The following is a 69,839-nucleotide window of genomic DNA, read 5'->3' on the forward strand; positions in this document are numbered from 1 at the left end:
AAGACGAGCTGGAGGCGGTGTCTGGCACAACCCTGAGTGCTTCTGTGGGGCAAGAACACAGTCAAAGGTAACTCCTGCCCTTGCTGTGGCGTGGGGAACCGTGTAGCCATGCAGAGACAGAGAAGCGTGCGGAAAGTATTTCATCTGCACACTAGGTATTGCCCAGGTCAGATTCTCAAGACTGCAGCATCTCTCCAAGTGGTGCAAGGACCAGTGAGTTTCCCATGCACAGCTACGGAAGTAATCGTCATGCCAGAAAGTTTTGACATTTTATTTTAATTTGGTATATAATTTTTTTGTGGAAATGCTGGATTTGTATTTGGTTGGAGGAAGACTACATAAATTTAATTAAATGTTCTTATCCTGATGGTCTTCCCATTTTAATATAGTTTTTAATATAATCTGCATATATAGCATTGATCGTTAGTTAACATTTTCCTTACCCCACAATCCATTTCTACCTAGTTTTTGGCTATTAAACATTATATTAGCATTTTGAGGTACTCCACAGTTTATTACAGAATATATTTATTTGACAAAGTTTGAAGACATTTAATTGTAATAGTCTTTCAGAAATTATTTTTTACCTGGTATTTTCTAGCAAGGAGAACTTTGAAACCCTAGAATAGAAGCATACCTGTCCTTGTGGAAGATAAATCTCCACCAGATGGTTCTTAAAAATAAAACTAGGTTGTCTTCTTTTTGAAATAAAAACTGTCTCAGTACATTGCAACATATAACAGACATATTTTGCTTTTAATTTTTTTTTTCTCCTCACCAGGGGACATTTTTCCATTCTTTGTTCAGATAGAGTGGAAGGAGAGAGAGAGAAACATCGACGTGAAAGGGACACATTGAGTGGTTGCCACCTGCACAAACCTAACCAGGGCCGGGGACAAACTGCAACTGAGGTACATGCCCTTAGCGGGAACCGAACACGGGTCTCTCCGGACTGCAGGCTGACGTTCTAACCGCTGAGCCAAACCGGCCAGGGCAACAGACATATTTTGAAAAGAGATGGCAATGGGTAATTTTTCAGAACTGTTACTTACTGGAGGGCAAAAATGTGGAGCAGGTAACCAACTGTTGGGTCTCTCTCCCATTGGTGATTTTATTTCTCTTTCCCCTCCCTTTCTCCCTTCTACTCTCTCCAAAAATCAATGGAAAAATATCCTTGGGTGAAGATTAACAACAACAACAACAAAAATGTTTTGTGTCATTTTGATGATATCTTCCCTAACAGAGAACAATGGAGAATTGAGTCAGTTTTTCAGAAGACTTTGCTTTAATTATCTTGTTTCAGAAAGAAGTAGCTTTGGTCTCAGTTTTCGAAATGATTGGCTCTGTTTAGAAGTTTAGGAATTTGTGGAAACAAATTTATCAGAAGAATTTGCCTCAAAAGAATTTTTATATTTTTTCTCTTTTTAAGTATGGACAAATAATTTCATTTTCTGGGAACTGTTTTTGTGAACCAAAAATATGAAAAGTGCAGTTCATTTTGATACCTTACATTTAAAATGCAGAAAATCTTCAGATAGTAAACACAGGGGAACTGTCCTTGGAAAGGGAGTATTAGTAAAAAGAAAGTTAAGGATAATTAAAATATTTAAAATGTGAATAATGAAATGGATATTTTTAAAGAAATTAGGCTGCATTAAAATATTGAGGGGAAAAATGCAGTTGATATATTCTTCTACCTCCAAAGGTCATTGAGTTTTGATTAATTTAAAAGTTTCAAAATTCAACTATTATTTACCGAATTCCTTTCCTATCTCTCAGGTCTTGTCCTTGATGTAATCACTTACATGCTCTGTATAATCTGAGGCTTTGATGATGCACTTCTGGAGGCCCAGCCTGAAGAAGTACAGTGGGTCGGAGGGTGAGGGGATTTCTGTGGGTTTGCTTGGCTTTGGCCACACTGTGCATGTTAGAGAACATGCACATCAGATAATGACGGTGCAGTCGGGGAGTCACAGCTCTGTCTGCTCCAAGGCAAGCACAGAGCGAGTCTGGAGGAGATAGCCATGCAGAGTCCTGAGGTCACATGCAGTTATGTCCTTGCAGGGCCGACCCACAGATAGGCGTGCGTGTACAACCACCCTGCCCACGGAGAGTTACGAAGTAGCTACGTGAATGGGTGAGGCAGTGTGGGGCAGACTAAAGTGGTCACGGTCTCTGCACATTGTGAAGCAGCTCTGATGGGACAGGGGAAAGGACACGGGGGCCCTGCTGTGTCCTGAGATCTTGGGGAGAACATGGGCAGGCACTGGGAACGCCTGTGGGATCTTCCTGGGGAGTGCAGGCTGCTTTCTGTTCTTGCAGGGTGGGGTCGGTGTTGTGTTTTCTATGTCAGGCTGCGGTCCATTTGCCAAGACTGGGGTCTGTGGAGGTAACTGCATCAGCACCCCTCTTTTACGGTGAAGAAATGGAGCCCAGTGAGGTTCGGTTAGTAAAGTGTGTGTGTTTGCGTACATGTATGTGCGCGCTAGGTAAACACATTAGCTGTATCGGCAGACGTTTCCTACAAATAACTGTCCTATGTTATGAATGGTGGTGTTTACTAATTACACTGGAACTTACCTCTTTCAGAGAAGGGTTTGTAATTGTTTTTGCGATTTAGCACAGCCTTTATTCGGAGCAGCCCCATCTGTTGACCCGGAACACTGGGAGTTTCAGAGCGTGCATTTAGCAGGTCAGGAGAGCCACTTTAATGGCAACCTTTGGGCACCAGGCAACTTGGAATTCCAAGCCCTCAGCACAAATTCCTACTCAGCCTTCTCCTGGGACTCGGTGTGGCTGGAGGGTGCTGGAGACTGCTTTCTGGGAGGAGACCCGGCGGTGGCACACACCCGATCTGGGGTCCACACACCTGCCAACCCAGGCCAGAGCCCCAAGTCATACGTGGCGGGAAAATTAATCACCGGGCTGCCCCCTGCTTTCAGATGATGAAACCTTACCCTTCATTGGGGCAGAATTTGGGCATTTAAGGCAGAATGTAAACTTGTAAACTGAACGGATTTTGGTGACGTGGCGCGTCCAGGTACTGCCCGCTGCGAAGTGGACGGGACCAGTCCCCACTGACTGCTCGGTTACTCCTCTGGCCGGGAGACAGTGGACAGCCCTTTTCCGTGAGTCCTGCTTGTGAGCCCTTCTGGGGACCCAGGTTCCAGTCCAGGAAGGTCGGTCCCGCCCACTCTGGCAAGGGGCAGGAAGGCGCATTTGGGGATGATGCGTGGCTGGGTTTGGCTGGATTGAGCAAAGTCGTGAGAGGGAGAGTGTGAATGGTGAGACTGGAGGGTAGATCTGAGCTAGAGGCAGGATCCACTGCCAGGCATTGATTTGGTGGGTGGTAAGGAGCACAGCCCGCTTCGGTGGGAGGTGGAAGGGGCCAGGTGACAGAGTTAACAGCCGCTGAGAAGTGTGAGGGCGCAGGGATCCCAAGTCGCTTCTGTAATTAAGGAGTGCTTACCGAGGGCCCTTGTGTGTGCTGCGTGGCCCTGAGCCCCAGGAGAAGGCGGGAAGGGAATATGTCCTGGTAGATTGTGTGTCAGGACTCAGAGAATGCGGAGAGACATCAGAGGTTGGAGAAAGTGGGGGGCCAAACCTGGTGAGTAAAAGGGGAGCGGAGAGGAGGCAAACCCACGGAAGACTTGCAGGGAGTCGAATGGCCAGTGTTGTGTCTCCACTTGGACACAGGGCTAAGCAAAAGGGAAGAGTCTGGGAGAATTGAGGTTTCTGGGGTGGGTGGTTACAGGCATGATGACGCCATCAATGGAGAAAAGTGAGGAAGAAGAGTGTGGAGGTGATGAGTTATGTTTAATTGCATTTGAAGAACCTGGGAGTGCACCCTAGGCTGCTCGGAGTACAGGGCTGGAGCTCAGGAAAGGGAGATTTAGAAGCTGTTGCGTAAGTGGAGTTGATGTCGATATACTTCCGTGGATTGGAGAAGTGGGGACAGAAGTAGGCCAAGGCTGAGACCCAATCCAAATAGGATGAGGCTATAACTGGAGGGGGCGGAAAACACATTAATTGCAAAATTTAGCAGTCATACTTATCGTGGGAAACTCCCTGTGTTGTCAAGTGCAAGGGATCATCCAAACCTGGAGATGAACAGATTGGGGGTTAGGAGGATGAAGAGCTCGTTGAGAAACGAGCAAATGACCCAGGTCAAGAATGTGCTCCTGGGATGTATTCTGGAGACAGTGCTGTGTGTTTAGGGAACTAGTGTCGGGAGGCAGTGGAATTCCAAGGAGCTGAAGCAGCAGAAGACACACATTCAGTTCCCACGTAGGAAGGAGGGAGGAACGCAGAGCTGGTGCAGGCCAGTCAACTCTTCAGGAACCCTTTTTATTTTTGTAAACTGTGTTTTAATTGATTTTTTAGGGAGAGAGGAAGGGAGAGAGAGATGGAAACATCCATGTGAGAGAGATACATTGATTGGCTGTCTCCTGCACGCCCCTGCTAGGGGCTGAGCCCGTGCACATGCCCTGACCAGGAATTGAACAGGGACCTCTCAGTCCATGGGACGACGCTCATTCCACTGAGCCACACCGGCTCGCGAGGACCCCCTCATGTCATGTGAAGTTGGGGAAAATGGAAATTCTGGGAGATCATCTTCCTGTGGAAACCAATGAATCTGGGTCCAGGTGATGGAGCAATAATGGGGATGTCAGTGAGTTAACTCGTTGCTTTATTTATTTATTTATTTATTTATTTTACTCCTCACCCGAGGACATTTTTCGATATTTTGTTCAGATAGAGGGGGAGGAGGAGAGAGAGAGAGATAGAGTGGGAGGGAGGGAGAGAGGGAGAAACATCGATGTGAAAGGGACACATCGAGTGGCTGCCACTCGCACGACCCAACCAGGGCCTGGGGCAAACTGCACCCGAGGTACACGCCCTGAGCGGTAACTGAACCCGGGTCTCTTCGGACCGCAGGCCGATGCTCTAACTGCTGAGCCAAACCAGCCAGGGTAACTCTTTGCTTTTTTATATTGATTTCCAAATGTAGACTAGTTTCTATTGATGTAATGGTCATTACACACCAAAGAAGGGCAAGGCATGTAAATTATTCATGAGGCAGATCCCCAGTGGCTGCGTCAGACAGTATCGAACCCTATATGCACTATGTTTGTTTCCTATATGTACACACCTATGATAAAGTTTAATTTATAAATTAGGCACAGTAAGAGAGTAACAATAACTAATGGTAAAATAGAAGTTATAACAATATACTGTGATAAAAGTTATGGGAACGTGATTTCTCTCAAAATATTTTACTGTACTGGACTCAGCCTTCTTGTGATGATGTGAGATGATACGATGCCTACGTAGTGAAGTAAATGGGACATTATTAATAAAATAAGGGTCACTTGAACATAGCACTGTATTACGTCGGCAGTCGACCTGATAACCAAGACTCAGTGACTAAGGGGCGGGTAGTGTATCCAGTAGCGATGCTGGAGAAAGGGAAGACTTGTCCTGAGTGGACAGAGCAGGACATCACGGGTTTCATCAGGCTACTCAGAATGACGTGTGATTTACAACTTATGAATGTTTAGTTCTGGAATCTTTTACTCAGTCGTTTTGAACCACCAGGGACTGCGGGAGACTGAAACGGAGACAGGACACCACGGATGAGGGGCTGTTGTACTTGCTTTCTGCCCCCCGCCCCCAATCAACATAGCAAATGTTGAATCTAGGCACTTGGTGTGTGTAGCCATTGGCAATAGTTAATTATTTTCCAAGAATGTCTCGTATGGCCATCAATCAGAATTTATGCATTGGTTTCAGAAGTTTCCCATGATGCTCTTACAACTTTCATTCTTTGTTGAAAGAGTTAATGATTTGGATTAAGGCAAAGTGAGTGACATGTGTTCCCTTCGCCTCCCTGTTGATACCGAGGGGCCTACTTTCCTTTCTGTACCAGTAGAGTCCTGTGTGCATAACTGTTAAAAGCCAAATCCAATAGTCGCTTGATTTTTGTGTTGTTTTTTTTTTTAATCCTCAACCGAGGATATTTTTTAATGACTTTAGAGAGAGGAAGGGGGAGAGAAACATCCATTGGTTGCCTCCTGTATGCACCCTGACTGGGGATCAAACCTGCAACCTTTTGGTGTACGGGACGACGCCCCAGCCAACTGAGCAACCCAGCGAGGTCCAAATCCAGATAGTTTTTACAGTGTGTTCTGCAAGTCCTTCTGTACAAAGGAGCAGGCAGCTCCTCTGTTGGGGTCTGGGAGGAAGGCAAAGCGGTTCTTCCAGTCACTTGCTTCCCTTGTATTAACTGCAGGTAATCATAGCTCAGGATAAAAAATGTGGGGAAACATCATTCTTTTCCCTTTTCCTCTTTAGAATGTTAGGTTATCAGTTAAGATTCTCCCCTGGCCACAGACCCTCGAGCTCCTGAATGAGTTCTCTTACAAGCTGGGAAGAATGGGAAAAATACGTGTGAGGAGAACACGCACCGACCTCGCAGGGTGCAGCCAAGGTGCAAAGGTGTGTGAGACAGAAACCTCGTCCCAAGCAACGGAAAGTCCGTTATGGTCAGTGATCGAGCTCTCTGGATGAGGTTGTGGGGCTCTCAGCTGTGCCTCTGATAGGCCATAGTGTTGCCTCTTCTACCGGGCTTCCATAATGAGACACCTGCCCGCAACGCTGAACTTTGGACGGACACGTGTGGGAGCAAGACTGGCAAAGAAGACGAGCTGGAGGCGGTGTCTGGCACAACCCTGAGTGCTTCTGTGGGGCAAGAACACAGTCAAAGGTAACTCCTGCCCTTGCTGTGGCGTGGGGAACCGTGTAGCCATGCAGAGACAGAGAAGCGTGCGGAAAGTATTTCATCTGCACACTAGGTATTGCCCAGGTCAGATTCTCAAGACTGCAGCATCTCTCCAAGTGGTGCAAGGACCAGTGAGTTTCCCATGCACAGCTACGGAAGTAATCGTCATGCCAGAAAGTTTTGACATTTTATTTTAATTTGGTATATAATTTTTTTGTGGAAATGCTGGATTTGTATTTGGTTGGAGGAAGACTACATAAATTTAATTAAATGTTCTTATCCTGATGGTCTTCCCATTTTAATATAGTTTTAATATAATCTGCATATATAGCATTGATCGTTAGTTAACATTTTCCTTACCCCACAATCCATTTCTACCTAGTTTTTGGCTATTAAACATTATATTAGCATTTTGAGGTACTCCACAGTTTATTACAGAATATATTTATTTGACAAAGTTTGAAGACATTTAATTGTAATAGTCTTTCAGAAATTATTTTTTACCTGGTATTTTCTAGCAAGGAGAACTTTGAAACCCTAGAATAGAAGCATACCTGTCCTTGTGGAAGATAAATCTCCACCAGATGGTTCTTAAAAATAAAACTAGGTTGTCTTCTTTTTGAAATAAAAACTGTCTCAGTACATTGCAACATATAACAGACATATTTTGCTTTTAATTTTTTTTTTCTCCTCACCAGGGGACATTTTTCCATTCTTTGTTCAGATAGAGTGGAAGGAGAGAGAGAGAAACATCGACGTGAAAGGGACACATTGAGTGGTTGCCACCTGCACAAACCTAACCAGGGCCGGGGACAAACTGCAACTGAGGTACATGCCCTTAGCGGGAACCGAACACGGGTCTCTCCGGACTGCAGGCTGACGTTCTAACCGCTGAGCCAAACCGGCCAGGGCAACAGACATATTTTGAAAAGAGATGGCAATGGGTAATTTTTCAGAACTGTTACTTACTGGAGGGCAAAAATGTGGAGCAGGTAACCAACTGTTGGGTCTCTCTCCCATTGGTGATTTTATTTCTCTTTCCCCTCCCTTTCTCCCTTCTACTCTCTCCAAAAATCAATGGAAAAATATCCTTGGGTGAAGATTAACAACAACAACAACAAAAATGTTTTGTGTCGTTTTGATGATATCTTCCCTAACAGAGAACAATGGAGAATTGAGTCAGTTTTTCAGAAGACTTTGCTTTAATTATCTTGTTTCAGAAAGAAGTAGCTTTGGTCTCAGTTTTCGAAATGATTGGCTCTGTTTAGAAGTTTAGGAATTTGTGGAAACAAATTTATCAGAAGAATTTGCCTCAAAAGAATTTTTATATTTTTTCTCTTTTTAAGTATGGACAAAATAATTTCATTTTCTGGGAACTGTTTTTGTGAACCAAAAATATGAAAAGTGCAGTTCATTTTGATACCTTACATTTAAAATGCAGAAAATCTTCAGATAGTAAACACAGGGGAACTGTCCTTGGAAAGGGAGTATTAGTAAAAAGAAAGTTAAGGATAATTAAAATATTTAAAATGTGAATAATGAAATGGATATTTTTAAAGAAATTAGGCTGCATTAAAATATTGAGGGGAAAAATGCAGTTGATATATTCTTCTACCTCCAAAGGTCATTGAGTTTTGATTAATTTAAAAGTTTCAAAATTCAACTATTATTTACCGAATTCCTTTCCTATCTCTCAGGTCTTGTCCTTGATGTAATCACTTACATGCTCTGTATAATCTGAGGCTTTGATGATGCACTTCTGGAGGCCCAGCCTGAAGAAGTACAGTGGGTCGGAGGGTGAGGGGATTTCTGTGGGTTTGCTTGGCTTTGGCCACACTGTGCATGTTAGAGAACATGCACATCAGATAATGACGGTGCAATCGGGGAGTCACAGCTCTGTCTGCTCCAAGGCAAGCACAGAGCGAGTCTGGAGGAGATAGCCATGCAGAGTCCTGAGGTCACATGCAGGGCCGACCCACAGATAGGCGTGCGTGTACAACCACCCTGCCCACGGAGAGTTACGAAGTAGCTACGTGAATGGGTGAGGCAGTGTGGGGCAGACTAAAGTGGTCACGGTCTCTGCACATTGTGAAGCAGCTCTGATGGGACAGGGGAAAGGACACGGGGGCCCTGCTGTGTCCTGAGATCTTGGGGAGAACATGGGCAGGCACTGGGAACGCCTGTGGGATCTTCCTGGGGAGTGCAGGCTGCTTTCTGTTCTTGCAGGGTGGGGTCGGTGTTGTGTTTTCTATGTCAGGCTGCGGTCCATTTGCCAAGACTGGGGTCTGCGGAGGTAACTGCATCAGCACCCCTCTTTTACGGTGAAGAAATGGAGCCCAGTGAGGTTCGGTTAGTAAAGTGTGTGTGTTTGCGTACATGTATGTGCGCGCTAGGTAAACACATTAGCTGTATCGGCAGACGTTTCCTACAAATAACTGTCCTATGTTATGAATGGTGGTGTTTACTAATTACACTGGAACTTACCTCTTTCAGAGAAGGGTTTGTAATTGTTTTTGCGATTTAGCACAGCCTTTATTCGGAGCAGCCCCATCTGTTGACCCGGAACACTGGGAGTTTCAGAGCGTGCATTTAGCAGGTCAGGAGAGCCACTTTAATGGCAACCTTTGGGCACCAGGCAACTTGGAATTCCAAGCCCTCAGCACAAATTCCTACTCAGCCTTCTCCTGGGACTCGGTGTGGCTGGAGGGTGCTGGAGGGTGCTTTCTGGGAGGAGACCCGGCGGTGGCACACACCCGATCTGGGGTCCACACACCTGCCAACCCAGGCCAGAGCCCCAAGTCATACGTGGCGGGAAAATTAATCACCGGGCTGCCCCCTGCTTTCTGATGATGAAACCTTACCCTTCATTGGGGCAGAATTTGGGCATTTAAGGCAGAATGTAAACTTGTAAACTGAACGGATTTTGGTGACGTGGCGCGTCCAGGTACTGCCCGCTGCGAAGTGGACGGGACCAGTCCCCACTGACTGCTCGGTTACTCCTCTGGCCGGGAGACAGTGGACAGCCCTTTTCCGTGAGTCCTGCTTGTGAGCCCTTCTGGGGACCCAGGTTCCAGTCCAGGAAGGTCGGCCCCGCCCACTCTGGCCGCCGGGGTAGGTGCTGGGGAGGAAGTGGAGCGCAGGGCTAAGGCCCCTTTAAGGAGCCGTGCTGCGGTAACTGGAGTCTTAAGCCTGGGAGGCAGCAGTGGCAGCTGCACCTCAGAAAGCTCCGCCCAGGCTCCGTGGAACATCTGGGGGGGAGGGGCGGGGCCCGTCGTGGCCGGCGCCAGCCTTCAGGCCGGGCTGCACTCCAGGCGCCTGGAACCCGGCCGGCCGCGCGCAGCAGAGTGGCTGGGACTCGGCACAGGTGACGTGGTTTGCAGGGCTGGGGGAGGGCGGCCAGGGCTCCGGAGGCCCGGGTCTGGAGCGCGGGGCGGTGGCTCCAGCAGGTGCGAGCGGCGGAGCAGCATCCCCGAGGGCCGCTCCGGTGGGGTCCCGGCGCGCCACCCAGGGTCTCCGCGTGTCTCTTCTCTGGGGGGTCTGGGTGCTCCCGGTCTCTGATGCAGGGGCGGTCGCTTTGGGCATCAGGGAAAGCCTTGCGGGAGGCTGGCACACAGGCGCATCAAGTGGGTAAGTGCCCTCCTTCGGTCCCCATGCTCCTCCCCAAATTAGAAAACAAGAAGCTACTGTTCACAGGGTTTCTGTTCGCAGTCCTTCCTTTGCACCAGGGCAGGTTGGTTAAACTCAGCACCTCAGTTTATAGATCCGGAATGCCAGCCTTCCTTTCCCTGCTGCCCCAGGACCGCGGGTCCACTTCCGCAGAACTTGGGGTTGCCCAAGTTCACCGGAACGCCTCCGTGCTGGCTGGTGTTGTCTCAGCTGCACACACCTGAGCGTCCGTGTAAGCATATTTGCATGTGAAATTATAAAATGGTTCAAGAGTGGTTTGTGAGTGTGTGAATGGCTCGGATCCCTGTGGAGGGACAAGGCAGGAAACTGTGTGGCCCTTAGGAGTTTCCCTGGGAAGTAGGAAGAGCGCTGTCAATTTCAGGGGACTCTACTCAGCCACACATGGGGTTGAGGACAATGGGTCTTGGGCTTGTGTGTTTAAGTGGCATGTGGCCTGGTGGGCACACAGCATGGGTCAGAATGCAGTTTCCTTCTTGAGTAGGTAGTCACAGTATATGCAGAAAACTGTTTGTCTTTTAAGGGTGCTGTGTGTGAAGAGATTTTCCCGTCTTGCCCTTAAGTTGTATGGGTAAAACCAAAGGAGAGGCGTGTATTCCTGCCGCTAGAAAACGGGAACCAGTGCCTAGAGGACCGTGGATTCAGTGTATCTGCTACAACTGAGTGCTGAGGTACTTGTTTCTAGCCCTGCAGCTCCCCTGGCCGTGTTCCCTCTCTCCAGTCTGACTGCTCTGTGTGGCATGGCATGCTTCTGACCTGTCTGGGTGGCGGTCCTGCCCCAGCTGCTCAGCCGTCAGTTATTCACACTCCTCTCACTTCGAGTTGCCTTCACCATATTGTAAAGGACGCTGGCTTGTTTTAACTACGGCTGTACACTCGGAGGTGCTCAGGAATGGCACTGGTCATGAGGCTGAAACTTTAGCAAACTCCAAAGCAGTGGGTTTCGTGAATCCACCCTGGAGTCTGGATGCTGGAGTTGGCCTGCTTTTTCCTTCGTTTCCTGGAATTGAGAGAGTCCTTCGATCACCAAGGCAAATGGAGACCTTTTGAGCAGGGAGCTGTCAGAACTCTCGCTCAGACTTCTGATTGATTAGGAGCAGTCCTAGCAAAGGGGTGGGAAGGAGCAAATGTGACTTGGGAGAGGACAGAGGGTGGCCCTCTTGATGACCAGAGGATCAGAGGTGGTGGTGAAGGAGCCCCCTGCAGTGTGGGGCTGGTGCTCTGGTGTGACCTAGCCAGCCATCCTGCAGTTCTAGCTAGACCTGCCCACCTGCTCCCCAAGCCAGCCTTCCCTGGAGGGGAAACTGAGCAGCCAACTTCCTAAGGAACTTTCAGACCCCAGCATCTCCCCACACCCTCTTCTTAAATGACTGTCCCCTATCCTACAAAGGGTTCACTTTGCCCCGATAGTTCAGCTTGGCTGAACAGTCTACAAGAAGACACAGAAAACTTGTTTTTCTGTAGAGGAATATAATATATTTTCTGAGAGAGAACTGTGGGAGATTGGACGAGGGAGGGCAGGGCGGGGGCTGGAGTTGTGCTGGACAGCCTGTACCCTCGTCCTCAGGAAAGGCAAGGAGGCTGCCAGGCCACAGGCTCACCTGGCTGTGCTGTCCCTCTTCCTGTCCACCTTGTGAGAGGGAGAGAGGGCAGCGTGGAGGTGGAGAGCCCTTCTGTTCTCCAGGATGGGAGACCGGTGTTGACTCCACTTTGGGGATGCGCTCCCTTCACTTGGCGTGGGTGCCAGGCTCCAGGTGTCACACTGAGAACCCATTGCGTCAGGCAGGGGAGCTGAGTTTTGTAAGGAAATCTGAGGTGTTTCCAGAGTGACTTTGCTGGTGTTTTTGTTTTGTTTTTCTGGTTGGAGGTGAAAGTTAGCTCACAGAGAAACTGAGCCCTCCTGCTCTGCGGCGTTCATAGAGAGAGAGGTGGGTGTGCTCCAGGCGGTTTCCAGACCTGGAAAGGAGTCAGGAATAGCAAAGCTTTTGTTTTTTGCATAGAACATTGGTCTATTCAAGGAGAAGGTAGTCCTGTGGCTGCCTGAGAAGAAGCTTGTGGATCACTGTAAAAGGCCAAGGCTGGGAAGACAGCTGGCCGTCTGATCCGAGCTCCAGCTGCATGAGGCAGGGAGCCCGGGCAGTGGGGCCAGCAGCCAGGGGCAGGGGTGAGGCTGGTGGAGAACAGCAGTATTGCATTTGGTCGACAGCACAGCATGTAGTGCGCTTTGCATGGAGACCCAGGACACAAGCAAACACCTGTGTATCTGAAACACGTTCCCTGAAGCAATGTGGGCCCTGCGGTCTTGCATCCTGATTTCTGTTTCTGCTGTGTCTACTTCTGTTCTGTGTTCTGACAAACTCATCAGCTGTTCAGGGTCACAGCTCATTACCTGGAAACCATGGTCTGGTGGATGGAACCATAGGTTATGGGGAGCAGGCTGGGTGTGGGAGTGCTGGGGGGTGTGGGAGGGAACACGTATTGATGGGGAGCCACCTGCACCCCCATTGGTGGGTCTCATCTGGTGTGTGGGGGGCAGGACTCACTTTAATGAAAGGCAGCTGGACAGGCAGATGCAAAGAGGAGACGTTGGTGTTGGGGAGAGGAAGTATGGAAGGAGCACTCCAGCGGGGAGCCGTCTTCAGGGCAGCAGGTTCAGTGAGAAGCAGATGCTGCGAACAAGGTGGCGGAGGCCCCAGGCCTTGTGCGCTCACCCATGGACGGGGAGCTGAGGGGCACGTTTCCCCTCTAGCTCTGAGAAGTTTGGGCAGAAGCCGATGCAGAGTGTGGTCTCCAAAGCCCATTTACCGATCACACTCATCAGGAAGTTGGCTGCTTGCCTCACAGAGAATTGGAAAAGTATTCTCATTACATTGGATAAAAGGGTTGGGTGACCAAGACTTCCTTAGACATCTATTTCAAGATAGACTATCAAACTGGAATCGTCACTCACTGTCTTCAGGATTGCCAAAAAAGCTCTTGGAGAAGCAGATGAGGCAGCACCCGGCATCCCTGAGCGCACCTGCCCCCGCACACTGATGTGATCCATGCAGAGTCTCTGCTGGCCTGCGGTTCCTCTTCCTAACAGTCAGCATCGCCCTCACCCCAGCACACGCACAGTTTGCAAGAACAGCCAAGCCTACAGGAACACGGGCAGGTGCCAGATTCACTGGTTGCTTGGTTACTGCTGGCTGTGATCATCCACGTGCCACCTCATCGGCCCCTCCCATTGACCCATCCCTGCCTTGTCTGATGTTCTTAGCTGAGGTGCTATGTTTGTGGAGTTTGACTCCAGCTCTCCTCAGCTGTCTGGTTTCTGTCTAATCCTTTCAGCCCTCCCTGGTTTCCCTGATGTCCCCTGAGCCCCAGACGTACAGTGTCCATCTGTCTAGTCCTGGGAGCCCTTACGTGGACCTTGGCCTGTGCTGTGTTGGTTTCCACTGTGCCCTGCTGTGGCCGCCCGGGAAATAACTCTACATCGGTGCATTTATTCATTGGGTTTGATCCAAATTTTAAATTTTGGGAACAAGGAGAAACTATCTTGTCAAGTTAGTTTAACTTGCTTTCTCCAAATAGGCTTTAAAACCTTTAAAAGGTGCAGTTTGAAGGCATAGAAAACATCTCCCTGTTTGGTACTGGGAGCAAGAAGGACCTCTCATTTGATGAAAAATTTAGAACAAAATAAGCCCTCTTTCCAAAGTGTTAAATCTTAGGGACATAATTCCCCAAACTAGTCTCCCTAAGTTAACACATTCTGCCCTAAGACACGTAAGAATAGTGAGACAATCATGAATTGAAATGCTCTGTGATTTGTCACATGCTATTTTAAGGCTACAAAGACTAGAGCTGTGCTCAGATTGAGAAGGATTCTTGGCCTTTTCAGACTTTGAAAACCCGACGAGTGTTATTAAGCAGGTCGGTTCCTTGGCATCTCGCGGAGGGTCCGGGGCGAGAGCGCTGTGGGCGGGGCCCCGCGCCGCAGGGGCGCCAGCTCCGGAGCAGAGGCGGTGCGTTCTCTCGGACCCGAGGCGGGCAGGCGGCTTCTGAGGACCCGACAGTGCCTCACAGCCTCCCGTCTCCCAGTTCCCGTCAGTGTCTGCATCTTTAAATGACTCCAGTGAGGCTCAGACAGGCGCTGCTCTGGAGAAGGAGAGTCTACCCTTCCCTCCCCCCTGCCCCGCCTCAGTTTCCCCCCCAGACTCAGCCAGACCCGGCTTTGGGGGAGAACCCTTCCAGTCTGTCGCTCTGCAGATGGCAGCGCGTGCCAGGAGGTATTTATGAAACCTTTAGCCTTTCTTTCGCTGCCTGCTTTCTTCCCACGCCATCGGGGGGATGGCGGCTTCTCTGTCACCGTGTGCCCTTCATGTGCGGTGGCCAGGGTGGTGGAGCCTGCCGCTCACGGAGCCCGCCCTGCCCTGCTCCCAGTCCGGCCACGCGTCCTGCCCACGACGGGCGGGTCTGAGCGCAAGGGCCAGCCGGTGCGCCGCCTGTTCTGTCAGCCAGGCGCGCCCCCGGCCCGCTCCCTGGGGCTCCCCGGCTTCCAGGCAAGCGTGGGTGCGTGGGGGGTGCGTGGGGCCTCCGCGGGCTCCTCCGCGGGGCGGTGCCTGATGGCGCGCGCTCCGCGCCCTGCGCCCGCTCGCCCCAGCCGCCGGGACGGGGACAGAGCGCACTGTGACGAGCCCCTGGGTGTCGGGGAGAAAGAGGAAGCCGTGTCCAGGGAAGACACAGTGGGCCAGCTGGGGTTGGGCAGTGTGCCGTTTCCCGGAAGTGCTGGCGGTGTGCTGGCCAGCCACCAGGCACTTCCAGATGACCAGAGAGCGGGAGTGGAGAAGCTCTCTTGTCCTCCTTCGCTGAGGCAAGAGAAATGTCTCCTTGGATCTTCAGCAAGGAAACACTGCGTTTGCAGTGGCCATCGTGGTCCTCGCTGCCCCCAACTTCCTCCAGCGGTGCCCAGTGCCCTTGCTTCTGGGGCCGCTTCACACCTGCTCCGCAGCACTGGCCAGGTCTGCCCGCTGGGAGGTCACGAGGCTGAGGTGTAAGTTCACCGGTTTAATCCAGAAATAGCTCTGCAAGGACCTAAAGGGGCATGGACCAGTGACAACAGCAGTCTGATACTGTTTCTGGATGCTTTTCCCTGTAGGTAGCACAGAACACATAATTTTAGTGGGAACTTCTGTGAGCAGAACCCAAGAATACTAGGCTTGCAGCAAACACGCGGAGGAGTGAGGGTGTTTTAGATGGCATTAGCACATCAGAACTGTGACAATGACGCAACAAAACATTTCCCTTTAGAAAACGAGAAGAACCTCTGCTCTTGGTCCATGCAGAGCACATGCACTTGTCCACACAGGTCACCTCCAAGTTAGAAAGGTCGGAGACCCCCTCTGAGAAGCCTGGGGAGCAGCTCCAAGCTTGCTTTTGTTAGTAGGTTGTGGGACGTGAGGGTGTTAGCAGGACCCAGGATCTATAGCATGGGCAGCTTGACCTGGCCTCAGAAAGCTGGGCAGAGGGAGCCGCGTGAGCTGACCTCCGTCCACGTCTCACCTTGGGAACGCTGCCCCGGACAGGTCATATGACCACGTCTGAGGGCCAAGCCCAGGTCCTTTTATAGGACAGCCTGCACTGAAGCATGAGGTCTGCAGTACACTTTAAACTTGAGGTCACCTGATGCCGCCACGTCACCTCACTGGCCTATGAAGTGATTCAAGGAAATGTGTCCGTGCATTTAGATTTTTGGCCCCAAGATGGTGTCAAACTCCGTCCTGAGTTGTACAGAAGCACCAAGTCCAGGGGAGACAGTGAAGTTGGACGCAGTGTGGGGTAGTGGCCGCCTCCTGGAGGTAGACAAGCAACCACGTCCAAAGCCGCCAGACTCCGTCAGGTCCCAGGTGTAGATGAACTGCGGGGCCTCCAGGCAACGGCTAGGTCAGGGGGGATGGTCGCCTGGCCTCAGACCAGCTGTCCTGCCCTGTAGGACGGTGCGCTGGAGAGGGAGGGCAGTGTTCCTTGGTGAGGAAAGGGTGTAAGGAGCGCTGTACCTTTGTTGACAGTGTTTGGATCTATTGCTCAATAACAAACCACCCCCAAAATCTAGAGGCTCAAAACAATTATTTGTTATCCCTCCTCATTCTGTGGGTGGCTGGGCAGTTACTCAGCTGGTCACAGGCTCACTCGTGGCTGTCTCCTGCTGGAGGGGCAGCTGGGCGGGGGGGGGAGGGGGAGGCTGTCAGTGAGGCAGCCTGGGCTTTTCCTGTGGCCGCTCACCCTCTGGCACACTGGACAGCTGGCAGTCTCCCGGGCAATACCAAATGGGGGGGGGGCAGGTGCTCTAGGTCTTTTGAGGCTACCTGGGCTCCCGAACCCTCCCAGCCTCTCTTCCCGTGCATTGTCAGCAGGGTGCAAGGCCCACCCAGACTCCTGGAGGCAGAGACATAGGCCTCACCATGGGTGACAGCGGTGGCAGTGTCCTGTTGCAAAGCAATTCACGGCCATTCATGACCTACCGTGGTGGCAGCCGTGCCAGGGCAGCTAACTTGGGCCCATCTGGGTGTAGGCCTTCGTGGATCTGGGAGGCCATGCTCTGCGTGTTTGGGCCACTTGCTAAGGACTGGGCTAGGGTTGGATTCTAGGTCTCTCTCTGGCTGAATGGAATTTGTCTGCAGAACTGGACGGGACAGAGAGATTTGCTCAGTTTTTCTTCCGCCCCTGGAACCTGCTCAGTGCTCTCTCTTGTTTCATGTGGAGAGCCAGCAGACAAGAGAGGCATAGAAGCAGGTTGGCAAAACCCCTCTCAGCCGCATCCCCGAGCTTCAGGGACTTTCTCGGAGGTGATCAGACCAGCAGTTTGGAGGTGAGAAGGCCTTCTTTGTCTCCTTAGGTTCTGACTTCCTGGGTTGCTTGGCAGGTGTCCCAGTGATTCCTTTGAAAAAAGAACAAAACATATTTGGAAAAATCTAGCCCTGTCCAGGTTTTCCTTGATTTCACAGTGTTGGCAAAAACCAAACAGTGAACCAAGCCAAGAGGCTCCTTCTGTGACCCCAGCCAGGGACAAGCGGGGCCCCTGTAGTACGCCCATCAGGAGTCGGGGAGAGGATGGCTGCAGAACTTCCTTCTCTTCCCGAGCCCCCAGGTGACAAGTTGCCCTGGTCCCCGTGGTCCCACTCTGCTTCAGCTCAGGGCCCTCCCTCACACAAGTGCCTCCTGAGGCCTGGGAAGCGCTGTATGTGAACTGCTGATGTTCTTACAGATGGGCTTGCAAAGCGTATGGGTGTCCAAGCCCTGACAGTGACTGTGTCTGCATGGCCCTCCAGTGACTTGTCTCGTGGCTCGAGGTGGCTCGTCTCTCCGACACCCAGTGGCTGTCTTTGGAACTCAGAGGTTTCGAAAACAAAGACTTCTTTATAAAAGTTTTCAGTGGGGTGAGAAGCTAGGAAGCAACATTTATCAAGTAAATAAAATGTGTCGTCTGTACTCTGAGCCCCACAGCCCTGGAGAATGAGCTCCTGCTTTCCTGAGGGGAGACTCGGGCTGGCTGGGGTAGGGACCAGCGGAGCCCCACTGGAGGCTGGGCCAAGGCCTTTCTCACCATCACTGTCAGGCCCACAGACACTGACCTCAGCAGCCACGCACAATGAAACAGACCATTGTAAATAAGACACAAATATGTGCGTGGTTGCAGTGAGGGCGCTTTGGGAAATCAGCGTGGTGTGGGAGGGTTGGTTGGACAGCGCGAGGGGGTGGGCGGTGCTAAGGGCCGTGCGACCCCCTGGAACCTCTCCCGGCCTGGCTCCCGGTATGTGCCTTTCCCAACAGTGCTCCGATTGTCCGGCGTGCCTCGCCGGATCGGCTGGGCACATCCAGGGGTGGGGTTGGCCAGCTCTTGGCAGTGGGGAGGGAAGTCAGAGGGTTGCTGGAAGGATGGCCTTTAGGATCTAAGCGGGGTGAAGAGGGACAGGCCTCCTGGGTGGGGACCAGCTGGGTGGCCATGGACTTGAGAATGTTGTGCACTGAGCACGCTTGAAGGAAGCTCAACCAAGGAAGTACTTGACATGTTATTTTGGAGGCAGAAAAATGATGAGTGAGAGAGAAGTGAAGGTCCCCGGTAGGTGAGCTGAGGTGCCATTCCGGACGAAGGGACACTTGTTCAGGAAGCCTGGGCCTCTGCATGGCTAGGAGGTCCTTCGGGATGGGGGCAGGGCTGAGGACATGTGTGGGCTGGGGCGAAGGCTCTGCACGGGAGGGAGGATGTGTTTGGGGGGTTGGAACACGGCACTGGTGAGGACAGGGACTGGCGGCACACCTGCAGCCAGCGGAGGAGAGGCTACTTCAAACCTTTTCAGGTCCGCACTGGCACAGCAGCTGGAGGTCAAGTGTGCGTGGAAACCGCCGTGGGGGGGAGTGCAGACGTCGTCATGTCCGGGAGGCTCTGGTGTCCACAGTCTTGTGACGTCTGGGTCTAGACACACGCCTTCTGCGTCCTGGCCTTCTGCGGCCACCAGCCCCACGCAGCATGTGTGAGGGGTCTCACACGTCTCTCCTTCCGCTGTGTGTCCTACACTGCGCCCTGACCAGACTCTCGGGGGCCGTACTCTCGAGTCACGAGCACGGTTTCGTTTTCTCAGTTTGTACCGTTTTCCCGCTGGACTCCGTGAATGGGCAGGGGAATTGCTTCCTGCCAGAATTCGGGGCGCTCTGTGAAAATCCCTGGCTTCCTCCTTGAGCGGGCGTAACTGATGAAGCAGCAGATGCTGCCAGGAGCTCTGGCCGGAAGGGTTGTGTCAGTCTCGTGTCTGCCGAGCCTCTGGTGGAGCCATGGCCGCGACCCGTGGGGCCTTCCGTTGTCAGCGAGACTCGTTTTCAAGCAGGACTCGGCGTATGCACACCCCACAGACCCCAGTGAACTGAGAGCATGTCTGCTGAAAACTCCAAATAAAAAGCAGAACTAAGACTTAAGAAAAACTAGCTTTTTAAGGAATGACGATTTTCTTAATGGGGTACTTTAGAAAAATGTACAGTGAAATGAGCAGTTCATAAAACGGATAATGTTGCATGATTCCCAGTGTGCTTTACAGCATAGCTTTTAGCAAACATTCGTGAAATAAATGCTCACTATTTATGTTAAATTTTAACAAGAGTAAATGAGTAGCCAGTGCCGGGCCACCCTCCAGGACCGTTGGGGAACACACAGACTCTCCAGGGCCAACCCTCCTTGTATTTAAGGTTGTTACTCATATTCTTCACCCAATCGTAGTTAAAATTAGGTGGTCTACTTGCTTGTGGCTCCTGGTTCATGTTCTTCATGATCTGCTCACATGGCCTCCAGACCCCAGTTTGCTTTGATCTTAGGAAGACATTATCCTTCTCTGCCTCACTTAGAAAATCATAATTAAGTATAAATTATATACAAAACTTACTTTGATATATTATTTGGTTAACATTAAACAAATTAAAACTTTTAATACTCAAACACATTTTTTAAAAAGATAAGCGAGCAATAATGTTAATGGATCGCAGGGAGAAGAATTGTAATATCAGGATTTTCGCTGAGCACACAAACCAGAAAAAAGAGAGGAAATAATTCATTGCAGCCACATGGGTTCTGTCCGAGGGCCCTGTGCAGGACTCGAGCTAACTGTGAAGTCCTGGTTTGGAGGGGATGATGAGGTGGGATTGACTTCCATTGACTCATTTCCTTTTCAGTCAAGGTCGGCACCTGTCGAGGGAGGCGCTGTAGAAAGGCGTGTTCTCTGGGTAGGAGCACACGCTTTAGTCTCCTCTTTTTGGGTCTAAATGTTCCTAAGATTTTTAGGAGCCAAACAAAGTTCAGCTCTGAGAGGAAACAGACTTTGAAAGTGCCTGTATGCATATTGCTGTTCTTTTCATGAACTCTATCCTTAAATCTGAAGAAGCTCTGCTATGAAAGTCTTTTATCTTAGAGAGGAGGATTTTGGTCCAGGGATACGTGTGAGTGCAGAATTAGGGGAAAACAAGTTAAATACGAATTCAAACCATGCTATGTTCTTTTCCCAGGGGATATTCTTTTTAAGGTTTGGATTTTGCTTTAAATGTTGTTTGTTCTACTGTAAAACTAGTTTTTATTATGCAATTATATTTTGTTGTGCTATGGCAGATGTTAGTTCTATTATGATTTTTGGCTTAATTGTTTCTTAGAAATTATTGGACCATCTCTCATTTTAAACAGGAAATCGAGGCATAGAGAAGTCAGGTGCCTCGTCTTAAGTTTAACTGGAGATGAAAAGAATACTTCAGTTATAGCACTTGAAATTCCCTCTTAATGTCAAAGACTCGGATAATTTTGAATATTGTGATGTTAAATTTGTCTCCTGAAATTTATAACATTGAGATCTTTAAGATGACAGGTCCCTCCTTTTTTTTTCATACAAAAACTATAAGATATATGCTGCGTTGCTGGCAGAGGCTTAAGGTTCTTATAGTTTCTTTGTATTCCAACATTTGCACCATATTAAAATAAATTACTAAAGCTACAATCCTATGCTTTTTAAAATTAGAAAGTTAGTTTAGATTTATCATGAGCAGTTGAAAGCAATTGACAGCCCTCATTTCTCTGAACAGGTTGGGGAAACATGGACACCCCCACCCTGGTCGTCAGCACCATGGTCTCCAGCCTGTGTGCCTTTCAGCTTCTTTTCCACGTTGTAAGTTACCGGTTTTCAGCCAAGGTGTGTCCAGGTTTCAGCACGCTCAGTTCTGAAAAGAAGATAGAATGGAACTCAAGGTAAAGCTTAGGAAAATGTGATGGGTTTTTCAAAAAGCTAGTTTATGAAATAAAATTATTTAAAATATTTCTAAAAAGTCTTTTGTTCAACCCTGGCTGGTGTGGCTCAGTGGTTGAGTGGCCCATACACTGAAAGGTCGCTGGTTTGATTCCCAGTCTGGGCGCAGGCCCGGACTTCCGGTTTGATCTTGGAGTGTGTGCGGGAGGCAGCCCTCGGTGTTTCTGCCCCTCTCCTCCCTCTCCTCCCTCTCTCTTTAAAACTCAGTTGAAAAAAAAAAAATCTTTCATTAGAATCTTTGAAAATCTAAGCTCAAAATGTTGTATTTGACCTTAGGAATGAAAGAAAAGACAAGTAGATAGATCTCGTACAAGAAAAAGTCTAAAATGTCTTCTGCTGAAAGACTGTAGGAAAAATGTATTTGGCTTCCCGGGAGTGTGGGGAGGTGAAGCCAACTGCAGCTGACGGTGGGGGGTTGCTTTGCATTCTTCCCGAACACTGATGCCAACCAGCAGCGAGCTTCGCGAGTGACAGCAAAGGGGATCAGGGCTGGGCCCAGAGCCTGTCTGCAGTGCGGGCGGTGGGCTGGGCCCAGAGCCTGTCTGCAGTGTGGGCGGTGGGCTGGGCCCAGAGCCTGTCTGCAGTGCGGGCGGGCTGGGCCCAGAGCCTGTCTGCAGTGTGGGCGGTGGGCTGGGCCCAGAGCCTGTCTGCAGTGTGGGCGGTGGGCTGGGCCCAGAGCCTGTCTGCAGTGCGGGCGGGCTGGGCCCGCAGGCAGGCGACTGCCACACAGGCCACCGGGCATTCCTCTCGCAGTGGCTCTTCCTTACCATCCAGAGCCTCCGGAATCGATGCCTTTGTTCTATAGTTCTGAAGTAAAAACTGCTTTTTTGATTTTTTTAAACAAAAATAAATGGAAAGTGAACAAGACATGTAAAGATATAGGAAGTTGTGATAGTTAGTTGCAACTTTTGTGTGTGTGTGCTGTGGGAAGGAACACTGTCGTCGTTTAGTTGGAGTTGATGCCAACTGTGAAATGGACTCAGCAGGTCTCTGAAACTGCCAGATTCTTGCCAAAGTCTTGGAGAAGTCTTGTCTGGTTCACACAGGCTGCCACTCTTTTCATCCAAAAAGTGAGAATTCTTTTTCCATGTATTTTTGAAAAATAAGAGCTGGAGTTTGTCTTAAGAATAGCACAAAGATATTGTTCAGTTGCCAAGTACAAAAGATACTAGCCTTTGCTTTTCAAACCCTTTCCAACAGGAGGAGAGAGTAGGGAAGAGAACACAGTGCCGGAGACGCGCGTTGTCTGTGGCTGAACTTGTGGCTGTTTTCACCACGGGGAGAGGGGCGAAGGCACCGGAGTCCGGGGAGCTGCTGCCGGGCACTGGGGAGGCAGGGAGAGAGGAGCAGGGAGGGAGAGGCCACGAAGGGACGGAAGGGAGAGCACTCGGGATCACTGCCGGGACACTGAGCTCCCACTGCAGAAAGGAGCCGGGATGATCTTTGATTCATTGCGCTGTTCGGATGGCGTCACGCTGAGGTAGTCCTGTTCCCCACTGAACGGGTTCACGTGGACAGGCTGGGAGCTGGAGAGAGCACGGAAGGGAAAGAAAGTGGCTGCTTTTTGGGGGAAGGACACGTACACATCTTGAAATCCAGCTTCCTATTAGCAGACAGACCAGTCGGCCAGCCCTGCACTCTCCGCAGTGAGCAGGACAGAGTCTGAGTGCCCAGTGGCCTTCGTCCAGCACGAGAGGGCGGGAGGGAAAGGCACACCGGAGAGAGACAGTTTAGTTCGTGAGAGACTGCTCTACTTTACTGTTGTTTATCTGAAGACATGCATACTTAGAGTCATTATTTTATCACCACGATGTCCACTGGCTTCCCTGTAGTATACAAAGCCCTCCTGTAGTTTGTACTCCTAATTTCAGATCAGCTTCTCCAAAATGGAGCTCTTCTGTCTGAGCTACAGTTTCTCTGGTACTCCACAGCACTTGTGGGTGATTAAGTGAGTGGCTTAAAATTACAATTCTAAAATGGTTATTATTTCCTTCGAAGTAGAGCACTATCTTTTTAAAAGTACAATAAATCCTTTACAACCCTCTTTGGAAAAGAAATTGAAATATTTTATCTTGGGTAGATTTTGGTATTTTCTTTTAGACATCTGTCTACATTTTGCTTTGCCAAGAATTAAATACGAAATTTTACCAACAGCAGTTTCTGGACAAATAGACTTTGCTACAGAGTACCAAGTATAGGTACAGGGTGTTTGCTCGTCCTGTTCTTTGTAGTGGGAGCTGTTGATGCCAGCAACACTGAACTTTTCTCTCTGGAGGCCTCTGATTCTTCCCACTCAGCACGTAGCTCCTCAGCAGAGAAGGGAACCAACGCCTGAGCATCAGGAACAAAAAGTTACATTTTTCCAAAAGAAATTTTTTTTATGTCAGGTTACTAAACACTACAACAGGGTCATGAGAGGTTCTGTTTTTTTCATAGGATTTTCGCGTGGCAGCAGAAGGCTGAACGATTATTTAGATGGAGGGCTTCGTATGACACCAAGGATTTTAGCACTTTCATCCTGCTGTGTTCAAATGAAATTACAGGGGCGCTTGGCATGAACTCCACCTTGTAAACCAGATAGACCGGGTTAACTGCTCACACTTCAAAGTGACCCTTCCGTGTGTATTACACAGGAATCTTTGTCACTGTCTTTAAATTGGTATAAGTCTTTCAGTGTTGATAATATGATTGGATTTAACTTGACATATGTTTAGGACCACATTATTTATTAGATCAGGTATATTGATTTTTCAAGTTTCAGTACTGTTTTCTAATGTCAAGATTCATTTTGGTTGATATATTTCACTTTTAAAAGTTTGGGGTCACGTAGAGAGAAATTCATTGCACATCATTAATTTCTAAAGGGAAAATTTTGTTCCTCCTCTCATCCTTTATGCTAATGAAGAGTAAAAAAATATTTATTTCTTATTAGCATATCCTAGAGCTCAGAGACAAGTTGAGTCATTCAATTATTAGCAAGATGTGCTCCTAGAAACAGATGTTTTTCATCTCAGCCTTATTCCTTCTATCAAAGAAAATCTGGATCTTGTGAGCGTTTTGCTCTCCGCTGGGCGTTTCTTTCACCAAAAGGTTGTGTGTGTCGGTTCACGGTCCTGGTTTCCGGTTGGCAGCCCCTCCAGGTGGACAGCGCTCCCGCCTGCAGGCAGGCAGTGGTGTGGGAGCACGAGCCACGGGCTCTGGGCTCCGGTTCAGAAGCAGGATGGTGGAGGCCGGCAGATGTGGAAGTCGTTCCTCGCTCCTGGAGCGTGAAAGCACCCCGAACCCCATGGTGACGCAGGCGGCGGCTCGCCAGTTGCCACCTGTCCACACAAAGGTCCTCTGCAGCGTCAGCTCTGCTTCTGCCCTGAAGCTTTCGACCAGTAGGTGTCTCGGCGACGTGCCCACTGGGAGCCACAGAGCTCTATGTACACAGCGACGTGTGGCCCTGGGCTCCCACGCGGCCGCTCTGCGTGCCTTCCTGTGGTCTCCAGTTCTGCCTCAGAGACTCCAGGTTCAGCTTCGCCAGAGTGTTAACTATCTTGCCAGAACTAAAGTCTACTGCAAAGAATCTGAAATCTGCATCTGTGTTTCATTTCATTTCAGGGTGGTGTCTACTTGCCATTCCTTGCTGGTTGGGCTGTTAGGCCTGTACGTTTTCTTGTTCGATGAGGCTACCATTTCAGACCCACTCTGGTAAGCCATTTCTTTCCAGTACAGTCAGTGTGGTTTACATGTGGACGTCAGTTATTAATCAGGACATCTCCTGCTTTGCTTTGAAACAGAAAACACATTGATGGTTTCCAGTTTGCTAGAACGATGGTGTTCAGTTCTGTTTCAGCATGGTGCACCATAGTGACTCATTTTAGATTTGCACACAAACACCAAGTGCCATTTTGCCTTAGCATCGCCATTGTTACCCCAAAACAGGAGGCTGACGGTGTGCACGTGTGCTGCACCGGTGAGTGAAGCCCAGTCCTCATGACCACTGCTCTGAGCGAGTCATTTCTGAGACAGGACAGGCCTCAGATGTGTGCTCGGCCCACCATCTGATATCAGAGATTTGGAAATGAGAATTAACAATACCCACGCGGGAGGAAGTTAGTTCCATAGACAGGCATTTGAAGACCCGACGACCGTGCCCAGTGCTGATGGGATAATTTGTAAGGTGGCTCTTCCTGAGAAGTGTGAATGTCATCCCAGTGGCAGGAATTTCACAAACCACTTCCCGGCATTCTGTGGGCAGACTCGGCTTATTCGGGAGACCGGACGCTGTGCAAGCAGCACAGGCTCCTCCGTCTGACCGTCTCCCTTCGTCAGCACGGAAGGACGCCCGGTGGTATTGTTGCCCTGTTGATAGATTTTCACTGGGAAGATGTTTCCTGAACTGAATCCACTTAGCAAATTTAATTCCTGGACTAGGTTTTTATATAATCTACCTAAACAGTTTCTAGCTCTTTTTTTCTTTTCATAGTTTTACTTCACAAACACGATTGTCCACAGAACCAGTCCTTTTGGGAAGTGACTTTTATAACAACGATTTGCTTTGCTGATCCGTGTGTGTCCTTAGGAATCTTTCACCCATTACAGCTTGTGAAACGTTTGATTCCCTTCAGCGCCATCTGCACTCCAGGTCTGCCTGCAGATCTGATGTGAGAAGAGGGCGCCAAGCCTCTTCCAGCCGTGGTAGAGCTGCCAGAGTTTCCTTCTGGGTTCTTGTCTCCAGTATTCACTTTACAAATCTGATGATGAGGGACTGGTCCTCGTGTGTGTGTCTCGGGGTGCGGAGCATCAATGGGGAAGAGTGTAGGGTTCTGTCCTGTGGAGGGGTTGCACGGCAGGATGGGACTGTCCCGTTCCACCAGGTCCTGACGTGGATGACAGGTGAGTCCCTCCAGTGCCCTGTAAAGTGATGATGATGACAGCGAGCCACCTCCAGTCAGGGGCAGGCCAGACGATTCCTTGAGGTTGAGTTTCTGATTCAGAATAAGGAATCAAAAAAAAATCAGCATTCCACTTGAATCTTTTCTCAAATCACGAGAACACACTTAAAAAACATTGTCTTTTGGTACAGCTGTTTCCCTGAACCTTTTGACTAATGGGTGTAGGAAAGTAGGGCTGTCGAGGGCTGTCGCGGTGCTGTCATAGCAACACCGTGCTTTGTGCAAACATCAGGTCACTGGCCGAGAGTCTGTGCAAAGCACCCTGATCATGTTTAAGTCTCGGTAGAGAAAAGTAGCTGTCATCTATAACCCATGTGCTAAAATCAGGAACTTTTTTTCAAAAATATTTATAGGGGTGATTCATCGGTTGCGAAAGTGAACGTTGCCATTGCTTCAGGCTACCTCCTTTCTGGTACGTGGTGTTTTCACTGTCCTTTTACAGTCCCTCTGGAGCGGTGCAAGGAAGACAGTCTGTGCTTCGCTCAGTGTATTTAGGACCCACAGAGGAGCACGCTGTCCCGTCAGCCCGTGGTCCCTGTGGGGCTGGAGCCGCAGCGTGGGGCTTCCTGGGCGAGGCTCACTAGCCATGGTCCCTTTCGGCCTGCAGAGCCCCTCAGGTGCAGCCGCTGCGAAGTGAACAGTCCAAGCCTCCGAGTCTCCCACTTCCAAGGGCCTGAAGTGCATCCCCAGGGCCATGGAGTATTGTTTTGGGGCAATTTGCAAAGTAAGCTGTTTTAGCCATAATAAGCCAAAATCATGGCATCTCTCCACTTACGTCCTCCTGTGTTGTCTGTTCCTGTGCTGGACGGGGCTTGAGCAGCCTCCGCACAGGGACACGACGGGAAGGGGAGTCGGGCCCTGCCCTTCCGCTGCTTTGTGAGGACATGTCGGGCTGTCCATCAAACAGGAGGGACATAGCAGATCCGCCATGGGGGCATTTCTACAAGGACCCTGTTTTGTAATTCTCAAACTTAATTCACAACTGAAAGGAAATCTAAGTAAAAATAATGGACTATGGAGCCGGAGTGGTAGTGGTGAGTGAGGGACCAGAAGATTCCCTGCCATCAGGAAGTGATCAGAAGTTAGGTTATATCCAACATGGTGGTTTATCTTCTCGAGGAAGAGAGATGCTTTGAGTAAAAATAGGGAGGAGGCCATCAGATGGTGGGGTGGCCCAGTGGAAAGAAGAGTAAGTCATGTGAACGCAGTGATGAAGACCAAACTCTTCTGACACAAACACTGTCGCCAACAAGGACACGCGCTGTGCACCGTGCCGGTGAGGACACGTGCTGTGCACCGTGCCGCACGCAGCGTTGTCTATTCTGAGTCGCTGCTGGGAGATCCCCAGTGAAGGCAGCTTGTAAGGGTTTTCCCAAATAAGAGTCCAATCTGAAACGCTTTACCAATCAGAGTTAGGAACCGAAACAAACTTTCCTAAACCAAGTGGAACAAAAAGTGAGTTATTTTTATTCTCTCTGTAGAAAATATTGCAAGGTCATTGTCCTGCAGACTGACGACCAGAGAGTAGACAGCCAGGATATGTGTCTAGGTAGGGTCAGTGGCCATCAGTCACTGAGGGTGTTCTCTTCAGTGATTTTCACATTTGTAGCATTTGTTTTCTCTTTAAAACTTGTAGCCTGATGATTTCTTTTCTCTTTGTAAATGTCCACATCAGTTGGGTATTGGTCATTTATTTATTGTTGGTAAAGGACTGTGCCCCTGTGTTATAGACTCCAGCCCTACAGGACCTGATCCTGCCTGGTGTCTGCCCACGGCCCATGCTCCCCCTCGGGGTCATGTCAGCACCAGGAGGTCCTGTTCTGTGGAAGGAACTCCTCTGAACCCACTGTTTGGAGTCAGAACATGTTTGAAGGGAGACAGATCTGGAGCTCTTTCCTGTCTCTGCCCAGCAGTCCTCACTCTCGGTGGCCTCTTGCTCTTCCAGACGAATATTTAGTCACATGCTTTGTTCAAGTTTAATATGTGCTGTTGAATTTGTGTTACAAATGAGTTGGTCATTTTTACCTTTTATGCGACCATCTCCTCTATTCGAATTATTATAGTGCTTATTTTAAAATTGTTTACTCAGGGACAGTATTTTCACTGTATTTAGCCCTGGAACTCTGGTGTTCATTCATGCTCTAAGGGTACACACAGCTGGGGGCCGCACCATCCTGATGCCCAGTGGTGCTCGCGCTGGGGCAGCCCCGCAGGCGGCTCATAGCTGGGTGGGAGCTGAGGCTTTTTGGGAAAGTACGTCCCAGGGCTCCAGGCTAGGACGAGCGCTGTGGCTCGGAGGTGGTGGTGGCCGTGGGGAGCGGGGCACGTGGAGAGCGGGGCACGTGGGAGAGCAGCCCCGGGGCTCCAGGCTAGGACGAGCGCTGTGGCTCGGAGGTGGTGGTGGCCGTGGGGAGCGGGGCACGTGGAGAGCAGCCCCGGGGCTCCAGGCTAGGACGAGCGCTGTGGCTCGGAGGTGGTGGTGGCCGTGGGGAGCGGGGCATGTGGAGAGCAGCCCCGGGGCTCCAGGCTAGGACGAGCGCTTTCCTCCTGGGTAATGTCTGTGTTTTTCCCTCTTACAGACTTGTTGACTATCATTTTGTACTGGAAAGTAATCGGTGACAAATATTTCGTAATTCACCACTGCACATCATTGTATGCCTTCTTCCTCATCCTGGTGAGTGCCGGGGTGCACAGTGCCAGCGAGCAGGCAGGTGGAAGGGGAGATGGGGGACATAGGGGACTTACATGTATACACATGTACACATGGCACTCTTAGTTCATACAGACCAACTCCAGGCACATCAAGGGTCCCTCCTGTGTTGTGTTATTTCGTCTGTTAACAAAAAGAATAACTTCCCTTGGGTGTTTGTGTTAGGGCACTTGTTTGGAATCATAAACTTTGAGAAAGGCAGATGGCCCCAATTTCTTGAATTTTCACTCAAAACCTTTAGGATCGTGTAGCTGCTGCTATTTATCTGTCTTTCCAGATGCATTTATGAGTAAGTCTATTCCTAGCTCGTTCTAGGCAAAGCTTCTTAAAGATGGAGGGCAGGTGTGGAAGCCCCCGCTGACCAGATGCACCTGTGCCTGCCATCCTTGACTGACCATCAAGTATCGACATTTGTAATTTACTTATTTAAAGATACTAGAGCAACTTAAACCTATCCCTCTAATAGCATCTGCAGTGGTATTTCAGTAGGTTTCTGGAGAAGGAGAGAGGGGACAAGGTACCAGGAATTCACAGAGCCTGAGGGCTGGGGCGTAGCCACCTGTGCCCTGCAGGGCACCTGCCCCTGATGCTTACTCGGGCACGCAGGGAGCTGACCGGTGGTTTTGAACTAAGGGAGTGGGGGTGGCAAGGGAGTGACGGAGCACACAAAATACTATTGACAACTCAGGCGCACTCCCCCGTGGTAAACCAGCAGTGCAACCTGGGCAGTGGAACGGTGGCTGTGTTCATTCCTAATCGCCATTTTGGTCTGAATATAGATGTTTGTAAAAAAAAATTCTGAGTGTGTAGAAATATAAGGCTTGGTAAATACAACGTTTTCTAGGTCTGATTTTCTAGAGATAATGATGGACAATGTGTGTATATTCTTGTAGTTTATACGCTGACACTAATGGCTATTTGCAGAATTCTTCAGTCAGCATGAAACAGCTGCCTAAAGTCAGTTTATTGATTTTTTTTTTTTTTTTAAGGGAGGTGTGTTTTTTGTGTGTGTGTGTACATGGAGAGAGAGGTGTTTGCCCTGACTGGGGATCAAACTTGCCACCTTTTGGTGTTTGGGACAGGGCTTCAACCACGAGCCGCCCGGCCAGGGCTGAGATCTGTGTTTACAAGTGAACATACGTGCACAGTACACTTGTCTTTCACAAGGTCATAGCTTCGTAATGACATTGACCAGTTCTCATCGAGAAGAGGATTGCTTCACAGGCTAGACCTGTTTGGGGATTGGTCGTTATTTTATGCTGTGGAGCTACTGAGTGTTTTTCAATGTTTGGACACTTTAATGAGAATGTCAGCCCTGACACTGTTTCGTGTTCATCGCCCAGAAACGCAGCGTGCTGGAGTACATCGGGAATTTCCGCCTGCTCGCAGAGCTGTCCAGCCCCTTTGTGAACCAGCGGTAGGTGACATCATTCTTTAAACGTGTACCATTGGTTTCTATCCTGGGGAAACTGTGTCTCTGAGATCCCAAAGCTGCTGAAGAAGAACGAGCACGTGTGGGGGGCTGTGCGTGGGTCGCACCACGCACAGCCCTGCGAACACTGGAGGTGCCCAGTGGACGTTTGCGTCCTCGCTTCGCTGTGTCCTTTTGGCTTTTAACCCATTCAGAGGAGGCTCCGCCTGTCATTCTTCCGGATTGTTCCGTGAGAGCCACCTGTGACTTTGAGTGCAGAGTCTGATGAACTCCGGTGCCTGTCTCATCATCTGTGTGCTGGCCACTGTCGGTCACCTCCTCCTCCCGCCTGAGCCCCTTGGCTCCGTGACACCAGGCTCCCCTGGGCTGCGGGTTCTCTGCTGCTCCCGCGAGCGCAGCCCTGGGCTCCAGCGCTCGCCTAGCCGCTCGTTTTGGTGTCATGGATTTTGCAGGAATTTCAGAATTAGACCAACTCAAGGTGCACTTCAGCCTGGGCACCTGACTTGCTCCAACCTTGGCGAAGTCATGTAACATCTCTGCGCCGAGTGGTCTTCTCGGTGAGAAGCGCGGTTCATCTTCCCTGCGGCGGGCGCCACAGCCCGGTGTTCCCTCCTCCCGCGCTCAGCAGGCCCAGCCCGCCAGCACGACTGCGCCCATTTCCTGTGTCCTCCCCGCGGGGCTGTCCTGGTCTGTCTCCTTCCTCGTGTGTGATCCATCAGCAGGTGCTACCACTTCACCTCCTAAGCCCTCCCCGCCTGTCCTGCCGCTCCGTCTTGGCCGTCCGTGCCCACCTCGCCACCCAGCCCAGGCCGTGGTGCTGGCCGCCATCGCCGTCCTGCCCAGCGGAGCCCAGTGTGACTGCTCACATTTAATTATGTGAATTAAAAATTCAGTTCCTTGGCCTAGCTTGTCACATGCTTTCACATGCTTCATAGCCCATGTGGCACATTTTTATTGTTTTAGAAAGTTCTTTTGAACGGGTTGGGTGTCCAGCAACCAAGGCTTCACAGGCCAAACTCCTTGCCTATTTTTATTAAGTCTCATTTGTACCCGGCCAGTGTGGCTCAGTGGCTGGGTGTCAACCATGCACCAAGAGGTCACCAGTTCAATTCCTGGTCAGGGCACATGCCCAGGTTGTGGGCCTGATCCCCAGTGAGGGGCATGCAGGAGGTGGCCAGTCGATGTTCTCTCTCCCTCTCCCTTCCTCTGACTCTAGAATCATTTGTTTACCACGGCTGCCTTCACGCTCCAGGCAGACTCCATTTGTGTGTCAGAGATGGCAGAGCCCCCAGAGCCCGTCACTGAGTGTCACTGCCCGGGTCTGCATGGAGCTCTGCTGGCCTGCCCCATCCTGTCCCCGATCACCTCCCTGCTCGGGCAGCCTCCGTGCTGACCGCCGAGAGCACAGCACGGACGCCTGCAGCAGCAGCTCGCGTCCACCCGTGGCCCCCATTCTCCAGGACAGAGCCTCCAAGGAGGGTGTCTTCTCTTTCCGCCACGTCTTCCCCCCAAATCTCTTCTCTCTGCAGCTTGTCCATGTGCTCTGCGTCATCTCCCAAGGCTCAGCTGGAAAACCACCTCTTTCCTGGCTGGGCTGGGCCCCTCACTGTGCTCCATGATAGCGACAGACAGTATAGCTTCAGGATGGATACATTTTGTTGTAAAGTTCTGTCTCTCTTTTTTGTGTTTCTTACTTATCTCTGCATTTCAACAAATGACATGGCAGTGGAAGGCAGCTTCTCTGAATGAGGCTCCCGAACTCCTGAATCTCCAGAGCTAATGTTCGTTAATATAAATGTTTACACGCCTGAAAGAATCACATTTGCCACCAAGACAGAAGCAGGGTCAGCTCCCATCCAGGCTCTGTGCTGAACTGTTCCAGAAGCAGGGCAGCGTCCAAATTCTCACTGGACTCTTTCCAAGGTCGTCCACAAAGATCCATTTTGTTGCTCACAGGGACACTCGTTAAAATTCTCCCCATTCCTCTCGGATGCACAGTGTCCCCGGGCCTGCAGCTGTCCCGGCGCCTGGTCTCTGACCCTCTACTGCCCAGCCCTCGGCTCAGCGAACTGCTCCAGGGGGGTTGTTCTGTCTCCCGTGCCCTCTCCTCACTGGTTCTCTTTCTCTACCTGCACACAAGCTCTCACCTCTTTCCAAACACGAATTAGAACAGATAATACCAACAAGTTAGACTGGATAATAAAAACAGCAGATGTTTGTACACTGCTGGTAAGTGGTGGAGTGAGCAGCGCTCCACGGAGAACGCCCAGGAGACATAACTGAAGCGTCAGACCGCAGCGGAAGGGCCGGGGAGGAAGTGAGCAGGCTCCAAGCGGGTTTTTCTCGGGGGCTGAGGCGGTGGCAGACTCTGCCCCCTTCGTCTCGGTCCAGCGCTCAGCAGCGGGTGGCGTGAAGAGCGGCCCTCCTCCGCGTCAGTGCAGTCTCCCGCCGCTGGCCCCGTCGCTGTCTGAGAGGGACCGAGTTAGCCAGGAAGATACGGTTCCCACAGATCACTGGTCCTCTGACATGGGGGGAAGAAGGACAAGTAGATAAATATCACCTGAACTCATCTGTGGTCTTTTCCTTTCAAAGAGACAGGCTTAGGGACCAGGCTCTAGACACAGACGGATATTGGCAGAAGATAAGCTCAGGGGTTGCACAGGACCCCGAAGGGCACAGCCTTTAAGTCAGGATTTGCTGGTAATCACCTTTCCAGACAATCCAGAATTTGGAGTATGTGAAGCGCTTGTAGAACGGGCTAATGGTGGTGTCGGACTTGGGACATCGGAGAGAAAGGCTTGAGAGGGGACCCAGCGGGCTTGCGGTGGGCATGGAGGTCAGCATGCGGAGGACCACGCTGGCAGTGGGATGGGAGGTGAAGGTCAGCGGACAGAGCTCCGTAAGGCTGCAAGAAGAGTCTAGGACGACGTCTGTGCCTGACGTGGGTGACAGAGCCCATCATGGTCCCACTAAGTAAGGTTGGGAGGTTGGAAAGGAAATGGGCTATTTTCTGTGGCGGTGATCATGGGGGGAGGGGAGGCTAGACATGGAGGAAAGCATGGACTTCAGGCATGTTGATTTTAGGCACATTTGAGAACTTGTGACTAGTCAGGTGAAGAGATTTGGAAGCACCAGTAGAGCTTCTGAGAGGACTTGAAGCCAGAGGTGTGTGCAGGGTGCCCAGCCCCCGAGAATGGGTGACATACCCTGATGTAGAGGATGTGGAAGGGAGGAGGTGGTCATGAGAGTGATGAAGGGCCCTGGTGTAGAGCAGGTGGATGGGAGGAGGTGGTCCTGAGGGGTGAAGGGCCCTGGTGTAGAGGATGTGGAAGGGAGGAGGTGGTCCTGAGAGTGGTGAAGGGCTCTGGTGTAGAGCAGGTGGATGGGAGGAGGTGGTCCTGAGGGGTGAAGGGCCCTGGTGTAGAGCAGGTGGATCGGAGGAGGTGGTCCTGAGAGTGGTGAAGGGCCCTGGTGTAGAGCAGGTGGATGGGAGGAGGTGGTCCTGAGAGTGGTGAAGGGCCCTGGTGTAGAGCAGGTGGTCCTGAGGGGTGAAGGGCCCTGGTGTAGAGCAGGTGGATGGGAGGAGGTGGTCCTGAGAGTGGTGAAGGGCCCTGGTGTAGAGCAGGTGGTCCTGAGGGGTGAAGGGCCCTGGTGTAGAGCAGGTGGATCGGAGGAGGTGGTCCTGAGAGTGGTGAAGGGCCCTGGTGTAGAGCAGGTGGCTGGGAGGAGGTGGTCCTGAGAGTGGTGAAGGGCCCTGGTGTAGAGCAGGTGGATCGGAGGAGGTGGTCCTGAGAGTGGTGAAGGGCCCTGGTGTAGAGCAGGTGGTCCTGAGGGGTGAAGGGCCCTGGTGTAGAGCAGGTGGATGGGAGGAGGTGGTCCTGAGAGTGGTGAAGGGCCCTGGTGTGGAGCAGGTGGATCGGAGGAGGTGGTCCTGAGAGTGGTGAAGGGCCCTGGTGTAGAGCAGGTGGTCCTGAGGGGTGAAGGGCCCTGGTGTAGAGCAGGTGAATGGGAGGAGGTGGTCCTGAGAGTGGTGAAGGGCCCTGGTGTGGAGCAGGTGGATCGGAGGAGGTGGTCCTGAGAGTGGTGAAGGGCCCTGGTGTAGAGCAGGTGGTCCTGAGGGGTGAAGGGCCCTGGTGTAGAGCAGGTGGATGGGAGGAGGTGGTCCTGAGGGGTGAAGGGCCCTGGTGTAGAGCAGGTGGATCGGAGGAGGTGGTCCTGAGAGTGGTGAAGGGCCCTGGTGTAGAGCAGGTGGTCCTGAGGGGTGAAGGGCCCTGGTGTAGAGCAGGTGGATGGGAGGAGGTGGTCCTGAGAGTGGTGAAGGGCTCTGGTGTAGAGCAGGTGGTCCTGAGGGGTGAAGGGCCCTGGTGTAGAGCAGGTGGATGGGAGCAGGTGGTCCTGAGAGTGGTGAAGGGCTCTGGTGTAGAGCAGGTGGTCCTGAGGGGTGAAGGGCCCTGGTGTAGAGCAGGTGGATGGGAGCAGGTGGTCCTGAGGGGTGAAGGGCCCTGGTGTAGAGGATGTGGAAGGGAGGAGGTGGTCCTGAGTGATGAAGGGCCCTGGTGTAGAGCAGATGGATGGGAGGAGGTGGTCCTGAGGGGTGAAGGGCCCTGGTGTAGAGCAGGTGGATCGGAGGAGGTGGTCCTGAGAGTGGTGAAGGGCCCTGGTGTAGAGCAGGTGGTCCTGAGGGGTGAAGGGCCCTGGTGTAGAGCAGGTGGATGGGAGGAGGTGGTCCTGAGAGTGGTGAAGGGCTCTGGTGTAGAGCAGGTGGTCCTGAGGGGTGAAGGGCCCTGGTGTAGAGCAGGTGGATGGGAACAGGTGGTCCTGAGAGTGGTGAAGGGCTCTGGTGTAGAGCAGGTGGATGGGAGCAGGTGGTCCTGAGAGTGGTGAAGGGCTCTGGTGTAGAGCAGGTGGATGGGAGGAGGTGGTCCTGAGGGGTGAAGGGCCCTGGTGTAGAGCAGGTGGATGGGAGCAGGTGGTCCTGAGGGGTGAAGGGCCCTGGTGTAGAGCAGGTGGATGGGAGGAGGTGGCTCTGAGTGTAGAGCAGGGGCTGGTGTAGAGCAGGTGGTCCTGAGGGGTGAAGGGCCCTGGTGTAGAGCAGGTGGATGGGAGGAGGTGGTCCTGAGGGGTGAAGGGCTCTGGTGTAGAGGAGGTGGTCCTGAGGGGTGAAGGGCTCTGGTGTAGAGCAGGTGGATGGGAGCAGGTGGTCCTGAGAGTGGTGAAGGGCTCTGGTGTAGAGCAGGTGGATGGGAGCAGGTGTTCCTGAGAGTGGTGAAGGGCTCTGGTGTAGAGCAGGTGGATGGGAGGAGGTGGTCCTGAGAGTGGTGAAGGGCTCTGGTGTAGAGCAGGTGGATGGGAGCAGGTGGTCCTGAGAGTGGTGAAGGGCTCTGGTGTAGAGCAGGTGGATGGGAGCAGGTGGTCCTGAGTGGTGAAGGGCCCTGGTGTAGAGCAGGTGGTCCTGAGAGTGGTGAAGGGCTCTGGTGTAGAGCAGGTGGATGGGAGCAGGTGGTCCTGAGAGTGGTGAAGGGCTCTGGTGTAGAGCAGGTGGTCCTGAGGGGTGAAGGGCTCTGGTGTAGAGCAGGTGGATGAGAGGAGGTGTCTCTGACAAGCACAGACTGTGGAAGGACGGGCGGGAGAGCAGAGACTGAGGAAGGTATCTAGGGAGGTAGGAGAGGACAGAAGGGAGGCTGGTGGCCAGCAGCACCATATGTTGTGGAAAGGCCATCTGGGACAAGGGCCCCGGGCAAGCCCAAGCCACTGTCTTGGCTGTGGGGATGCCGCCAGTGACAGATGTCTTGGGAGGGGAATGCAGTCCTGCTGCACGGAGTTGTGAAGGACAGTGGGATGGTCCACAAGCAGAGGAGAGCTGTTTGAATCAGGAAGGATGGAGCATGTTGGTAATGGAGGAGAAAGAACCCATCTTTGGATGTAGAACCGGATGGAGCAGGGAGAAGGGGCCTCTTGAGTGGCTAGTGTCCCAGAGCGTGGGTGAGGAAGCCGTTAGCCTTGGAGAGGGCGAGGGGACACTCTGCACCCCAGTGTGCAGCACAAGCATCTGGAGAGACGTTTGGGGCTTTGGGCTCAGGGTTTGAGGACCCCATGGTTACAATCCAATACTCCTTTATTACTGGGTGGTTGAAATTGTTGCCGTTTTGCCTTTAGGAGCTCTTTCAATTGGTTTTCATGCCCCGTTGACACGACCTCAGCCTTGTGTCTTTTGAGCACTGTCTTTGTCTGGCACTGCAGAGTCCTGTGGTGTGGATGGTGTCTTCTCTGTCCCAGCATTCAGCCAGCTACTTCTCAGGCCACCTGGTTCTTTGTGTTGGAGGCTGGTGTTAGAGACCATGTTCTGGGCCCTGGGTGCTCATGGCCACCGGGCACCCTTGTTTCTGTGCCCTCCTCTTCACACAACTGGACAGATGGAACCTGTCAACACCCATCTGTTGTTATTTCTACTGACGTCCTTTGCCTCTTCGTATGAATCTCGGGGGGATGTTACTGCCTTTTAAAAACTAAAATGAAATGCTTAATCCTCAGAGATGCACAGTGAAGGTGATGTTTCTTACATTTTTCCAGGTGGTTCCTCGAAGCTCTGAAGTATCCCAAGTTTTCCAAGGCCAACGTCATCAATGGCATCCTCATGACCGTGGTGTTCTTCACCGTGAGGATTGCCCCCATACCGTCCTTCTACGTCTTCGTGCACTCCATGCTGGGCACGGAGGCCTACGCGAGGCTCGGGCTGCTGGTGCAGAGCTCCTGGGTGGCCACCTGCGCTGTTCTGGACGTGATGAACGTCATGTGGATGATCAGAATCTCAAAGGGCTGCCTTAAAGTCCTCTCTCTCTTCAGACGAGAGAAAGCCAACAGCAGTCTTCAGAACGGAAAGCTGGACTGAGTGTGGCGACCGGCCATCCGCTCACCTCGCACTGCCCGTGTACGTCCGCCGGCAGGGTGACTCCTCGGCATGTTCTTCTTCCTCATTAATTACACGTGTTATCCAGGGTTTCAGTGTCTCTTTTTTAAATTTTACCTTTAGGAAAGAGAAACTAAAATTCTGTTTTTATCTCAAGATTTCTGATTTTCTTCTGCGTTATAAGCATGGATGACATCTGAGAGGTTTAAATAAAAAGTTATAAACACAGTGGTGCATCTTTTCAGAACTCCGTTCACCTGCATCAGACTCCTCTCCGTGCGGAGGTGGCTGCCGTGCGCACCCCTCCTGTCCCGTGCCGACGTGCTGAGGAGTGGGGACTGCTGCCCCGTCTGTGGGCAGCCGGACACTGTGGCCCCTGCCTCCCAGGGCTGTGTGGGGCTCACTTTCCAAGTTTCTGCACTGTTCCTTTTTCATTGAGATGTGATATCTGTTCATGAGGAAGCCGTTTACTTACCTTGGGCATATTTAATTCAGTCATGGGAGATACTTTCTGCATGTTTAGGTTCTTCAGACATCACTTTATTATTTCTATTTTTAGCATTTTATCAAAGTATTTCTTTTTTAATTTATAGTAAGTTTTAAGACATCTTATAGAGAAGGCCTCCTAAAAATGCGTGGTGCAGACGGCTACTGAGCCAGGAGGAGGCCTCATGAAGAAATAGCTTTAACATTGTGGTCTCTCTGCTTCCCTTGCAGTTTTCCTATTAAAAATCCATTACTTTATTTGCAAAATGTGCCCGGAGTTCAGAACCCATCATCCATCCCAGAGTCTCATGTCGTATGTATTTATCACCCTAAGGTGAGCCTTATTTTGGCCATACTAACCCTACAGAAACACCAGTGTTCATATTTTACCCAAGAGTTTATACCCGCACTTGTGCAGTTAGCACTTTGAGGGCTTTGAAATTTCCATCTTTCCTAAAGGGCAGGGGAAAACCCAGATAATCTAATCTAAGTACCTAATCACCAAGACTTGTCCTGTGTGAGGGTCAGTGGCCAGTGACACTGGCCTTTTGTGCGTTTTTGTGAGCATATGTTTCTGTTGGTTCTGGCAGCCCAGATGTAGAATTATATAGTTTGTTGTTATTGCCTTTATTGATTTTTCTCAAGTACTTTAATGGTCGTCTTACCTAAGAGAGAGAGAAACATAATTTAACCGGCGGTGAATACTTGACTTTAATTGAACCCAAACCAAAAGGTCCATTCTCTTCCTCAGCTGGCCTCAGTCCCTGCTCCCGCTCCGAGGCTGGGGGCAGGTGGGTGTGCCACCTGATTTGATCAGATTACTTGGCTGTGAAATGCAGGGAGTGCGTCAGAGAACATGTAAAGACGGTAATTGAAACCTTGATCAATAACCAAATGATAAAATGAGATTGACTGGTTTATCCTGGGTGCACTTATTATTTTTTTTATCCTCACCCGAGGACATTTTTCCATTTTATTTTTAGATACAGTGGGAGGGAGAAAGAGGGAGAGAGAGAGAGAGAAACATCGATGTGAAGGGACACATCGAGTGGCTGCCTCCCCCACGACCAACCAGGGCCGGGGACATACTGCAACCGAGGTACATGCCCTTAGTGGGAACCGAACCCGGGTCTCTCCGGACCGCAGGCCGACGCTCCAACCGCTGAGCCAAACCAGCCAGGGCTTGAGAGACTTAATTAAAGGAACGTGAAATATAAGTAGTTGTTTCTAAAGTGACCGATGCTTCATGGGACAGTGTCACGGAGTCCAGCGCCCCCCACGGCACAGCACTGAGTGGGGAGCAGACAGACACTGGTTTCTCGCGCTCCTTTCTTGTTTGTGGGCAAGAAAACTGGCCTTTTAAAAGGAAAACATTTATATCAGAAAACTATTTTGGAAACTAGCCCCTTTAGAAATAACTGTCTCAGAATATTTCTATCGTCCCCATGAAACAGGGAGCTCCCCGCGCCGGTCTCAGTTCTGCGGCTGCTGTTTCTCGCGGAGACGTCATTCCATTGCGGGCAGCACGCGCCAGCACAGACCCCCAAAAGTGCAGCCGCTGTCGCCCTAGGCAGCGATCGCCGCTCCCGCAGCGCCCCGCGTCCAGCCCCGACATCCCAGGCGGGCTCTGCGCGTTTCTGCGGAGAACAGATCGGAGACGAGAAAGACCCCACAGACAGCTGCGCTGTTTTAAGCCAGACCTTAAAGGATCCATCTTTTGCTGTTCTAGGACTATCTCCACCCCACTAGGACATAAAAACAGAGCAGATCATTTACTGGACAATGAATGTTTCACTTAAGTGACAAGCTTTTTGCTAGAATTTTACATACAAAGTATTTTGACTACATGGATTGATTTTTTTTCTTTTTTTTGTTACGTGCCCCTAGCGAGAACAAAACCTGGGACTCTCTGGTCCAAAGGCCGACGCTCCAACTGCTGAGCCAAATCGGCCAGGGCTACGTGGATTGATTTCAATGATTCTATTTGGCATTCTGATTTTAACAACTCTTAAAATATTTATAGAAAAGAAAAGCACCTTGGTATAAATTTTTAAGCAATCTATTTTTGTAGAAAAAGATTAATCACAACCTGTAATTATAAAGATGCTCTTTGAATATGTGGTTATCTAGAAAGTAAAAATTCTTGCAAAATGTTGAAAATGAATGAAAATCAACTACATAGCATGCAATACCGTAGATTCTGCATTCAGTATTTTATTTTATTTGGGAGAATTTAATGATTATGCACCTTCCTGTCTAGAGTTTTCATTCTTGTGCTTAACACCTTTTAATAAGTATTGTTTGCACTAATTTGAAACTCAGAATGGAGTTATAGGTCAGTGCAAAAATAACTGCTGAACTGTGTCTTTCATCCATCCTGTTGGGTTTTGCTTGCTCGTGGACTGGCCTGTGTTGTGCGTGCCTCTGGAGGGTGGTTTTCCCCGGTGCAACCAGGCCGCCTGGGTCTGGGCCCGCGATCATTACCCTGTGCTCAGAAACAGTCTCCTGGAGATCCATGTGGGGAAAGTATGTTGTAATATTCCTGCTTGTTTCATTTTTAAGGGAAATAAACATGCCCCAAGAGACTTGATTAAAATAAATGTTTGCACCAGTTTGTTTCCAGGTTCCTCTGAACTCCAACAGGTGAATGCACATTTGAATTGGCTGAAGCCATTTTGTTGTTGGTGACATCCTCAGCGATACTTCCTGGAAGCTGCGTGTGTGTGTGTGTGTGTGTGTGTGCGCACGCGTGCATCCTGAATTCCATAAGAAGTTTGTGTGGAATGTATCACAGCTGTGGCACAGTGTTCTCAACAGGTCCCTGAGGACCGGCCTCACTCACCTCCCAGCCTTCACCACACCTGGTCGGCCCCAGACACGCGTGCTGCTGAGCTTGCGTGCTGACAAGATGCCCTGCTTGAGGACAAGCCTGCAGGCCCTGGAGCTGGAGGGACCCTGGGACTGATTTTCCTTTGAAAGCCATGAGGCTCCCCCTTCGGTCCAGACTGTCCCCTCCACCTCTCCCTCCCAGTCCCTGATCACACCATCAGCACCTCCTCCCGGCCCACGCCAGCACCGTTCTGTGTCAACTGCCAGGGCATCTGCGTACCTGTAAGCTTCCTGGTCTCTTGTGGCCAATGCAAACATTTCCAAACATGTTCTTTCATTGGCAAAACAAAGTAAAACTCTGTAGGAAGTTGAAACAGCGATCAGACAAACCGTCACTTACTGAGAGGCTGTAGGAAGCCGTTTAGCATTTAATAGTCCTTGTTTACAAGAAGCAAAGCTAATAAAATTGCGGTTTTATTGAGGCCCATCTGTAGCTTCTTTTTTCTTAAACCGGTTTAACAGTCAGAGCATCAGAACACATTTCGGCTGGGGAGACACTGGAGGCGTGTGAATTCCCTGCATGTCCTCCCTGGAACCCCAGGACTGGAGGAGGAGCTGGGCTAGCTGTGTTCTGAGGGTGTGCCAAGGGCGCTGGTTGGTGGCATCACTGGGGAGCCCTGTTCTTTCATCCTTCACCTACTTAGTCACATTTTTTTTTCTATCCTCACCCGAGGACATTTTTTGATATTTTGTTCAGATAGAGTGGGAAGGAGAGAGAGAGAGAGAGAGAGAGAGAGAGAGAGAGAGAGAGAGAGAGAAACATCGATGTGAAAGGGACACATCGAGTGGCTGCCACCCGCACGACCAACCAGGGGCAGGGACAAACTGCAACCGAGGTACATGCCCTTAGCGGGAACCGAACCCAGGCCTCTGTGGTCCATGGGCCAACACTCTAACTGCTGAGCCAAACCGGCCAGGGCCAGTCACATTTTTTTAAAAAACAAACTTGCCAGCGTGGCCGACAGGGGCGGAGACCTAGAGACCAGAGCAGCGGCACCCGGGAGGCCTGGAGAGAAGCGAGCATCACGGGCAGCCAATGCGACGTGGTTGTGGTGGGGGCGGCATGTCAGGTATGGCAGCAGCCAGGCTTCTGCATGATTCTGGCCTGAATGTGGTGGTGCTGGAAGCCCGGGACCATGCGGGAGGCAGGACTTCACTGTTAGGAATCAAATGGCTACATATGTAGACCTTGGAGGATCCTTTGTTGGGCCAACCCAGAGTCATGTCTTAAGATTAGCCAAGGAGCTAGGATTGGAGGCTTACAAAGTGAATGACGGGGAGTATGAGATCCACTTCGTAAAGGGCAAATTGTACAAATCCCGGGGCGCATTCCCACCTGTGTGGAATCCAATTGCCTACCTAGATCATAACAACCTTTGGCGGACAACAGATGACATGGGAAGAGAAATTCCCAGTGAGGCCCCATGGAAGGAGCCCCTTGCAGAAGTGGGACCGCGTGACGATGAAGGAGCTGCTAGACAGGATCTGCTGGACCGAGTCTGCAAGAAACTCTGCCACCCTCTTTGTAACCCGTGTGTCACTGCGGAGCCCGTGCGGTCTCTGCTCTGGTCTCTGTGTATGTGAAGCAGTGTGGAGGCACCACCAGGATCACCTCAACAACCAGCGGAGGGCAGGAGAGGAAAGTTGTGGGTGGATCTGGTCAAATAAGTGAGCGGATAATGGACATCCTTAGGGATCTGGTGAAGCTGGAGAGGCCTGTGGCCCACATTGACCAGACAGGAGAAAATATCCTTGTGGAGACACTAAACCATGAGGTGTATGAGGCTAAGTATGTGATGAGTGCTGTTCCTCCTGTTCTGGGCATGAAGATTCCTTACAACCCTCCTCTGCCAATGCTATAAAGAGAACTTTTGGAGGAAAAAGGGTTACTCTGGAACCATGATTATTGAAGGAGAGGAAACTGCAGTTGCCTACATATTGGATGATACCAAACCTGATGGCAAATATCCTGCCATAACTGGATTTATCCTTGCCACAAAGCTAGAAAACTGGCACGTCTCACCAAAGAAGAAAGGTTGGATAAATTGTGTGAGCTCTATGCAAAAGTTCTGGGATCCCAAGAAGCTTTGAAGCCGGTGCACTATGAAGAGAAGAACTGGTGTGAGGAACAGTGCTCAGAGGCTGCTACACGACCTACTCCCCCCCGGGGATTATGACTCAATTTGGAAGAGTTCTACGCCAGCCGGGGGGCAGGATTTATTTTGCAGGCAGGGAGACTGGTGCACACTGGAGTGGCTACATGGAGGGGGCTGTGGAGGCTGGAGAGAGCTGCCGGAGAGAGCCTCTGTGCCATGGGGAAGAGTCCAGAGGATGAGTCTGGCGGTCTGAACCAGAGTCTGGATGTTCCTGCGCAGCCCATTCCGAAACCTTGGAGCGACATTTGCCTTCTGTGCCAGGCTTGCCGAGGCTGATTGGATTGACTGCCATCTTGTCAGCAACTGCTCTTGGCTTCCTGGCCCACAAAAGGGGGCTACTTGTGAGGCTCTAAAGAGAAGGCATCTGAACCACATCTTATTTTACTTGGTGTGTGGGTTTGGGGAAGGGGTTGTGGTAAAGTTTCATGAAGATATACAGATTCTAGCTTGAGGTGGGGAGCATGAAGATGAGTCAGGCTGCTGACCACAGGAAACAGTATCTCTTTCTTTATTTGGTCCCCTGCTTGGCGTAGCACTCTGTCTTGCCCATTTCCAAGTGCACTGCCCCCAGAAACTTCCCAGTAGTTAGGCAGTTTTGTTCACAGTCCTTGCTGTCCCACAGCACACCTTGCCCTGTGGCTTTGTGCTTCTGCTTCCTCTGACCTGCAGCATCCCCATCTTTCAAGTGCTCTGCATTTGTCCTTAGAATCCTGTATTGTTATAGCTGGTAGACCTTAGAGACCATCTAGTCCTCACCCTCTATTTTAGAGTTGAGCCAACTGAAGCTCAGAGAGGTGGAACATAACTGTGCAAGGTCTGAAATAAGACTGATATCTTGGAGACTAGAGCACAGGTCCATTGCTTTTCCTCTCTCCTGGGATATATGCCCCACTGATCCTCTTCTACCCCCTGCCATGATTCCTGGTGGAGCCCCTTGTACGGGTTTGCTTTGCACTAAATTGTTATGGACTACTACTACTGTCCTACTCCTACTGTTGTTACACAATAAAGTTGATTCACCATAAAAAAACAAACAAACAAACAAAAAACTTGCCAGCAATTGACTTTCTCGGGGTTCTCTGGGTGTGGTGCCCATGGATTCGAGCCCTAGTCCTGCTAGCCCAGACCTCAGACGGCCTCTGCCAGCTCTGAGAGGGGCCGTCCCTGCGCGGGAACATGTTCTGGGAGGGGAAGGACAAGGCAGCTGCCGAGAACCGATGGGGTTGGAAATGCTTACCTGTGTCCTTGGGGAGTGGACAGTTCTAACATCAGCTACATTTAAGGCCAAATCTCAGAAATACTAATACGATACTTTTGGCTGAAAGCTCGTTAATATAATCTGTATATTCACTTCTTTTATATATTGAAGTGTACATTAAGGTATTTGCTGTGTCTTGGTTAATGGAGCCTAAATAAAATGTGCTCTGTATTTTCATTTCTTGCTTGGTTGGCTTCTACTTTGGTTATGTCTTCTTACTTAAGGAATTTTTGCACAGATACTACTCTTACTAACTTATAACAAGAATTAGTTATGACATTTTTGGGTACTTATTAGAATTTGTAATAATAACTTTAGATGTAGATTTCATTAGAAAAAGTTACTTGAAAACAGCAATAAAATGCAATAACTAGGGTGTCAGAAGCCCTTCCCCGGGAACATGTGACATCAATATTTGATGGTCGTAAAGAGTTTGGGAGTCTTTCAAATTAAATGTAACATTTTTGAGACTACACCTTCTAATTTGTTTCCAGAAGGCCGAAGAACTTGATTTCTTTACAAAAATGTGAGCCTTGGTCATTTACAAATCGGTGTTAGATCTATTATGATTAAAGCAGCGATTTAGTGTTCTTTATTTTAGTTTCTGGTTGTGCTCTGTGCGGAGGGATCAATGACAGTCTTTGGGTAATTCCCTCATTTTTTGAAATGTGTGTACTCTTCGTCGGGATGTGTGCAATTTGAAGTCCACGCGAGTTCAGGCTCTGATCCGCGTGTTGTGCGAGCTCAGTGCTACTTGTCACGGCAGTTTCACGTAATGTCCGTCTTAAGAATGTGTATGGCATCAATATCCTAGATAAAAATCACCATCCGCCGGATGGAAACCTTGGATCGTCTTGTTAGAACCCTGATAATGGTGCAAAGGTTTGTGTTTTGTGAAAAAATAAAAGCACGATTATTTAGTGCAAAAGTCTGAGTCTGCGTGGTGCACGTCTTGGTAGTAATTAATGAATAGATTGATGATAAAAATTACTTTCCTCAAATCAAAGTATCTGTTGTAGCACCTGAACCTAGAGTTAATATTTTCCTTTCAAGATGCTTTAGAGCTTATTTACCCCCAGCCTTCTCCACCCCCTCTCTCCCACCCCCAGAACCACACACCCCAGCTCGGAACCACACGAGGGCACACCTCAGCCCTCGGTGGGAGGCGTGGTGCTGTGCAATCACAGGCTGTCTCAGATTAAGTAAAACTTGGGCTGTGTGTCTCCCCTCCGCCCCGGTGCCCTCGGCCTCTCCGTGGCCTCCGGCTTTCTGCCAGGCGCCTTGGCTGAGTCCCGCCTTCCCAGATGCCCGGCCCTCCCCTGGCTGGCCCAGAGCGAGGGGCGAGGGGCGGGAAGCAGAGCCTCCTCAGCAGGACGGGAAGTGGTCTGGCCTCTGGAGAGCAAGGAGCACGGGTCACGCTTCGGAACGTGTTGGAAGGAGTGCGGAGCCTGGCAAAGAAACAGCTGAATTTCAGAATTAAAATAGCAGCCCCAGCTGGCAGGGGCGAGGCCAGAGGCGGAAGGACAAGAGTCTTCTCCTGTCTCCCAGACGAGGCAGCCTTTATCGCCCATGCCCTAGTCTTCGCCAGAGTTTACTTACTAGTTCCTTCCTCTCTGTGGGTCCTTAAAACTGCACAATATCAGTGGTCCGGCGAACTGGCAGGTCTTCTTCTGGCTAGTGACTGGTAAAGGGATGGGTGTCCTGGAGGCTCCCCGAAACCGGATTGTTTGTCTGAGGCCTGGCACACCCGTCTGCCCCAGCGGCCCAGTGTTTAGGGTGCTGGGTCCTTCCGCCCTGCCTAAGTGGCCCTTCGCACCTTCCTCCAGCCAAATTCAGTTGCCTGGTCTGGTCTTGTCACTTCACGAAATCATTGCTGATACTGCAGATCTGGGAGCAGAGCTGAACAGAACTGCGGGGGGACCTGCAGGGGGTGGAAAGGTGACGGGGTGATGGGCTGTGTTCCCTCGAGGACAAAATACAGGGATAGATGGAAATTTGGAAAAAATGACACAGAACAGAAAGGACAAAAGACTTCAGAGAATAGGAATCTAACTGCCACCTTTTGATGTACAGGACGACACTCCAAGCAGCTCGAACGCTTTTTAAAGAATAATTTTCTTCAATTTTCAAGCTGAGGGCACCTTCAGCTCAAATTCAGAAAAAAGGACTTGTATAAAGTATCATGAACTTACTAACCTGTCTCTTCCCCATTACATTTCTTTTTAATTTATTTTTATATTCTAACCTGAGAACTTTTCTTCTTTTTTTCTTTTATCTTCAGATAGAAAGGAGGGAGAGACGGAGGAAGAGAGAGAGAAAAACATCGATCTGAGAGAGACACATCAAGTGGCTGCCACCCACACAACCCCAACCAGGGCCAGAGACAAACTGCAACCGAGGTACGTGCCCTTAGTGGGAATCAAACCCGGGACTAACCACTGAGCAAAACCGGCCAAGGCTTACTTTTCTTTTTAAAGAACAAACATTGAGGTATACTATACATAAAACAAAATGCACGGATCTTAAAGGTTCAAACAGCATAAACTCCTTACCACCACCCCAGCCAAGAAAAAGGACATTTCTGTCCCGACAAGAGAAGCCCCTGCCTTTTCAACATGATCTGGTCTTTGAATTTAAGTCATGAGTCCCCAACATATTGAAGTATCACAAAAATCAGTGAAAAAAAGAGAAGAAACGTAAGTGATCATGAATTATACAGTTATACAGAAAAATCTAAGCCTCATAACTTCTTCATTTCAGTTGCTGTGGCTACATTGTTTTATCTCACTACTCTTTCTTCAAGTGACTGTTATTTTTTTAAAAATGATTAATATTAACCTGAATAGTAAATAAAATATAATACCTTAGTCACACGTTCTGGTGGAAATGTGATATATTTCTGACCAGGCTGGATCAGGTAGCACATGGTGTCCTGTTTCAGGTTGGGACAGAAACTCCATATAGATTTACCTGCCACATGACTTCCTGACTTAGCCCAGCAATGTCAGACCTTTTCTGGAGCCCTGGCCTGGGTGGCCCAGGGGGTTGGAGCATTCTCCTGTGCATGGAAAGGCTGTGAACTCAGTCCCTGGTTGGGGCATGTATGGGAGGCAACCGATGGATGTTTCTCTCTCTCTTTCCCTTCCTGTCTCTGTAAGAATTAATAAAAACATATCCTCAGGTAAGGATGAAAAAAAACCACACCTTTCTTTTTCTTTTTTTTATTAGCTGTTATAATTCTTTAAAATCTATTTTTCTGTGTACATTATATAGACAAGTAGAGTGGCAACAGTGGGCAACTATCACTAAGTGTGAGCAGTTACTGTATACATTTAGTCTACATTGTACAACTGTTACATGATATATTATACATTTATATATAAAACCCCTGAGACTCCCCGGTAGGAGACTTCGGGGCCTGCTTAGGACCGATCACTGTCCCCTTTGTTCGTTCATTTTTCCTTCATTAACTGAATGCGATTCTTGGGAAGACATCTGTTTACTCTCAATGTGTATCAACATGTCAACGAAATACTAACATCCGGTGGGACTGAGAGTCGAGTGAACCACAGTCTGTTTCTGCGGACCTGGCCACGCTCTCGGTCCTGGTTTATTGCACACGTGGCAAGTGCCATTCCGGCCCGTTGCTGTGCTAAGAGCTGGAGACACCCCAAGAGGGCTAGAGACCCCTCTCAGGAAGGTCCAAGTCTGGAGGGTAGAGACGCATCGGCGATGGCAGTGCTGTCTGACAAGGACACAGACGGAGGGGTCCCGGCACGGACTTGGACCTGAAGAATTCACAAAAAAGACAGAGTGTGTGGTGACTCCAGATGGCAGGAGCCGGCATTGCTTTGTCTTGGAGGATAGCACTTCTTGAAAACAGAGGAACCTCTGCCCGGCTGGTGTGGCTCAGTGGTTGAGCGTCGACTCATGCACCAAGAGGTCGTAGGCTTGATTCCCAGTCCAGGCACATGCCCAGGTTGTGGGCCCGATGTCCAGTGGGGGGCAGGCTTGAGGCGGCCAATTGATGTTCTCTCTCATCGATGTTTCAATCTCTCTGTCTCCCTCTCCCTTCCTCTCTCTCTAAAGTCAATAAAGAATAAATAAAACAGAATGGAGGAAGCTCTCAGCGGAGGAAGGACTGGCCTTGGTGTTTCAAAAGGCAGCACAGCCACAGGCACGCAGACGTTCCGCCTGAAGCACTAGACACAGCCTTCGAGCCCAGCGGCTTTATTCTCCAGCAGTGTTTATGTTACCTAGGTTGGGGTGGGGAAGGGAGACCGTTCCTGGTGGTGCATGTCACAAAGGGAATTTTTTTCTGTTTCCTTGGCTTGATTTTTCTCCCCACTAAAAACAGAACAAAACAAAAAAAGTGAAAAAGCACATCAGGGAAATACAAAACATGACCGCACGGGCCTACTGCCTGCTCCCGGACTGCGCTGGCCAGCGAGGCTGGAGCCTGTGCTGCTGGGGACGGCGCAGCCGTCACTGTGACCGTCCTGAGCGGCAGGCGGGCAGTCTCATGGACTCCCAGGATTTCCACAGGATGCTGACGACCAAGCCGGTGACCTGAAGACCCGCCTCCCGGTGGGCCACCACTTCCTAGAGGTCTGTGGGGCCTGCACAGTGAGGAGCTTGGTCAGTACTTCCTTCCTCCCCTTCCTGGGATGGTCTTGATACGTGGCCAAACTGGGCACCCACCCTTCTCCGATGACCCTCTGTTCACCTGGCGGGACGCTTATCCGCCTGCCCAGGAAAGGCCGACGCCTCTCAGACTGGCCGTGGGCCCGGGAGGGCAGCCACCGTCTTGTCCCGAGACCTCCGAGTACCCAGCTCACGCAGGGCTCCCTGACTTTGTTGAATCAGCGATTGTAGGAAGAGCTTATGCACTCTGCAGTGCGTTTGCTTCGGTCAACAAGCGTGTCCTGAATTCCTAATGTGCCAGGCATTGCTTTAGACACAAGGATGAGGATACTGAGGTGAACGAGACAGACAAGCCCCGGCTTTTCAGATGGAAACGTCCAGTGGAGAGAAACAGTCTCCGTGCCTGACTGTTTCGGACGCCTGACGCTGCTGACAGCTTTCAAGCCCCACGGTCCCTTCTCCTCTGTCGGGGCTCTGAGAATGTCTGGGCTCACCCTCCACTGCTCAGGGAACCCCCGGCCCTGGGGACCCTGCTGGCATCAGAGCTGCTGGCCCCGCCCTCGTGGAATACCCTCCTTCTCCCAGAGCCTCCTGGTGCCCTGTGCCCTCCTACTCCGGACGTCTGTGCCACCCTGTGCTGCAGGCAGGGAACCAACCCTGCCATCCTGGGGCAACCACAAACATAAACAAACAAACACGGTGATTTCAGACAAAGGTAATGTTATGAGAAAAATGCAGCAGGACTAGGAGACAGAGCTGGGGGGTGGAGGGACGGGGGAAGGGGGGGCTCCACAGAAGCATGCTGCATGACAACGTAGTCTCCCCACCAAAACTCAGCTCCAGGTGGCGGGGCTGCCAGCTGTCTCCAGGGGTGTTTCCTATCTTGCTATCATAAGAAAGAATAAGAATCATAATATTTCCTCTGTTGTCTACTTTTAGCTGGGTACATGGCCTCCTAGAATGAAAAGGATGTTTCTCAGCAGGGAGCAGTCAAGGGCCTCAATTCTAGCCCATGGACCAGCCAGGGTCCCAGTCTCCTGACCAGGGTGGACCTGGTGCTCCCGGGCCACCCTGCCCACGACATGACCGGGGTCCGCGCTGTGCGGAGAACCAGGGGAGGAGCTCGCTGCTTCCGCCGCGCCCCAGGTGCTCGTGCCCCTCGCCCTGACCGCTGAGAAGACCCCGTGTCTTGGGGCAAAGAGGGGGAGCTGCAGGCTCTGCTGTTGTTGAACACACCCCTGCAGGACCGGCAGCTTCTGGCTCCACCTCCCAAGGGCTCTGCTTGCTCCTCAGTGCTGGTCCTTTCCCCTCTCCTCCCATTTCCCCCTATTTTCTGTTCTTTTTCTCCTTAACTGAGCATTATGCAAACTCAAACATCTTGGAGTATGATCCATGGAATACATTTGAAAATTAACTTTTATTACAGTCGGCTCTCGTTTATCGCGGGTAACCCGTTCCTGACTCTAGTGGTTACACCTGGCGTTGAAGGATCCCTGGGGTGCTCGAATACATAGGCCTACAGTCCACACGTACAGTAATTTTAATTTTAATTGTAATACAGGGTGTATAATTGTCTCAGGCAGCAGGTTTCATGGCCGCATCGGACACTGCTGATGGCCTGTTCGTGTTATGTTTCTCCTATTGCGAATTTGGAAATTTGTAGATTATCTTTTAGTTGTTGTTAATCCTTACCCGAGGATATTTTTCCATTGATTTTAATATTTATTTATTTATTTATTATTTTGGTACATGCCCCTAGTGGGAACGGAACCCTGGACTCTGGTCTGTAGGCCAACGCTCCAACCGCTGAGCCAAACTGGCCAGGGCATCCATTGATTTTTAGATAGAACAGGAGAGAGAGAGAGAGAGAGAGAGAGAGAGATGAGAGAATCAACTGGTTGCCTCCCGCACACACCCCAACCAGGCTGGGGAACAAACCTGCAACCCACGTATGTGCCCTTGATGGGGAATCGAACCTTTGATCCCTTGGTTCACAGGCCAACATGCTAACCACTGAACCACACCAGCCAGGACTATAGACTATCTTTAATAAATAAGTCAAATAACTAAATCCATATTTTCCTACCACTTTTAACACTAACATTGGGCTTCAAACTAACCTTATTCTTTTGTTTGCCAAACTTTTTAACAGCTCATTATAAACCTCCCTTGCTGCTGCTCATTTGGAAATAGCTCCAAGGAGTTTTTAAAAAAATTACTGTTAAACAAAGGGGCCACATCAGAGAACTGAGTTTCAGGAAACCTTTTTCTGTTCCTCGCACAGCAGCGCTCTGGCTTCCTTGGGGTCACTGAAAGCCCACGTCCTCAGGGCGTGGCTCCAGCAGACGGTCTGCCTACATTCCTTTCTGTTCTGGATGCTGGTGTCTCCTTTCTGAATCCCTCTGTAGCCACAGTGGGAACAACGTCAACAGTGGTAACCCGGATTCCGTATTCCAAGCTGCCCCCTTGGTTCTGACCTCTGTAGGTCAATGGCAGGGATCACTGTGCAGTGGTCTAAATTCTCAGGCTTATCTCTCAAAATGTTATTTCTGATACAAAGACTGGGACCTCCCTGAGCTAGGCCAGCTGCAAAACTTTAAATGTGTTACTAAAAAAAACCCAAAGGTTTTGCCTGGCCAGGATGGCTCAGCTGGTGGGGTGTGGTCCTGCGGGTGGGAAGGTGGCCAGTTCCATTCCCAGTCAGGCTGCATCCCAGTCGGTGGCATGCGGGAGGCTACCACGGATGTTAGGCTCTGCATGGATGTTTCTCTCTCTTCCTCTAAAAAAATTAAAAGTTAAAAAAAAAACAACTAAGAAGAAAACAAAAGGTTTGGGTCAAGCCAAACAGGTTGACAGATAGAAGTATTGGTCATCATTACCCTATCGCTAGTTCTCAAATCCTTAAACTTGAGCACCGGGTTCAAGGACCATCATTTCATTAATATTGTACGTCGAATTTCACAACGTAAACAGTATTTAAGGGCTGACTTCACTGAAGCGGTTACTTTGTCACGGCAGACGTTAATTAAACAATACTTAAAAGCTAGGACTTGCTGCGTTTACACACTTGACTGTGCCCCTCAAGGCCATTGGCTGATGTCGGTGGGGCTGTCCTCCGTGAAGGCAGGGACAAGTGGGCACTTGGCGTAGAACTGCCCACCGGTCTGGGCCACCGAAGTGACTTCCCCAGACGCCAGGCCTGGCGGGTCCAAGCTCGCCTCTGCACGGAGAAGGACGAGGCCCCAGCGCAGAGTGCGCCCAGGGGGGCCCAGCTGCGCGGTCAGTGCCCGGCGGCCCGCGTCACTAGGGGATCCAGGACGCCCGAGGTCCCATCTGTGTCCCCCATGCTCAGCTCAACTGAGCCGGAGGAGGGCCAAGCACCTCCTCTGCTCACTCCCCCCGCTTTTCTTCCTCGCCACCGCCCCTCCCCGCACCCAGGCCGAGCGCGGGCGGGCCGAGGGTGCAAGGCTCTGCTGGGAGCCGCCCTCCGGCAGGGAGGCCACGGGCGCGACCCTGCCCCAGGCCACCGGGCTTCTGGCCTCCGGGGAAGCGCGGCAGAGACGCAGTCTCCCCGGGGAGGTGGAAGCCGGAGCGCAGGACCGCCCTCTGGGCCCACCCCGCCCGGCTCGGCTCGGCTCGGCGGGCCCGCTGCGGAGACGCGGGCGCCCCCAGGTGGCCACGGGCGGGCGGAGCAGGGGCGGGGGCGGAAGTGGCCGCGGAGTGGGGCGCAGATGGCGGGGCCGGCTCAGGAGGAGCTGGAGGCCCTGGCGGCGATCTACTGCGGGCCCGGCGAGTGGGAGGTGCTCAGCCGCTCAGGTGACCGCGGCGCGCAGGGGGACCCGCTGGGACCGGAGCTTTGGGGGGCAGGTGGGAGTGGCCCCCCCTGAGTGTGACCAGTGTCGCACTCCAGCTGAGAATGGGGAACCTGAGGCCCAGGCTCGGGCGCCCCCCTGCGCCACGCACCCCATGTGCTCATCCTGTGCCCCACGCGCCCACCCTGCTCCCAAAGCTCAAGGAGCGCGGTGCCCCCTCCTAAGCTCCCCTACTTTTTCATTGGCCGTTCTGTACTCATTTTTCAGCCTCTCACCTTAAAGAGAGGCGTCTCCTGACCGCACAGTCTAAATCCAGCTCTCCCAAATTTCATTACTGGGTGTTCCTTGCAAGCGCTGTGCGTTGTGTCCTCTGTGTGGCCTTTGGTTGTCCAAGTAGCTCGAGGGCAGGGACTTGGTCGGCTTTGTAATCACAGAACTCCAGTACCGGGGTGGTCAGGAGATGGTGGCTGAGTTTTCGAGTTTGCACAGTGTTGGGTCAGAACCTTTTCTCAGTTCTGTTTCCAAGTTGATTGCTTTTCTTATACCTTTTCTAACCCCGGAAAGGTAAGATCAGTTATAGACCCCAAGAGGCACTTTAATTGTTCAGCCCACACTTACATGCATGCATGCGCGTGCACACACACACACAGTTTTAAAGTCACTGCCGTGTCCTGTAGGATCTTACGGTGTAGAAACATTCCTTTTTAAAAAAATATATTTGCATTAATTTCTAGAGAGAGAAGATGGGAGAGGGAGAGGGAGGGAGAGAGAGAAAGAGAGAGAGAGGGAGGGAGAGAGAGGGATAGGGAGGGAGGGAGGGAGAAACCTGACGTGGAATCCACCGCACAGGAGGATGCCCAGCCGGTTGAGCCACTCTGGCCAGGGCTGGAAACGTTCTCTCGGCTGTTTTGGTGATAGTTAAAACTTACTCTGTCCCTGTATGTGGCTTCTATTAAGTAAAAGCCCAAACTGCAGTTTATGAACAAGAACAATGGTGCAGATAATTTTCCATTTTCGCTGGGCTCTCAGACACATCATGGACATTTTTTGACATGGGGTTTGGCCTGCCTTTGTGTGTCAGCTACTATTAAAGTTGGCTTTCTGACCACAGATTGGCTGACCCTGGAGAAGGTCATCTGAAGTGTGCTGGGTGCTGTGAGGAGGCGGGCTGTCTGGGACTAAGGTGGTTTCCTGTCTCCACGAGCTGTGCTGTTGGCTCCTCACGCTGACTCTCTTTTGTCCCCATCTGCTCAGGTTCATGAGCACCACTATGTTCCAGGCCCGGTGAATGCCCGTGCTGTGGACCTGCTTTCCTAGAGCCTCACCTGCCTTGTATCTTTCTCAAACAGTACTTTAAAATGCACATGCAAGGCCGGCCGGTGTGGCTCACTGGTTGAACGTCGACCGTGCACCAAGAGGTCGCCGGTTCCATTCCAGGTCAGGGCACATGCCCAGGCTGTGGGCCTGATCCCCAGTGGGGGGCCTGCAGGAGGCCAATCAATGTTCTCCTTCATTGATACTTCTCTCTTTCTCTCCCTCTCCCTTCCTCTCCCTAAAACTTGGTAACACATGCAAGGATTTGCTCCCTAGTCGTATTTCCTTGTCACTCGTCACCGCTGTTCTGATTGGATGGCGTCCCCAATCCATCTCATTCACTGTGTCGGCTGCTCTCTTATTGATAATTACTTCAGCCTGAGGCAGCCTTTTGGGGGGTCATCAGATTCCCCAAATTCCTTTAATATGGCTCAGCTGGGAATATTCTGGAAAAACGAACCATGATTTCCCACTGCTCCCGACAGAGGCTGAGTGGTAGTGAGTGGCCTGGGCCACAGCTACACAGCGGAGTACAAACTCTGCTCATGGGGCTGAGAAAACCCCGAAACATAAGTGTGGGAAGAGGGGGCGTTTCTTACTATCCAGAACACCGTGGGCCCTTCATCTGCTGTTTAATTAAGCGTGGCTTTGAAGCCATGCCTCCTAATTAATTTAATTCTGTGTTCTGGCATCAATAACTAATTGAATTACAGAGGAATTCAGTGTAACAGCTCAGGGCATTTTGTTGCTGCGAGTTGGACGGGAGAACAGAACAATCCAGAATGAACAGGGGCCGTGAGGTCCACAGCTGGGAGCGAAGGGCGTGGTGAGGACTTCTCTGGCAGACCGCGGCAGACCGTCGCTGGGCTGCTGGCTTGCGCTGTCCTGTCACCGTCGGTCTGGGTTGGAGGACAGGAGCTTGCTACCAGAACATCCTGACGCCACCAGCTTCTCCTGCCTCCCCCCAATAGGCATCTCCTTGCTGCGCTGGAATCAGGAGATCAGGGTGACGGTGGCGCGTCCGGTGCGGGATCTCAGGCCGGCTCAGGCTGCCACCCAGGGGTCAGCGATTCCGGCTGAACAATGAAGAGGCTGAGTGATCGGATTCAGCTCAGCTGGGCTGATTCATGCTGGGAATTTCTGGGGACGTCTGTAGGTTTGGCCTCTTCACAACGGGTCCATAGCTGGTGGTGTCCGGCTTTCACGGCCGCAGCTACATGAACCCCGAGCTCCACCAGGGAGTCTGCGGGTGGGCTGGACTGGGGGTCTGTCCCCCCCTTGTGCAGTCAGGCCAGGTGCCAGGTTTTACGGGGTCACCTGTTGTGTACCCGATACTTTAAATGCGTCCTAGGTTTATTTTACAGAGAAGGTAACAAGCACGGGCTGGACAGGCTCCACCAGCCTCCAGAGTGCATGGACCCTCCACTGCATGACCTGCCCAAGAGACCGGGCGGGGAGGGCCATAGTCAGCACCCAGAGAAGGAGACGGGTGTGACCCCACTTCCATGCAGATGGTTCTGCAGGGTGTTTGCACACCTGTGTGGTAGGTGAGCCTGGAATTGTTACAAACCTTCATTTTCCGGCGAGGTGAAGGAGGCTCCCAGCGATCACATGGCCACAGTCAGTGCTCATTGGATGTGGAGTTGTGTTTCTGGAAATTGTCGTACAGATGAAACGCTGTGACTGGGAGAGGTGCACGGACCCCCAGCACGGCGTGTTTGCCCACAGTGGCCGCGCAGTGGCGTTGTGTTGTGCTGACACTAGCACTCAGATCACGACTGTCACCCATGGGCCCTCTGCTCCGCTCTGCTCTCTTCCTTTGGGTGGTGGGTGCGGGGCTCACACCTGTAAAACTAGTTCGGGGTGACCTCACCTCTAAAGGAAGCGGGGGCCACTTTAACCTCCACTTACTTTTAGTTTTTTTCTTTCCTGTGACCACATTTTAAAAGTGAATAAAAATGCAGCCGTGACATAAAGACAAGTAGTGGTGTCTGCACCCTTTGGTGACCCACCTGGGGCAGAGGAGAGCGAGTCCGGGCAGTGACGTGCGAGAGGGTCCGGCTTCTGTGCTTCCTGAACCACATCTTATCTGAGCATCTGGACGGACAGCCCAGGAGGCAGGTCCAGGGCTGCTGTCTGGAGTGGACACGAGATTTCTTAGTGGGTTCTCAGTGATCTCGAAGACCCTTCACTTAAACTGCACCTCCATTTTCCAGGGTCTTCCGTTACCGGACAGCATTTATTGAGTTTCTCCTGTCGATTTTGGAGAAAGGTGAACCCTTAAAAACAACCCAGATTCATGTGGAATCTGGGTTCACCTCGCTGTCTCTGGTTTGAGTGTCTCTTGTTTGGAGTGTGGTTAGCAGCGTAATGTCTTTCATGCACTTGTCGGGGAGAATGAGGCTTGAAGCCTATTTTAGTTATTATATTGCTACACTTATAAGGCGAGGTGACTTATTAGAAACGAAGCCCCACAACTGGGGAATAAGGATGTGAGCTGCAGCCCGAGCGAACCCTGTGTGTTCTGGTCGAGTCTTCAGAGTAGATGGCAATCACCTGGGACCTTCGGAAAATGCCGGTGTTCTAGGGCATGCGTTGTCCAGGGCACAGATATTTGCTGAGAACGATGACTTTGTGAGTTCAACTTATTAGCCAGAGTTTCAGGGGCCGGGGAGAGGCAGAGATTAGTGAGATTTAGTTATTGTCTGTTAATCACGCTGTTTCTAAGCTGATAATAATCTTAAAGCAAATAAGGGCAACTTTGTTTTCATTTTTTTTATGAAAAACAAACCCCCAAACAGACAGACAGTACATGGGTTCCATGAAAAATTCTGGGGCTAAAGGGAGCAGTTTAATTGCAGGAAAGACTTGGGCAGATGAGAGAGGGAGGGGCAATTGACATACTCGAGAGTTTGAGGGAGAAAAATGAGTTTTTAAAAGCATATGTAAATTTATTACTGCATTAAACATCAGGAGAGCGGTCTGTGCTATTGGTCTGCTTGCTTTCTTGCGTAGAGAGCATTGTTCGGTGTGATTTTGGTTTGCAGCTTGTGCGGGGTGGGCGGGGAGCGGGGGGTGCTGTGTGTGTTAGGTTCTTTAACGTGGGGACTTTCAGTTTCCATGGCTGAGGCTGCGGGGTGGAGATCCAGGGACGAAGACAAAGGTGTGGCCACCTCTGCAGGGAGGATCAAACAGGGTGAGTGGGCAGAGACACGGTGAGCCCAGAGGCAGGTCAGCTTCCAAGCGATTCCCCTGTGCCTGTCCTTTCTGCTCTGAGCCGCGGGCATCTGCTTCTGCAGACTGAGTCAGCCTGATGCTTAATCAGCTTTCTGCAAAGTGGGGCGAAGCCCTGTGGAGCACATCAGAGGGGAGGTGGAGCGACTGCAAAAGCCAGCTGTTGCCTCTCCGTCCTGTGTGCCCTCCACTGCCCTCCTTCCAGCCAGAAGCGCCCTTCAGCCAGGTCAGTCTGCTGCCCTTACGTCACACTGGTCCCGCAGGTCTGGAGTCAGACAAGGCGGACGGCCAGTCACTGTGCCAGGACAGTCGTGACGCTGGGCACCCGGGCACCCACGCAGGATTCCAGTGTCTGCTCTCATGTGGACTGGCCACACAGCGACGCTTCCTGGATTGAGTGCAGAACTTGTAAATCAGTCACTGATTTTATAGATACATGGTACCACATTTTTGCAGGTTCATATGAGTTTATTAGGGGTTTCCAGAATCATCAGTTAAGTCTGGGAAGAAAATAGTTTAATGCTGAGAAACCTTTCTGGTAACCTGGATAGAAATGGGAGGAGGCCGGCGGAGTCCGTGTGCTGGTGTGTGGCGTCCGCGAGGGAGTCTGCGGGTGAAGGAGCAGCCTGTCAGTCAAGGCTGTCTCACTAGTGTGTGTCTCTTCCAAACAGAACTCTGGTTTCACCTGAAGCAATATTGATACTGGAAACGAACATTTTGAGTTGGAGGTGTTCTGTTCAGGCCGAGTGCTGTGCAGCTAACCGTCCTTTTTGGATGCCTTCCAGAGTCAGACGGCCCCGTTTTCCGAATTCTCACGAAAGCCGAAGGACCGACGGATGCGGATATACCCTTAGAACTGGTGTTCCACTTGCCAGTCGGTTACCCGTCATGCCTGCCTGGGGTGTCCGTCAGCTCCGAGCACCTGACCAGGGCCCAGCGTGTGGCTGTGAGGGACACGTTACTCGAGCAAGCACGGAGCCTTCTGTCGGAACCGATGGTCCACCAGCTGGTTCTCTGGGTCCAGCAGAACCTCAGGCACATCCTTGCCCAGCCAGGATTGGGAGGTGGCCCTGGAAAGTGTCCTGCAGCGAGCATAGCAGGGGACGAGGGGCCGTGGATGACCCTCCTGCATTTGGATCACATGAGAGCAAAGAACAAATACGTGAAAACCGTGTTGCGGTGGGCTTCCGATTTGGGGCTGACGGGAAGACTGATGTTCATGGGCAAAGTCATCCTGATTTTACTGCAGGGACACAGAGACACCATCAAGGTGCTGCTAGGGTTAATGTCGAATGTGGATTCGACCATTTTCTGCTAAAATTACGTGTCTATAAATGTGTGTGACAAGAGGCAGACTGATTAATGCTTCTGCTCTCGCTATTACACTATTACTGTGTGAGTGGGTCCCTGTTTGTTTGTTTTTTTAAATTTTTTTCTTCATTGATTTTAGAGAGAGGAAGCGAGAGGGACAGAGAGCTAGAAACATCGATGAGAAAGAACATCGATTGTCTGCCTCCTGCATGCCCCCCACTGGGGATCAGGTCCACAACCTGGGCATGTGCCCTGACTGGGAATCGAAACGGCCACCTCTTGGTGCATGGGTCGACACTCAACCACTGAGCCACACCAACCGGGCCTGTTTTTAAAGAGTATCTTTAACTTCTAATTAAAATGACAAACTTGAAAAACTTGAAGATGAAGTAGAAGGTGACATTTAAAAAAATCATGCCACTTAATGTGGGTGAGAGGTCATCAAAAATCTCTGTGATGTATGAGCATTTGTTTCAGTAATGAGTCTCACTGTTACACACATGCACTCAAAGCTGCTGCATGTTTATATTTTGTTTTTGAGTTAGGCACAGCAAGGTGTATGTTTGTGGGTATTCTGCAACAATGTTACCTGTGGCAGTGAAGGGTAGGTCTGACACTTTCTTTTGCTCACTGTTGCACCCGGAAGGCGGAGCTGGTCCTCCTAACCGAGCTGTCTGGCAGATGCAGGGGCATTAGCTCAGCAGCTGCGGTCACAGCCGTTGCCTTCAGATTTTCAGGTTCTCATTCTGAACTCATCTACCCTGTTCTATGTGGGACCAGACAAGGAAAGTGCTTATTATACCTTAGATCTTAAAGAGCCATGGATCACCTGTTAAGTGTTACGCTTTCAGATGGGTTGGGTCAAGAATCATTGCAATTGAATTGATTGAAAACAGGTCGAGCTTGCACAGCCTGTACCCTTAAAGATCTGTGGAATTACTGTCAAGCTTTTTTAAGACGAGCTCTTACAACCAAACTCGTCTTGCATCTGGTTACCCAGATTAGTGCTGGGTTCGAGCATGTAGCTCAACGAGTAATTCAAGTTTGACATAGATACTTGGCTGGGGTCTGACCTAGGAACTACATATCTTAATGTGATTTATAATAGATCTATAAAACTTGATCCTTTTGGAGACAATACTGGCTGGCACAGTGAATGACAGCCCAGGCATCTTGGCTAAATGCAGCTACTTTGCAGATGTTAGACTGGATCCATCAATTAATAAGTATTCATATGACTAGAGCTCAGCTACTGCAGAGAAATTGCACTTAAAAAATGTTTCTTATTGATTTTTTAGAGAGAGAGAAGGAGATAGAGAGAGATAGAAACATCGATGTGAGAGAAATACATTGATTGGCTGCCTCCTGCATGTCCCCTACTGGGGATGGAGCCTGAAACCTGGGCATGTGCCCTGACCGGGAATCGAACTGGGACCTCTCAGTCCCTGGGATGACGCCCAAGCCACTGAGCCAACTGGCTGGGCAGAAATTGCACTTTTAAAGGAGTTCTTTCTATTCTATTAACTGTCTCTGAAATGCCATTTCATATAAATATTTGTTAAGTTTTTATAAGGTTGTAGATAAGAACTGAGAATTACAGGTACCTGTTTGCAGATGCTGCCCATTTGGAAAGGTAGGTGCTGTGCACCTTGAATGTTATTCAGACGCTGGAGCAGTAATAATAGTAGTGACCAGAGCTGGTATGTACCGTTAGCGCTTTGCATCTTGACTCGTTGGACCGTGAGACTTCCCCATAATGTAGGGAACGGGTTGCTGAGGTGCAGAAGGTGTAGGTAACCAGCCAGGGAGCAGAGCCGTCCAGTCCAGGATTAAACCTGAGTCGGCTGAGGACATCACTTTTACCTTCTGTGTCCCCAGTCCGTCCTGCCACCAGGTGTGTGAAAACACACTGACTCTCTCGCTGTCTCATGCAGCAGGAAAGTCAGCCTGCAGGTGCATGGCCCCTTGAACACTAGGACTTGGGACCCAGAGCCCGGGACGTACGTAATAATGTCCTGCTTTGTTGTTTAGGAGTATCTGGTGCTTCAGAAAACCTCCAAAGTCGACGTGGACTCGAGTGGGAAGAAGTGCAGAGAGAAGATGGTCAGCGTGCTCTGTGAATCGAAGGTGCAGCCAGAACACACGAGGTAGAACTTCTTTTTGCGCGGGCGCCAAAGCCGCCGGGTGGTAGTTGCACCCTGACACGGCGGGGCTCATCAGGGTTTCTCCCCTTCAAATGCAGGTTCCGGGCATTCGAAGTCAAAGAGTTTTCGTCGCTGGATGAGTTACAGAAGGAATTTGAAACTGCAGGACTTGGGACACTGTTCCTCGAGTTTGTCCTTGGCCTTGTAAAATGAAATGGAAGACAGAATTTTTTGGAAAATAGCTTTGTTTCTGGACTTTGTTGTTGTTTGCATTGAATTTGGGGGTGGAGGACTGAAATAACTCCTAAAGGACTGATGTACGGTTTCCGTGGAGCAAGGCGCAGATGGACACTCACTCCAGGATGAAACCCGCTCTGCGGCGGGTGTTAGACGGTGAAAGCAGCTGTGTGTTCTGATTTTGGCAGCAAAGGCTGGGCTCAGCGGATGGAACATTCTTTGCAAGGCGACTGTAAGAAGATGATGGTAAGGGCGCCCTTGTGTTCATGTGGAGGGTTTTTTTTGCAATTGTGCAAAATTCTGGCTAATTCTCTTGTAATGAAACGACTTTTAAAGAGATTTGTTTCCATGTTTACTTTTCTCATGTTTACATTTTTATCTTTTGATCATGTTCCCCCCCATTTATCTTATTATGTCTGATATTTTATGTTGAATGTTAAGAAACTATAACACTGATTTCTTTGTAGAATTGCATAAATTGTTCGTCAAATACCAACCAAAGAAATTCTGTGAAATCTAATTAGTAGTTGCTTCTGTGGGGGCCCTCAAGCCTCACACACTTGCTGATGATCCACAGGACTAGAGAGTCACTGAAATGGAAAATATTTTGAAAAATTTACCTTCTTGTTTTATAAGGGGTGGCGTATTTCCCACAAAAGGAACATGGCTTGTTGGATGAAGGGAATTATAGGTAGGTACTATTTTTAATTTCTTATGAAATCTGTTCAAGTATGATAACCTTAAAATATATTTATGATGACCTGTGAAGAGGAGACACCATGAACTCTAAGCTTGTGTTAAAATCTGTAACAGAGTGTAGGCAGACATGGGCTCTGACAGAGGGTGTCTGCGCATGAAGCCATCTGCAGTTTCAGAGTAAGGGGCCAGGTCGTGGGAGACAGGCCACACAGGTCCACTTGCTGCAGTGTGTGAGGCATGGGGACGTCATGTACACGCCTCACTGAGGGAGAGGCTGGGGACACTGTTTCACGCTGGGCAGTGTTCTTGATGGCGCTGCCCAGTGACCATAGCTTCTGGTTCTCTTGGCCTGCCAGGGGTGGTTGCAATGCAATGAACCACAAGCAGACGCTGTTAGGAATGAGAGGGAGCATCGCAAGGAGCAAATGCTCCAGATCTCTGCATGCAACCCGATTTATTTGCAAAGTGGTTCCCCAGGATACATGGGGTTTTAGGTAATTAAGCCCTTGAAATTGCATCTCTGCTCACCATACAGCCAAGCTCAGCATACTTCCTGTCTCTCTCGCTGTTTTCAGCCAAGATACATCAAAACAAACTCATTCATGCCTGAGCATATCACCCATTGTCTCTTTCAGGGTGGTGTTCCAACCCATTTTTTTTTTTTTTATGTTTAATTTTTTTTTCTTTATTGATTTTACAGAGAGAGGAAATGAGAGGAGAGAGAGATAGAGACATCGATTGGCCACTTCCTGCATGCCCTCCACTGGGGATTGGGCCCACAACCTGGGCATGTGCTCTGACCGGGAATCAAACTGGCGACCTCCTGGTACATGGGTCGATGCTCAACCACTGAGCCACACTGGCTGGACCCAATCCATTTTCATGCATACCTTTTCTATTCACACATATTCAATACATTCAGTTCAGACAGGGTGGCGTTCCAACCCATCAGGCACACCTTATCTATTTACAGGCATACTCTGATCCTTGGCTGACCAGGCTGCGAAAATGCATACCTTAAGGTTACATTTTGTTCATCCACCAAATCCCCAACCCTACACACGGCAGCCCACGGCTGACTCCTGGTCAGGCACCCTTGTAATAAAAGTATACCTACCTGTTGATCACTTTATGGGGGTCTGTTCAGGAGAGGGGGTTTTCAGTTTGTTTAAATCAGTCCAAGGTGTTTATAAACTTTTTCCCAGATGACTAGTTTGATTGAAGCTTCTGACACTGAGGAAATATGCTTAAAAACGTGGGTACTGTGGCGCTAGAGAACCGAGAGATCACGAGCCACATTAAAGCCAAATAGAGCCCTGGCCAGTTTGCTCAGTGGTTAGAGCTTTGGCCTGCAGTCCCGAGAGACCCAGGTTTGGTTCCCGCTAAGGGCACATACCTCAGTTGCAGTTTGTCCCCAGCCCTGGTTAGTCATGTGGGTGGCAGCCACTCAATGTGTCCCTTTCACATTGATGTTTCTCTCTTTCCCTCCCACTCTGAACAAAAAAATGGAAAAATGTCCTCGGGTGAGGGGAAAAAAAGCCAAATAGAGAGCAAAGCTGGCCGGCGACTGATCCCCAGTTCTCGGAGATCAGTCCGACTTTCAGCTGATTTTTTACTTTATAGGGGGGTTGTTATAAACTTCTGCAGCTGGCATTTCTTGTTGGCCTTGGGGGAGAGAAAGCAAGTGCAGAAGCGGAGGCAGTTAGCCATAAGCAGGAGGGACGGAGGTGGGAGGGAGCTGAGGTGGAAGGGAACTGGGTGAGCTGGGTCAGCACACATCTGTCCTGCTATTCATTCTATTATCTAAGTTCTAAAAACGAACAAATTCGCTTAGAGGACACATTCATTTAGAGGAGTATCAGGCCAGCTGGTGCTCCCTCAGGTTGCCTCTGAAAGCTTCCTAGTTGGCCTTTGGTTTACTTCATCAGGACAAAGTGATAAGAGCAGGCCAGTTCAGGTATGCTCATCCCCTCCTCATCTGATTTACTGAAGTTTTAGGGAGAATTGAAATAGTGCCAAAGATGCCCTTCGGTGTGTGGGCCGACCCTCCAACCACTGAGCCACGCCAACCACCGAGCCACGCTGGTGACGGCTGACTCACCTGCCTTTTTCCCAACAATCTGGGTCATAGGTTTCAATTTCTTTGGTCTCCTGAAGTGATGGTGCTTCACACCTTCCCGCCCTCTGGTGTTAGTCAGGGTTTTCCAGAGAAACGGCTGACAGGATGTATAGTTATTTAGTTATTTATTATTGTTATTTTTTCAGCTGGACTATCTATGCAAATGTAACTGTACATCTGAGATTTCACTCGCAGACGTTGTGCAGAGGGCTGCTCCCTGTCCTGTTTCCAAGGTGAGCGGCGTGCCGACGTGAGACTCCCATTCTCCCACCTTCTCAGCTTTGTCTTTCTGCTGAGCTCCATTCTCGTGTTTTCTGTTTCCATCACGATCTTAGCTCAGACCAATTCCCAGTGATCCAGAGGGGCGCTTCCCACACCGCCTGCAGCGAGGGCCCGCTCTTTGTGTAGTTCTGTATGTGAAGGAATTGCTTTAGCGACTATGGAGGCCTGCACACCTGGATTTGCAGAGTGGACCGGGAGGGTGGAGACTGGGAAGGAGCTGAGGCTGCAGCTTAAGTCTGAAGACCAGCCGCTGGCAGAAACCTCTTTCTCGAGGGAGGTGGGTCTTTGGTTCTATTCATGTCTTCAACTGATTGGATGAGGCCCACCCACACAGGGAAGGCAATCTGCTTTCCTCAAAGTCCACTGATTTCCATGTGAATCTCACTCCAGAACACCCTCCCAGGAATATCCAGAATAATATTCAACCACGTGTCAGGGCAACGTGACCCAGCCAAGCTGACAGATGAAATTAGCCATCATGCCTCTCAAGAAACCTCCCATCCGTAGGTTCCCTGTCGGAGGTGAGGAATGTGCCTTCAGCTCATACCTGCTTCTCTCCTCCAGTCCCTCCGCCCTCGCCCCCACTGCTCCAGACAGTGCAGGCGGACGGGGTGTTGGTAACAACGGCGCCGTTTACAGACGAGATAGCAGCCTGACAAACTGGTTTGCTGTGGACTGAATGGCTTCCCTTGAGTCAGAATGGGCCACGATGATGGATTGCACAAATAGTTATGTTTCTATTGGCGTAAGAGGGTAGAAAATGTGGACGTGGAGACATATACTGATTGTTTTTAAAAAAGTGAACTCACTTGCTTTGGGACATCTTTCCAGAGCTCTGAACTGGTGTGTGCTCAGTTCATTGTTGGCAGCAGACACCTGAGATGTTAGGAGGGAGTTCTGGAACGGCACTCCCTCCTAGGGGAACCCCAACTGGTACATTGTGAGGTGTCCGCCCACCTGCTTCTCCATCATTGGCGGGTTGCTGGCCTCTGCCAATTGCAGTAACTGGCTTTTCGGGCAAGTCAAAAGTTCTGTTGTGAAGAGCTAGTGATTTCCCAAAATTCATGTGTATATTCTCCCCTTCCTTATTCCTTGGGAATCGCACCCATTTCCATAGCTGTATCCCCTCTATGTAGCTGGGCCTCAGTCTTACTGCTCAGGTGCTGACCTCTCTCCCATCTCCAAACACCTGTTCTCACTCTCTGCTGGGGACCATGACCCAGGTGTTCTGCCAGCACCTCATAGCCAGTGTGACAAAAATGACTTGGCAACCATCCTGGCTCCGTGGTTGGTATTGTTATAGACAGTGTCCCTGGGCTCCCAGGGTCAGCCATGGATTTTCCTCTGACCCCCCCTTCCATCTCAGCACCAAGTAGCTGCCAAGTCTAATTCCCAGTGATTCTTATATCCGCTCCGCCCCCCCCCCCCCCCCCCCATTTCCAGGGCTGCCTCAGGTTCTCTTATTCCTGGGCAGGACTGTTGGAAGTCTCTGAACTGGTGTCCTACCCTCTGCTCCCCACCCCATCCTGTACGGGACTGCAGTTCATGTCTCATTGAAGAGTCCTGGGCCCAGAGGTGTTTCAGAAGCAGGCTTTACTTTTTAATTCTTGGAGTTTTAGAAAGGTCATGCAGAGAGAACACTGCGTATGACACCTCACACCATGTTTTCTCTGTTTCCAGAACACTTTCTCCTGGAAACAGTTTGATCCCATTCTGGGAGCAGTGATTGTTCTCTAGTCTGAATTCCTGAAGCAAGCTTCAGATTTGTCGTCCGTAACATGAGACACATACTGGTCCCTTCTTCCCGGACGCGTCACTGGGTTGGGCAACAGGCCAGGGCCCCGGGTTCAGCGTGAGACCCACAACAGGAACTTGGCTGAAGTTACTTCTCCCCTTCCCTCTCCTCCTTTCTTCCTTCATGTTATAGTTTCCCATGTACTTTTATTGTTTCCACTATGGGTCAGAAGCTTTGAGGTTGATTGGAAGCTCAGTAGACACTGAGGTACATGAAGGGGACACAGTGGTGTTATTACAGAAATCTCAGCTCCCTGGCTTCAGGAAGACTGGTCTGTGTATATAGTAAGGTGCAATAAAGCCCCAGGCAGCGGCACTGAGCCCACCATTGAGGAACTTCCTGACGTGCAGGGCCCTAGGTCCTGCTTCCGTCGTCCTCTGGATGTCCAGGGTCACTGAATGTCCACCCAGACCACACCCAGACCATGGCAAGTCTTGGGACTGGAGGGGCATGTGTTTTTCTGGTGCACTGATAGGCCTGTGTGCTGTCTGGGGGCCCTCTCCAGAAACCCGTGGTCAGGGGGACCGGCAGGTCCCCTGTGCTGGTGAGATGTGGGGTGTACTTCGTGGAACCTGGAGAGGAGGACACTGACTGACACCACATTGTCCTCTGAGCCTTGTGCAGTGCCCCGGGGGTCTCTAAACACCACCTCTGCTTTGGTCTGCCTGGTCTTTGCCTACCTCTGGGTGGGCCTCTCTCCCTCCTGCTCTCAAAGCATCTCTGGAGCCGGGGTTGCTCCCAGCCCAGAGGACAGAGCACACAGGACCCGGAGCCGGGAACTTGCTACACTTATTTTTTCATACCTATTGGGTATGTTCAGTGGCCAAATGACTCTTTTTGGTTGGGAGTAGCATTCTGTGTATCACAGAATCTTATATTTACTTTCAAAAATTCACTTAAAACGTTTTGCTGTTAGAGAAATGAACATACCCTAAAAACTCCCTTTTTCCCTGCTCTGTGTATTTCATTTTATCTAGAAAAGTAGAATCTGAGACTTGCAGAGACATTGAGAGACCTTTAGTCCAACAGTGCAGTTGTTTTGAAAAGTTACTGCTTCGGCGGACTCCCACTTCTGCCTGAAAACCTCCAGAGACTGGTGTCGCCCGCCTGGCACAGAGCTTCTTGCTACTGGGCCACACAAACAGGTAAAACGTTCTCCCTGCCCTGGCCGGTGCAGCTCAGTTGGTCAGGCGTCATCCTGTGCACTGAAAGGTCGCCAGTTCGATTCCCAGACGGGTGTGCAGGAGGCAGCCGATGGATGTTTCTCATCGAAGTGTCTCTCTCCCTCTCCCTCTCTCTGCATTGAATCAGAAGGTGCCCTGCTTGACCCCCACCATTCACAGTGGGGGTGACCTCGGGAGCCGTGTGATCTGTGCCCGCACCGCTCCAAGACACCCCTCAGATATGTGAGGTGACAGGCCTGTTGTGCTCCTCACTCCCCGAGGGGCTTGGGCAATTTCTCAACAGTTATAGCCTCTCCTGTTCACCTGGACATTTCTCTTCCACCCCATTCTGATAGCTCGGTGCCCCTCTGAACAGGTGGCAGCAGAGTGGGCTTCTGTCCTGGATGTGGTTTAACCCGCGGAAGGGCACAGAACAGTCATGGGTGGCGACCCCAGTTTCTCAGGGAACCCTCAGATGTCCCTTAAAAAGGTGGTTTGTATAAAAACATGTAGCAAACTGTACACTACTTTACAAATGAAATACATTGTTGTATTCCATTTAAACATTTTTTTTTCTTTATTGATTTTAGAGAGAGGAAGGAAGAGGAAGAGAGAGACAGAAACATCAATGAGAGAGAACATCGATTGGCTGCCTCCCGCACGCCCCCCCTGGGAATCGGGCCCACAACCCGGGCACGTGCCCTGACCGGGAATTGAACCAGGACCTCAGTCCATGGAATGATGCTCACCCACCAGCCGGGCTCATTCACTGTTTTCAATTGCTCAATTTAAACTTTATTATCATTTTCCTTGTCATGGATCTTGGTGACTAGGGCCACATCAAGGGATGGAGCCTGCTTTTTAAAATTGAATTTGGTGCCACGTAATTAAAATGTATGCTGCTAGGTCCAGAGCTTCTCTTTCTACTGGATTGTCTTTCTTTTTAATAGTTAAACAAATGATTGTACAAGCAGGTAAACCTTTCTAGAGAAAGACTGTCGATGATTTCTCTTTACATTTTGTAAATATAATCTTTCTAGGATAGACATTACTTGGTTAAACATATAGTTTGCAGTTATACGTAGACTGAAGAAATATAAATATTCTCATAGCATCTAGTTGTTATTGTTTTTGGCTATAGAGATGTGTCAGCTTTTGTATCAATATTAGTTAGTGTTTCTAATTTTCATAGCCTTTTCTTCCAGCGAAGAACTGTCTCTTTTCTGAGAAGAAAAAAAACAACTTGCTTATAAAATGAGGCCATGTTTGCATATTAATGAGGAGGTCTTTGAACTCTAGGAACAAAATCTGTTAATGCTTTGGGTATGGAACAGTTATGCATTCAAGGAGTTTAATTTTATGCTAATAATGCAACAAGCTTTACATTTTTCTTGTTTTGTTTGCATTTCCTGGAGATAAGTGAATGCGGATGACTCACCCCTGTGCAGCACAGCAGAGCGGGCTGGCTTCCCTGTGGGCCCGTCGGCGCCCCCACTATAAATCTCCATTACCCACCATTTGTGATTTAATTGAAAAAAAAAAAAAATACCCACTGCAGGCAGAAACTCAACACTTAGAGTTTTAGGCTTAAAGCAATATTTCTCTTTTAGAAATTGTTCCCTCTATTTCACATCGCAGTTCGTGGCCATGGGGGAGGCTCATCCTGGAGCCAGTTCCGAATGTGCCCAACAGGTCTCGGTCGAGACCCAGCACAGCTTCTCAGCAGGGGACTTGGCACCCTGTCCTTGGCCTGATGCGACAGTATTGAACCCAGTGAGGACAGCAGTGGACAAGCTGACCCTTTGTCTACACAACATTCTGTAGGGGCCAGCTACAAACAGACAATTGGCAATGCCGTATAAAGCATAATGTTTTTAAAAAAATTTTTTCCCTTTATTGATTATAGAGAAAGGGGAAGGGAGAGGGAGAGAGAGACAGAAACATCAATGAGAGAGAACATCAACTGGCCGCCTCCTGCATGCCCCCCACTGGGGATCGGGCCCACAACCTGGGCATGTGCCCTGACCGGGAATTGAACCGGTGACCTCTTGGTGCAGGGTCGACACTCAACCACTGAGCCACACTAGCCAGACTAAAGTGTTACATTTTTATTTTACTTCACTTGACTCGTTTTGGTGGATCTGGGCTGAGGCTGTGGGAGCTGCCGTCTGGGAGACTGGGGGGTGTGTGGGGAGGGGCCTGCTCAGGGGCCACTTCACCTGCCATGGGAATCTCACCCCGCGTCTGCGCCTTGGACGCCGAGCAGGACCCAGGGTCAGGAGCAGGCAGAGCGGCGGGGCCTGCTCCCACGTGGATGGGAAGAGATCAGCTCTCAGACCCAGGCTGGCTTTTGTCACGAGCTTTGGAACCCAAGTCCTGTGGTGTGGCAAGGTTACCTGTCAGGTGATATGTGACCTCCAGGCAGGCTTCACCTGAGTCTACACAACATCCTGTAGGGGCCGAGTTTTCTCAAGGCCAGTGAGACACAGTGTGACTGGATTAGAGCAGGTGTCCCCGGCCCTTGACCCACTGGCCTGTCTGCTCAGTCCTGTCTGGGGGGCCTCCTGGGGGACGGATGCTGGGGTTTCTCCCCCGAGTGGTCAGGGGTCCAGCTCCATCTGGGAAATGTGTTTCTAAATTGGTTGCCTTTGTGATCCGAAGGGCCATCTGTGAGGACGACGGTCCAGGCTCAAATCTGTTACAGCACTTAGCAGTGCACGCGAAGAAGAGGGACGGAGGCCGAGAGATGAGGTCACTTGCTTGATGTTCGCAGGAACAGGTGGTGGTGAACTGGCCTCTGTCCTCAATCTCGAGTGGTCTCAGCGTCCCTGGGAGGACTCACGGTTCTACGTGAAGAAGCAGAGTCCAGTCACACCATGACTTGTCTGCTTGCTTGACATACGGCTTATTGTCAGAGACTGTAGGGAATTCATAACCTTTCTGAGCCCAGTTCGTAAATCAGTCCACATTAGCTTAGATTCATGAATAAAGAGCTTGGAACCTATGAGTAATACGTGTCTAAGCCACAGTC

General features: G+C 50.5%; 2 protein-coding genes and 1 pseudogene across 3 annotated transcripts; all 3 read left to right on the forward strand.

The window, feature by feature from the left end:
* The first annotated feature begins 10,070 nt into the window (after positions 1 to 10,070).
* Positions 10,071 to 37,517, forward strand: TLCD4 (TLC domain containing 4). 2 transcript variants are annotated; one of them, XM_036273230.1, is made up of 7 exons: positions 10,071 to 10,145; positions 21,056 to 21,218; positions 24,880 to 24,969; positions 26,570 to 26,628; positions 28,796 to 28,890; positions 30,270 to 30,343; positions 36,929 to 37,517. In XM_036273230.1, the coding sequence occupies exons 2-7, from the start codon at positions 21,067 to 21,069 to the stop codon at positions 37,245 to 37,247; spliced, it is 789 nt and encodes a 262-aa protein (XP_036129123.1). In that variant the 5' UTR covers positions 10,071 to 10,145; positions 21,056 to 21,066; the 3' UTR covers positions 37,248 to 37,517. The 2 variants fall into 2 exon arrangements, with proteins under 2 accessions (XP_036129123.1, XP_036129124.1); XM_036273231.1 differs by lacking the exon at positions 10,071 to 10,145 and adding an exon at positions 10,378 to 10,408.
* Positions 37,518 to 41,677: 4,160 nt separating this feature from the next.
* On the forward strand, positions 41,678 to 43,199 carry LOC118637862 (annotated as a pseudogene).
* A 9,230-nt stretch (positions 43,200 to 52,429) lies between these two features.
* RWDD3 (RWD domain containing 3) lies at positions 52,430 to 61,070 on the forward strand. Its single transcript, XM_036272946.1, has 4 exons — positions 52,430 to 52,514; positions 57,844 to 58,328; positions 60,401 to 60,516; positions 60,612 to 61,070. The coding sequence occupies exons 1-4, from the start codon at positions 52,430 to 52,432 to the stop codon at positions 60,724 to 60,726; spliced, it is 801 nt and encodes a 266-aa protein (XP_036128839.1). The 3' UTR covers positions 60,727 to 61,070.
* Positions 61,071 to 69,839: the final 8,769 nt, after the last annotated feature.

The sequence above is a fragment of the Molossus molossus genome, unplaced genomic scaffold, assembly GCF_014108415.1.
Source record: "Molossus molossus isolate mMolMol1 unplaced genomic scaffold, mMolMol1.p scaffold_m16_p_20, whole genome shotgun sequence".
NCBI classification, from domain to species: domain Eukaryota; kingdom Metazoa; phylum Chordata; class Mammalia; order Chiroptera; family Molossidae; genus Molossus; species Molossus molossus.

What these genes read in the sequence shown, in the direction of transcription:
- TLCD4 (XM_036273230.1), top strand. Translation starts at nt 21,067, where the DNA reads ATGGACACCCCCACCCTGGTCGTCAGCACCATGGTCTCCAGCCTGTGT. An exon ending in TTCAGGCTACCTCCTTTCTG is followed by an intron (nt 26,629 to 28,795) that starts GTACGTGGTGTT and finishes TCCCTCTTACAG; the next exon opens with ACTTGTTGACTATCATTTTG. An exon ending in ATGCCTTCTTCCTCATCCTG is followed by an intron (nt 28,891 to 30,269) that starts GTGAGTGCCGGG and finishes TTCATCGCCCAG; the next exon opens with AAACGCAGCGTGCTGGAGTA.
- RWDD3 (XM_036272946.1), top strand. Translation starts at nt 52,430, where the DNA reads ATGGCGGGGCCGGCTCAGGAGGAGCTGGAGGCCCTGGCGGCGATCTAC. An exon ending in GGAGGTGCTCAGCCGCTCAG is followed by an intron (nt 52,515 to 57,843) that starts GTGACCGCGGCG and finishes GATGCCTTCCAG; the next exon opens with AGTCAGACGGCCCCGTTTTC. An exon ending in GTGCAGCCAGAACACACGAG is followed by an intron (nt 60,517 to 60,611) that starts GTAGAACTTCTT and finishes CTTCAAATGCAG; the next exon opens with GTTCCGGGCATTCGAAGTCA.